Source organism: Gopherus evgoodei, chromosome 4 (assembly GCF_007399415.2).
Source record: "Gopherus evgoodei ecotype Sinaloan lineage chromosome 4, rGopEvg1_v1.p, whole genome shotgun sequence".
NCBI lineage: Eukaryota > Metazoa > Chordata > Testudines > Testudinidae > Gopherus > Gopherus evgoodei.
In genome coordinates this window covers 29,652,107-29,724,195 of record NC_044325.1, presented here as the reverse complement: position 1 = coordinate 29,724,195, position 72,089 = coordinate 29,652,107, and positions in this window count along the sequence as shown.

Here is a 72,089-nt window from a genome sequence, read left to right as displayed (position 1 = left end):
TTGCACTTCTTGTGGCCCAATGGTGGTATTATCTCATGCAATCTTTCTGTGCTTTACTGCTTCATTAGTGAACTGACTCTCCTGATTTACTGATTTTACAGTATAGTAAGGTACTGTAAATAGCTTGCTGTTCTCATTTGGGATGTCTGTAAGACATAAGGCCATCTAATCATTTGCAAATGTGAGTTTAATTTCTTTGTTGGAAAAACAACCTGTAGGACATGTACGTTTTCTATTGCTGAAGCCCTATTTTTGTCATCGTAAGCTCCCTCTTCAACGCATATTTTCTCCATACCAATGACTGAGCGAGTTAATCATTTTAAGATGGGAGGGGGGGAAGAAGAGGAGGTTTCCAGTCAATTTCATTCCTGATGTAAGTCTATGGGCTTCAGTAGAGTTATGCTAGGTAAGAATTTGGTCCATTTAGCTGCTCTTGTGCACACCTATCTCTGAACCTTCTTTCCTTGGAAACTGCAGAGCTGCAGATATCGGGTGACCATATTTCCCAAAGGGAAAATGGGACACTGCATAGGGCTGGCCCAAGCTGCTCACCCAAGCCCTGCCCCCCATTCTCCCTCTTGCCCATGGGGCTGGTCCTGCTCTGCCCCCCTCTCCCTCCCCATGCACAGGGCTGACCTGAGTCGCTGGCCTGAGCCCTAACTCCCCCAAGCGCAGGGCTTGTGTCTGAGCCCAGCCTGCTCCCTGCGTGGGGCTGACATTGCTCTTTGCCCTAGCCCTGCTGCCCCACCCCACCTGGTGCAGGGCTGGCATCACCACTCACCTGAACTCTGCCTGCCTCCTGCCTGCCCCACAAACAGCTGGCTTGCCAGAGCCCTGCCCCTTACCCCATTCAGCTGGGGTTGTTTGCCTGAATCCTGCCTCCTTGCTCTGTGGTTGGCGTCACTGCTCACTGGACCCCTGTTTTCCCCCCTTCCTGCAGGGCTGCATCACCGCTCCTCCCCATATGTTCCTCTGCACTCTGCTAGGGGTGCACACCCCACTTTTTTGGCAATGGTCAGGACAGCCAGGACAGGGCTTAAAAAAGGAACTGTCCTGGCCAAAACAGGATGTACAGTCACCCTATGCAGATGCCACTCAGCATCCTAAACTAGTCTGCACAAATCCTTACCTACACAAGTAAGTCCATTACATATTTGATACAAGCCATTTTGTTAAACAAATCACTCATTCAAGAGGGACCTCTTTCTCTCAACACATTGACCAAAGTTCTCTTTCTGCATATGCTCTGAATAGTGAGTGACAAGAGGACCATCTCCACCCTGTTCTCACTGGATGAAAGTCAGGAAAGTATGGGCAGACTGACATCAGCAACAGGAGATGATTAGTTTGGAAGTCTTTCATCTCTGTCAAGAAGCTTCCTTCTTTGCTTCCTGTCTTCCTATTGTTCTTTGATGCTGCCACTCAAATCTTCCATGACAGTGTTGTCTCTTCCAATAAGAGTCTTTTGGAAAAGCCTGCGTTTCTAAACAAAACAAGATGAAATCTAGACTGCGGAACTGATACTTTTTACTGACAGTTCTATCATATTGTAACCACTCATATTTTGCAATGTTTTACACTAGATCTCTGGGTGACCTAGTAGTATAGTTAAGCCAAGATGTTCCTATGGCTTGGATTTGTGAATTTTTAGTACAGGCATACATAGAAATTCTCTCTCTCTCTACTACTTTCTCTAGTGGCAGGTGGAGGAGTCTTTTTCTTATTTTTAAATATTGTCAGGAAGTCTGTGCCATTTTTGGTTAATACGAACATGATTCCAAAAATTGAGTGAGTTACAAATGTGTAAAAGTTAGAATTGGGCAAATATTTTATAATAAAATGTTCCCTTCCAGGTTGGAAGATTTGTTACAAACCAAAAACTGAGTCCAGCTGGACAAGTTTTCACCAGCATCCTAGAAACAGGGACGTATTTCCTAGCAAATCCCTTTGAGTCCCTACTGATTGCCAGAATTCTCAATTCATGGTGGTTTGATGGCTTTTATGCTAAACCAGACAAAACTTGGTGGTTGCAGCCAAGTTTCACTCCTAAGTTTCAGGTTTATTTGAAGTTTGACTTGAAGAAAAGGCAGGTAGTGCTAAAGAGAAAGGATTGTCCAGGGGTTAATCCACTAGTCTGGGGGTGGGGGTTCCCTACCTCAGACTTCCTATATATCCTTAGGACAGTTGCTTAGGGCTAGATTCGCAGGGTGGACTTAAGTGCCCTGCCACCTTGTGAAGTCCAACCCCAAGTTAGATGCCCAGTCTACCTATAGAATGCAGGGAGAGGTTAGGTTCCTTGGAATGGGATTCACAGAAATGAGCAGGCTGAGTGGGGAGCTGCCTAAACCAGCCTATAGGAATGCTAAGGAAAGAGGTAGGGAGGAGAGAGGTGGGGCCTAAGCCTCATCCCTCACAGGGAATTATGCACCTCCCTCCACTGGGGATTCACAGCTATGAACCCTTTCCTGGAACTATGAGCTTAAGCCAAATTAGTCAGTTTTTGTGAACAGCAAGCAGGAGGGAAGTGCCACCTCTGTCTCTCCCCAACAACCCCGTGGTTAGAGCACACGCCCAAAATATGGAAGACCCAGGTTCAAATCCCTACTCTGAATGATGCAGATCAGGGACTTGAACCCAGTTATCATACCTGAGTGACCTACCCACAAGGCTATAGGATATTTCAGGGCCAAGGTCATTCACTTTCTCCTGTTGCAGCTGTTCCAGTGTGGCTAAGTAATCAAATATTCCATGTGTGAGATTGCCTTAACTATCACTGAGTTATAGAGTCACATACCTGGGAGGTGAAAGACCCAGGTTCAAATCTCTATGTCTCCCTTTTCCATGGGGCCTGAGCCAGATGATGTGCTCTAAAGCAATCTCTCAGCATCCCTACTAAATTGGCTCCCAAAACAAGATAAACAGAGCAATGTGAATCTTGCTGGGGTTTAGACTTGAGTTAGGTGCTGAGCTGTGTGAGGACTTCGGCAGCTGTGAGCATGCCCAGATGCTGAAATGTTGGATTTTGGTGCCTAACTGCCACTTTATGCACCTAAATTCCCATTGTGAATGTAGCCCCATGTCTTTCTGTCCCTCACTTTGCCATCTGTGGAATAGGGATTATAGCAATTTCCTACCTTGCAGGGGCATTGTGAAGATAATACATTAAAGGGGTGCGCAGGCCTGGATCTACAAAAGGTGGATTGTGAGGGAGTTCAGAGCACTCCTACCAGATTGGGCCCTGCAGGCAAGATAGGAGTGCCTCCACCTATCTTCACCTGGCTTGAGGATCAATTTGGGCTTAGGTGTGAGGTAGGCATCCAGATACCTAGAATGAGAAGTTGTGTGCATGCCCTGAGGCAGGCACCTGGGGAACTTTTACAGGGAAAATTTAGGCACCTACTGGGTTAGGTGGCAACTGAGCAGCAGTTTTGTGGCTTACAGTGGCACCTAAACTGGGGGTTTAGGTATTTTAAGTCCTTTGTGGATCCGGGCTCAGATACTGTGGTAATGGTGACCATATAAGTACCTAGGATGGATAGATAGGAGGGTTGTGAACTGACATGAGATGGAACAAAAGTGTTAGAAGGCCAATTTATATACCACTGTAGCCATATTTCATATAGGCAGCAGCAAAATAAAAACTGGCATTTTCTGTGGCAGCCTTTCTCTACTTGCCTCTCAAAGGCATGCACTGCCCCCATTCCCAGGTGTATGTACTCTAAATTCCTGATCCACTTAATAAATACCAATTCTTCAGTTACTCCATTTAACTTCCTATGCACCTTAATAAGCTCCATAATGAAGAAGAATTAAAGTAATAATACATCAATTATACTGCTTATTCCAATCACCTTAACTATTAAAGTGACAGTACATCAATTATGCTGACATGTAGCCAGTCACAACCATTCAAGTAACAATGTTAAATGGACGACCCTTTTAAAACGATTATCTCATCATGGCATTCCAGAGCTGATGATCACTAATTGCCTTGTAAGTGTAATTTAAGACTTCGTGACAGAGAAGTACAGGATTTTTGAATGTCTGAAAGGATCTGCTAAATTCTTCTGATTATATGAGGCAGAATAAAAGCCATCTTGATGGCCAGATCATTTGAGACTATTTAATCTCAGTCAGTGGCACTGAGCAGAACCCACCTTTGCTCCTTTGGTCAATTACACATTGTCCTTTAGCACCAGTTCACTTCTCTTTCCATGAAAGCACAAGTGGATAACACTGACCAAATGTTTTGTTGAATTTTCTATAAAATACATTTATGATCCTTTAACCTGCAGCCAGTGTTCTTGAAGTTTTTTAATTCTTAAACTGTATGTGTGAGAATTTCCTGAGTATAAATAGAACTGGATTGAAAACCCTGGAGACTGAGGGCTAGACAGGAAGCAGGTTCAAAACAAACAAAAGGAAGTGTTTCTTCACACATCACATGAACTGTGGAGCTCTTTGCCAGAGGATGTTGTGAAGGCCAAGGCTATAACAGGGTTAGAAAAGAACTAGATAAATTCATGGAGGATAGGTCCATCAATGGCTAATAGCCAGGATGGACAGGAATGCAAAACCATGCTCTGAAGTGTCCCTAACCTCCATTTGCCAGAAGCTGGGAATGGGAGACAAGAGATGGGTCACTTGATGATCACCTGTTCTGTTCATTGCCTCTGAAGCACCTGGCACTGGCCACTGTAAGAAGACAAGACACTGGGTTGGATGGACCATTGGTCTGACCCAGTATGGCTGCTCTTATGTAGATCCACAAAGTGATGTGGGTGTCTAAATCTAGGAGAAGGTTCCCAGCTCTGAATCTCAAGGGGAGTGAAGTGCCTCTCTCTGGCCCAGAATTAGGCACCTAAATCTCTGCAGGGGCAGGGTTTAGGCCCTAACCCTCTTCTTGGCACTTCCTATTGGCTAGTTTAGGTGGCTCCCTGCTCAGTTGTTGGCTTCTGTGAATCCCATTCTTAGGTGCCTAACTCTCCCCACGCATTGTATGGGGAGCCTGGGTGCCTAACTTGAGGCAGTGGATTCCACTACGTGGCAGGGTGCCTAAAAGTCCCTTTGTTGATCTAACCCTGAAACTCTTTCTTTATTCACAGAGGAGGCACATCCCCAAACTGACACACCAATCTGCCACAATGCTGACCTGAAGGGAACACTTCTATGGAGAGTGGTCCTGGGTCTCCTTGCTAATGCTGCCAAATATTGTGGTGATTTTTTTGAATTGAATTTAGACTAAGACCAACAAACTCAATTCATGTAGGTCACAAAACACTTATTAGATTGCTTAAACTTCCAGCCACTGCTGCCAGTGGCTGGATTTGAACTGCACACTCATAGGTGCTGATGTTCTAATTTCTGTAGGGGGTGCTCAACCCCTGCTCAGCCCCAGGCCTGCTCTCACCCCCTCCCCCCAGTCCCACCCCCACTCCACCTCTTTCTTCCCCCATTCCACCCCTTCCCCGCTTCTTCCCACGCAGGAGCGATGCCAGGGCTTTTGGCGCCCTAGACAGGGGTCCTTCCGTGTCCCCGGTCGTTGGTGGCAATTCAGTGGCAGGGGGTCCTTCCACGCTCCTGGTCTTCGGGGCACTTCAGCGGCAGGTCCTGGAGCGAGTGAAGGACCCGCTGCAGTATTGCCGCCGAAGACCTGGAGTGCGGAAGGACCCCCCGCCGCCGAATTGCCGCTGAGGATGGCAAAATGCCGCCCCCCCAAATCCTGGTACCCTAGGCAACTGCCTAGGTCACCTAAATGGAAGTGCCAGCCCTGTTCTCGCCCCATTTCACCCTCTCCCCTGAGTGCACCCCACCCTCGCTCTGCTTCTTCCTGCTCCTGCTCCTCCTACTTCCCAGAGCTTCCTGCACACAGCTGAACACCGGTAGGCAGGAAGTGCTGGGGTGGGGGGAGAGGGAGGAGCTGATTGGCAGGGCTGCCGGTGGGTGCTGAGCACTCACAGTTTTTTCCCCTTGATTTTTTTCTCATAAGTCTGCGCCTATGTGCCTACCTAGATGTGAAAGCCCATCTCATTCTTAATCCTCTGACTCACCCAATCTTGTCTCATTTCTTAGGTTATTTCTTTGCTTCTAAAAAAAAAAGTATTTTTACAGTGAAATAATGAAGGTGTGGTAGTTATCTTGCTGTAAAACCCTATTGGAGACAAGGCACCTGTAGATTTCATTCTGAGGTAGCTGGGCGATGTCAGCACTAAGCTGCCTGCCTGGGATTGACCTTGTCTTGTTGACCTTGTGGTAAAACTGTGGTGCTTTGCCTCCATTAGAATTTTACAGCAGGATGGCTAATATGTGAGAGTTAACCCATAGTTAATTAACAATAACAACTCACCATGTTTTAGCAGGGAAAGCAAAGCCCGAGCTCCCTGAGCATAGCCAAATCCAAGACAGGTGCTGCCTATGCAGCTGTTTCTCACTTTCTAGCACTGCCCTTCCATTAGGATGTCCCAGTGGTCTGGCATTCTAGGAGAACACCAACACTTCCTGCCACAATATAGAAGCCGCTGGAGACTACAACACATCAGGCAGAGTGACTGTTGGTGGGTGAATGTTATGTGCCCGGAGTGATGGACAGCTAGAGTATGAAAAAAGGTATAGAGAGGAAAATGGGAGAAGGGATTGTTAGGTAATAAAGCAAGTCCTTACTCACCTCTCCAGCACCCGAGTTCGTGCGGAGTGGGTATGGGCACACAATTCTGTCAGAGACCAGACACCAATGCGTTGATCAACGGGCTCACACTAACCCAAAAGCTTTAGAATAAGTGTGGCCCCTTTATTAGGGGTGAGCATCAATATTTATACACAGAAGTAAACAAAGTGATTAATAAAAGATAATGGTTATGCATAATCAATTAAGATTTTACAGGAAAAGCAAGTTTAACAAGTAAATGCATAGAGATAAAGGCTAATGGCTACTTGATAAAGGGGGTGTCATGAGTAGTTTGCAGGTCAGTGCTTTGTTCGATAAAGGGTTCAGAAAGGATTATGCAGAGACGGCCAGTCTGGGTGTGTTTTGGCTCCAAAGTTCACCAAAAGTTTAGACCCAACATTCCTCCATTTGTAGCTTTGAGATAACTATTAATCAAAAAGCTACACCCTATTTCAAGATCTCAAGGGCCGCTTGGCAATTTCAGCCTGGGCCAATTCGAAGAGAGTAAGGCTTTTAGCTGAAGTGGGAAAAGAATAAACTGACTTACATGAGTTTATGAGGGAGGGGACACACTGAATACAGCAACACAGTATTATAAGGACTACTATGGCCCCAACAACACCCACCACGAGGTTTTTAACCCACCCAAGTCCGGGCAGCCAATTCCATAAGGCTCCCCACCAATCATAAGGTGGCTGGCCAGAGGAGTAGTTTTTAGCCATTTCCCTTAGGTGTTTGGTACGTTGAAAAGTGTCAGAGTAGGTGTCATTTACAAAAACACAGCATTCTTCATTTATGAGGGCGCAAGTTCCTCCCTGGGCTGCTAACATCATATCTAAAGCCATTCTGTTTTGCAAAGCTAACTGGCGCAGCTGGAACATTTCCCCGGCCTGATTTTCAAATAGGGTTGCAGTTTCATTGGTCAAAGATTCTAATAGTCCCTGTAGACGGATGATAGCACCCTTCAAGCTAGTGTGACCAGCCCACCGCTGCCAGGACAAACCATCACGGAGATTAATATCTCTGTCAGTTTCACGGATGTTACGAACGTGGGGAAAATGAGGGGGAGTGAGGGAGATGCGAGAAGGCGGTGCTAGCCATGCCAAATAACATGACCCTGCCCAATCAGGGGAGAGAAAATAATAAGCCTTGGGCCCGCATACCCAGTATGTTCCATATAATGCGTTTTGGGTATTCCATTTCTCAAAGTAGGAGGTAACCCACCACCCGTTGTACCACTGTTCCCCTGGTAACGCAGAGGGGTCGTTGTGTGAACTGCAGAGGCACAATTTGGTAGTGTTGTCCTCAAAGGGCAGTGTAGTACTGCTTGAGCAGTTGTAGAAGGCAATTGTGTATCCTTTAACAATTAGTTGGACACCCTCGAGATCTGAGCAGGGCTTTTTAAAAACTGACTCTGAAAACCTGCCCCTCCATGAAAAAGTTGAAAAGGTTGGATCGGGGTGAGGGATCCACATATGGGATAAGTGGGATGCGCAAGGCTTGAAGCCAAGATTTTTACTAAAGGCGGTGCCATTAAAATATATGTTGCATTTACTTGTTCCCACAAAAGTTGACCCTTTTTCTTTAACAAAACACAGTGATCCTGTTTGATTGGTTACCCTGAGATATTTGTTAATTGGCACTTCTGTTTTGTCCCATGTAAGATTGGGTTGGACTGGATCTTTTATTCTAGTCGGTGGCATCCAAGTCATATTAGCAGTGGTTAGGGGAATGGGTGTGAAGGGGAGTCCCTGTGCTGCATTTACTGGAAATTGAGTACATACCCAGCAATCACTTCTATTTCCTAAAATACGAGTTTTAACCTCGTGGGAATATCTAATAAAAGCATTATCTTCATAAACAGAAAATAAACTAAAAAAGCATAAAAAACATACAGTTGTCAGAATAAAGGGTCCTCTCATTTTTTTCGAGTAAATTTAAGTCTAATGTCTGAGAGAGGTAAGCTGGTCCACTGGTCGAAGGCAGTGTCCTCAGTGGTGACAAGAGCTGCTGGTCCGTCACTGTGGTCCACTACGGCTGGCTTGACGTGGGAGTGGTGGATCCAAGATTTGCGTCCTTCCAGGAACACTGCAGTCTGGGTTGTCAAAAGAACCTGGTGGGGTCCAGTAAACCTTGGCTGGAGGGTGTCATCACGAACGAACTTTTTGGCCCAGACGAAGTCCCCTGGTTGGAACGGGTGGATTTGTTCCTCCAGCGGCACGGTCTGGGAAAACTGCGAGGCTTTCCAAAGGGTACGGAGGCGAGCCTGTAGGGAGAGAAACTGACACGCGGTCATATGATCCCCTCCCAATAGTGAAACATCAGCACATGGTAGCGCCCCGCCTTTGAAAGGGGGGTGTCCATAGAGCAGTTCAAAGGGGGATAATCCCAATGCGCGGGTTGGGCGAGTACGAAGGTGAAACAGGACCAAGGGAAGTACCTGCGGCCACTTTAATCCTGTTTCCTGACAGTATTTAGCCAATGTAAACTTAAGTTCCCTATTCATATGCTCAACTTTCCCGCTAGACTGGGGGTGGTAGGGTGTATGGAAGGAGTGTGAAATGCCCAGTCCTTGTTCTAAACGGCCAAGGACATGACCAGTAAAGTGAGGTCCGCGATCTGAGTCGAGCACAAGAGGGATGCCAAAACGGGGTACAATATCTCTAAGGAGAATCTTCGCCACTGTGGCAGCAGTACAATTAGCAGTAGGAAAAGCTTCGACCCAGGAAGTCAGAGGGCAAACCAAAACAAGGAGGTGCTTTTTCCCAAAAGCCTTTGGCATATCTGCAAAGTCAATTTGAAGATGTTGAAATGGAGCAGCAGGCGGAGGTCTTCCACCCTTAATTTTGTTAAGAGGCAGAGCAGGTCCATTACGCTGACATGTGCTGCATGCTTTCACTATTGATAGGCAATAGGGTTGAATGCCTGGAGCATACCAAAAGCGAGCGATAGTGTCCACGAGGGCGTGCGTGCCGTAGTGACCCCCTTTATCATGGTGCCAGCGAACTGCCACGGGGTATGTGGAGCGAGGGAGGCAGGCTCGGCCATCTGGCATAAGCCAGGTCCCTTTGACCAGAGTGGCCCCGAGGCTCTCCCACGATTGTAGTTCAGCAGCGGGTACTGGTACGGGGTGCGGTGGAGTAAATGAGGAGGTTGCAATAGCCAATGTGGGCATGGCTAAAGGTAAGGTGGCAGCCTTCTTGGCGGAGGCGTCAGCCAGGGCATTCCCACGGGTAATGGGGCTACTATCTTTAGTATGGGCCCAGCAGTGAACTACAGCCAGGACAGAGGGTTTTTGGAGGGCGTCCAAAAGCTTGTGGATGAGGGGGAGGTGCTGAATGGGTTTACCGGCAGCTGTCTGGAAACCTCGAAACTTCCAGAGGTGGATATGACAATGCACAACTCCAAAAGCATATTTGCTATCAGTAAAAATGGTAACGGTCTTACCAGCGGCCAACTGGCAAGCTCGGGCCAGGGCATAGAGTTCAGCGGCTTAGGCTCCCCAGTTGCCTGGCAGTGAGGCGGCCTCTTGAATGTCCCATTCAGAGGTGACAGCATAACCAGTGAAACGCTTGCCATCAACATAGAAGGAGCTTCCGTCCGAGAAGAGGATGCAATCGGGATTGTCCAGTGGCACGTCAAACAGGTTGTCCCTTATCTGTAAGATGCTGGAAACTACTTCCACACAGTCGTGCTGATCCTGGAGGACTGGCAGGTCAGGAAGCAAGGTAGCTGGATTAAGGGGTCCACACCTTTCAAAAATTAGGTTAGTGTCTTCTAAGAGTTCGGCCTCTAGCTGTTGCTGACGATGGGCCGAAAAGACTTGGGTTGTGCCCCTACGCAGAAGGGCTGACAAGGCATGAGAGGTCCAAACCATGGTAAAATGACCCAGGGTTAGGCTCTTTGCCTTTGTGATCAGCAGGGCAGCTGCTGCCAGAGTCCGGGTGCAGGATGGGGTTCCCTGAGCGACAGGGTCGATTTGCTGAGAGTAAAAAGCAAGCGGGAAATGGTGGGGCCCGCTCAGCTGGGTAAGGACACCACTAGCAATTCCGCCCCTCTCGTGGACAAAAAGGTGAAAGGGTTTGCTGTAATTGGGGGGGCGGAGAGACATGGAGGAGGCCACACTGTCCTTGAGTAACTGAAAGGCTTTAATAGTGTCCGGGGACCACTGCAAAGGGTCAGGAGCAAGGTTAGCAGTGAGTTGGTGGAGCGGTTTGCTTAACTCCCCGCAGGATGGCAACCAGGGGCGACAGAAGCCAATTAATCCTAAGAAACCTCGAAGTTGTTTCTTGGTGTTCGCTAGAGGGCAGTTTTGAATAGTCTTTATGCGGGCTGGGTCCATCTGTCTTCCCTCTGGGGTTAACAGGAAGCCCAGATATCGGACCTTCTGTGAGACCCACTGAATCTTTTTAGGGTCTACCTTGTGGCCTCTGGTGTGTAGGTATAATAAAAGTGCCTTACCATCGATGCGGAGGGCAGCTTCTTCGCGATTACCTAATAGGATGTCATCTACGTATAGGACCAATGTGGATCCCTGCGGACTGGTGAAACCTTCCAAGTCGTGGCGGAGGCACTGGCTGAAAATCGTGGGGCTGTCTCTGTAGCCTTGAGGAAGTCGTTGCCAGACATAACTTTGTCCCTCCCAGGTGAAACCAAAGAGATACTGAGAGTCTGGGTGCACAGGAATGCTGAAAAAAGCTGATTTTAAGTCAATAACAGTGAACCACTCAGCATCCCAGGGGATTTGGCTGATGATAGTAGCTGGGTCAGGAACTACTGCATGAAGAGGGACCACATACTGATTAACAACTCGTAGATCCTGTACAAAGCGCCAACGAACAGGGTCTCTGTTCTGTTTAGGAGGCTTTTTGACAGGCAGTATAGGGGTGTTACAGGGAGTGCGCTGAGGGCGGACTAGCTTTTGTGCAATGAATCCCTCGATAATGGGGCGGATGCCCTCCCGGGCTTCCAGCGACAGGGGGTATTGAGGGACTGACGGGGGGGTTAAGGAAGGCTTCACCTGAATCCTTACTGGTTCTGCCGAAAGGAGCAGGCCAACATCAGTGTCAGAAATTCCCCAGAGGGTTGAAGGCAAGTCAGTGAGGTCAGGGGAGAGAGAGGGGGGTGTTTCCCAATTACCCTGAGTAGGGGCCGAATCTCCTAACACTGTCATCAATAATCCTACCCCTTCAGGAGTGCAGGTTAAAGTAGCCTCAAGCTTACAGAGTAAATCCCGGCCCATCAAAGGATCGGACAAGCTGGGGAAAAAAGAAAACGGTGAGGAAAACATTTATCAGCATAAACAACATTCAAAGGCAAAGTGAGTTCCAGAGACTGTGGGTTGCCCTCCATCCCAGTCGCAGTTTTAACCTCAGAGGATAGCCAGGGAGAGGGGGCATGATTTAAAAGAGAGAAAGTAGCCCCAGTATCAATGAGGAAAGAGACAGGCAGTCCCTGGACTGAAAGGGTTAAACGAGGCTCTTTGCTGGGAGGGGAGAAAGTGAGAAAGGAGCCGGCTAAAGACATTAAGGAAATAAGACCATCACATTGTTTGCCTTCGTCCCCGGGTACCGTCATTGAGGAGGCTGAGTTTGCTGCGGCTGCTGCTGTTTCCCGTAGTTGATCCAGGCCTGGGGAATGGGCTGAGCTGGTGGTGCAGGGGTGTATTCCTCACTTGTGTAAGCATCTGCGGATGCAACCAGACCCTCTGGGCGTCCCCAGGGGCATTCACGTTTAAAGTGACCAGGCTGTCCGCACTGAAAACAATTTCCTGATGGCTGGGGTCGCCAGGGCCCCTTTCCCCGAGCACCCTGGAATCCCCTGCCACGGCCACGGCCTTTGCCTCGAACACCGCCGTGAAAAGCTAAAGCCATCAGCTTATATTCTTCCTTTTTCTCTTTCTTTTTACTACTTTCCCTTTCTTTCTCCCAGGCAAAATCAGCTATGTCCAACACTGAAGTGACTGACTCACCTCCCCAACCAGGGCGAAACTTTAAGAAGTAATCCCTTACAGGGGGCACCGACTGATTCACAAAAAATGAAATAAGAGTAGGGTGGTCTGCTTCTCTCTCAGGATCCATCTGAGTGAACATTCGGGCCCCCTCCAATAGCCTCGACCAGAACTTTCTGGGCGGCTCATCAGGTTCCTGCCGAATCTGCATGAACTTAGCCTGATTAGGCGAGCGGCGAGCCATTTCCTTGAGTCTCTCTAACAATCGCTCTCTATCTGCTCGCAGCTGAGTCAGCCTTGGCTGAGTCCAGTCTAGGGGATTCCAGCCAGTGGCCAGATCCCGCCTATCCATCCAAGTAAGATTAACTGCATTGCTATCTCCCCATGTCCTTTCTGCCATCCACAATCTACTACGTTCCTCTCCGGTCAAAACTCTACTTAACAACTGATCCACATCCGTATAAGTAGGATTATAACTTAAAAACAATCTTTCTAGAAGTTCTATGATCTTTCGGGGATTTTCCCCAAAAGACCCTGACAACTGTCCCCACTCTTTCAAGTCCCATTCTAGCCATCCTTTATATTCCACAATACTAGCATGTTGCAACTGTCCATCATTGCCCATATAAGGTTGATCGTGCACCTGTAAAGGCATCTCTCTAACTATACTTTCCTCAGGGGGGGGGCATGCACCCTGCCGTACCTGCTTGGACATAAGCCTAGTAACTACTCCTCCCGAGGTTTGCCCCTCCATTTCCTCCTCATCCTTCTGCAGAAATTCCAATCTGGTATCCTGCAGATTCCCCTCTGCTACAAGGAGAGAGTCCCCCTGCGGAGGAATAGGGGCAGGTGCAGAGGGGACCAGCTGACGAGTCAAAACACGCCGTGGTCTATACCCTTCATCGAAATAACCTGGAGGGGGTTCACTCTCGGGAGAGTATCTGACTGCCATAATTTTTAAAGATTTCCACAGCTCTGCTGCTGTGTCCCAACAAAACCAGTAACATAACTGTCCCGGATGGTCTTTTTCGATCTGGCTCTTTACTCCTCTTAAGGCAGCCTGTTCGAAAGAGCCATACGAAGGCCACCTCATCTCCGGGTCGGCCAATACCGCGGTATACCCAGTCCAATTCCTTACACATAGTGTGTACAATTTCTTCCTAGACATTCCTGTCTGTACTGGGAGTTTCCCTTCGTTCCATAACTTATTTACAATCCCCAGCGGACTCTCAAGAGGCACGCTAGTCCCTTGACCCATGGTGTCTGACAGGAGCCCTCCAACTGGCGTTTACCCTGCTGTCCAATACACGACCCCTCAATATTGAATTGGCTGGGAGAAATCTCCTGTGGCGCCTTGCCAATTCATATATGAGTGGTCTGACCACTGGACAGAGGTACCGCACCAGAAGGTATCCCGGACGAGCCCCCAAATTGTTAGGTAATAAAGCAAGTCCTTACTCACCTCTCCAGCACCCGAGTTCGTGCGGAGTGGGTATGGGCACACAATTCTGTCAGAGACCAGACACCAATGCGTTGATCAACGGGCTCACACCAACCCAAAAGCTTTAGAATAAGTGTGGCCCCTTTATTAGGGGTGAGCATCAATATTTATACACAGAAGTAAACAAAGTGATTAATAAAAGATAATGGTCATGCATAATCAATTAAGATTTTACAGGAAAAGCAAGTTTAACAAGTAAATGCATAGAGATAAAGGCTAATGGCTACTTGATAAAGGGGGTGTCATGAGTAGTTTGCAGGTCAGTGCTTTGTTCGATAAAGGGTTCAGAAAGGATTATGCAGAGACGGCCAGTCTGGGTGTGTTTTGGCTCCAAAGTTCACCAAAAGTTTAGACCCAACAGGATCACACCAAGTGCTAAAGAGAGGCATCTCAGCATAGGGCCCACGAGGGTTTATACAAGGGCTGAGAATGATTCATAACACACAAAGCTGAAAGAACTATTATATCTGGTAAACATCGGTAAAGAAATATCATTAACCAAAACCTAAGACTGCATGACTTACCAACCTGAGGAATATAACAATTTCCAGGGTTCACTGAAAGGAATATTTGATTTGTATTGGTGTTATGAAAATGAAGTTACAAAGAATAGGGGAGAGAACACCCTATGGCCAGATCAGGAAAATTGAGATTCCCCACTCTGATGCCAACTTTCTCTATGGCCTTGTATGAGTTACTTTTATCTCAGTGCCTTCATTTCTCCATCTGTAAAATAGTTATATTGATACTTACCTATTTCACAGAGCATTTGTGAGACTTAATTAATATTTGTAATTGCTTTCCACTTCTAGAGCCCCTTTTCATCAAAGGACTTCAAAGTATATTATTATAAAAGTTCAAAAGTTAATGCATAGTATGAACATAAATATGATTGACAGTCACAAAGCTTTGTTTGTATTCAAGTTGTGGTGGCTCTGCTTTGCGTTTATGTGTCAGAGTTCTTTTAAGAGATGGCTTTATACCTAAAAATATTGCTATGTATGGAATTAATTGAGTTTATCTACTGTAACTGTGGAACACAAATCTGTAAACATGTCATTGGTCACATAGATTTCTGCTGTCTCGTTAAAAGTCTCCAAGATTTTTGGAGGAATTGGTGATTTATGAACATGTTGGATTGGCAATGCTGCTTAATGCTATTATTTTCATCAATGAATCTGAATGTAAGATTGAGCTAAGTCACAGAATCAATACTACATACGATATCACATGTTAAATTGGTCTCAGACCACACACAATGCCCTGGATATAACTAATTGGATTGAAACAGACTCAGTTTATAACTGCTCATTTTAAGCCCCAATCCTGTAACCTGTTCCATAAGGACACAGCTTTATGGCTAAGCAGAGCCCACGGGTGCAAGGATCCAATCACATTGATCTGCTTTCAGGATCAGGGCATTTGACTTTGCACCATAAAAATGCCCCTTTTTGTGGTAAAGGACACAGAGATTGTTCAAGTCAGAAAAATAAACCATGCTCAGTCAAGTCGTGTTTCTTTTGTTGTTGTTATGAATTCTTATTGAGGACCTTTAGGAAAACATAATGTATTTCTTTCAAGCATAGTCTTTTAAACCTACTTCAAAAGTATGAAAAAATTGGCAGCAGCCTCTGGAAATGTGCAGTAGGAGCACAATAGTCAGTTCTTCTATGTAAAAGCCTGAAGTGAAGCTTGGTGTTTCCTGAAAAAATAAATATCCTTCGATTCTCAGCTTCTTGCACTCACCAGCGCCGCATGTGATAAATGCCTGACAGTCTACGTTCATGGTTCAGGAGACAGGACTGAAACACAAGGCATACTCTGAAATGCAGTAGTAAGCACAAAGCCTCAGCAAAGCAAAGCAGTAAACATGATGACTCCGGCTTTATTGTGCGGAATCTTCAAAACTTAATTTGAAAGCGTGCACTCCCAGTGCAACACAGGAGCTGCAAGACCTTAACCAGCATATTTTAAATGAGGCTTTTCCATTTGTGATTTGTCCCTTTTCCATTTGTGATTTGTCCCTGTGTTGTACTGAGCTGCAGGATGATTGACTGCATTTCATCATTAACTCGTGGAGAGTTCAGATAGGAAAAAATCACCAAAACAAAACTCAACAACAAAACAAACCTAACATAATAAATATGATAAAAAAAAGCCCTACTACTGCTGTGGGTCGGATGCTGGTACCACACAGGATAACTTTCTGGACTTCAGCAGAGTTAATCCCAATTTACCCTAGTGTGAGTCAGATCAGAGTCAAGGCAACATTGTTAGGTTTGGGTAGGCTCCAAGGACCTTTCTGATTGGTTCCCATAATTTTGCTTAAAGTTTTGGAGCAAAGTCAGCATAGTTTTGTTAACCTGTACACATTGCCTGTGCATGTGTGTTTAAACTTTGATTGGGTTCTTGTGGGAAGAGAGATTTTGGAAGCTACTCATAACCACTGGAATGATGCACTGGAACTTCTGCTTCCTGTTTTGTTTAAAGTTTTCAGTATCTATAATATTCTGCACTAATCTCTTTCTTTCCATGTATGAACCTGAAGCAAACAGTGTTGCTAATGCTTACGATATATGGTCTTTTTTTAAAGCCCCAGTTCCTGGAGTCATGATGTTTTATGTGAGCATCTCAGCTTTCGATTCTTTTATGCATGTTTCTAGCCCTCCTACTTGTGGAGAAAAATATGTTAACATGAGCCTTAAATGCTCAAAAGACCAGAAGGCAAATAAAAATAACATCAACATTTTATTATGTTAAATCTCATTATTTTTAAACCACTCTAATTTTTTTCTGGAGACTAGCTCATGATTTTTAACACTTGAGATTCGTAATATTGAACTAGCCAAGTTTTTGTGTGATTTCAGAGTTCACACTGATAGGTTTGCAAATCCTGGTGGGTTGAGTGGTTTAAAAAAAATCATCACCAGTGGTTAGAGCATGCATCCAGGATGTGGGAGAGCCAGGTTCAATTTCCCCCTCTGCCGCAGGGGGAGAAAGGATTTGAACAGGAGGCTCTCCCACTGCTCAGGAGAAGGCTCTAATCAGTAAGCTATGGGAAATTCTGATGTGCAGCTTCCTCAGTTTCTCCTGTTGATGCTGTTCCATGTTGGACAAGTAATTAAAGAGTCATTGGAGCAGGGGGACTGGACCCTGGATCTCCTACATCCCAGGTGAATGCTCACCCTAACCATAAGGCTATAGAGCAGGGATGGGCAAACTTTTTGGCCTGAGGGCCGCATCGGGTTTTGTAAATTGTATGGAGAGCCGGTTAGGAGAGGGGGTTGTGGCCCAGCCCCCACCTCCTATCTGCCCTCCTCAACTCCTGCCCCATCCAACCCCCCTTGTTCCCTGACAGCCCTCCCGGGAACCCTGCCCCATCCACACACCCCTGACCCCAGACCACCCCAGACCCTTCCCACTCCATCCAACCCCTCCTCTCATTTTTGACACCCCCCCGGGACCCCTGCTCCATCCAACCACCCCTTCTCCCTATCCCCTGACTGCCACTTGCCCCATCCAACCCCCATTCCTTCCTGACTGCCCCCCGGGACCTCTGCCCCTATTCAACCTCCTGTTTCCTCCCCGACCACCATCCACACACCTGTCCCCTGACCACCACCCCAAACTCCCCTGCCCTTTATCCAACCCTCCCTGCCCCCTTATCACACTGACTGGAGCACCAATGGCTGGCAGTGCTACAGCCATGCCGCCACCACCACTGCCACGCAGCACAGAGACTGGGTCAGGCTGGGCTCTGCAGCTGCGCTGCCCCAGGAGCTCACAACCCTGCCACCCAGAGCATTGCACCATCAGCTGGGCAAGCTGAGGCTGCAGCGGAGGGAGGACGTCAGGGGAGGGGCCAGGAGCTTGGCGGCCAGGCAGGACAGTCCCACTGGCTGGATATGGCCCACGGGCCATAGTTTGCCCACCTCTGCTATAGAGTCATTCTCGTGCACTCTCTCTCTCTCGCCCAATAATGAGTGAGTGCTCTAACTAGGCTAAAAGTTAAAAGAGATGTGGTGCCACCTCCTCCTCTTGGGCTTGCCTACCAGATTGGTTCCTTCCAGCAAGATCGGTAGGGGAACACCTGTCTTCCCCTGCTTTGAGGATCCTACTGGAGTTTAGGCAGGCAGACACCTAGAGCGAGGCAGCAGCGCACATGCTCAGAGGCAGAAACGTAGGCAACTCTTACAGCAAAAATGTAGGTGTGGCATCAGCTTAGGTGCTTGCAGGGCAGCAGCTGAGGAAGAGTTTGTGGATCGCAGTGGTGCCTAAGTCCCTTTGTGGATCTGAACCTAGGAGCCTAAGTCCCTATTCCAAAAGAGACTTTTGGAGTCTTATTGAACATTAATGGGACTTAGGGACTATGAAAATGTTGCCCTTTACCATTTGCTTTTCAGAAATGAAGCACTGTAAATAGAGATAAAAACAGTCATTGAGGAACAGTGTGTTGGACTTAAATGTATTTCCCATCAAACCGTATTTTGCAGCAGTGCTTCAAATCGATATGGGAAAATCATGACTCTGAAGGTCAGTGAATTACTACTTTAAAAATACTTAGAATGTCTTAGGGAAGATTTATTTTTGTTAATAATAGTCATATTTATTGTGGCAGTGCCTGGGGGCCAACTAGTCCCACTGTGTGAGAGGCTGTACAAACACCATGGTAAATGGCCCCTGCCCAAAGAGCTTATCATCTAAATAGCTTAGACTAGCACAGGGGGAAGCAGAGTGAACAATGGGAGGTGGCAAACAGCATGTTAGTGCCACGATTTTTCTTTTGATTTTTTTCCCTGTTGGTTTGTTTTTTGGGTGGGTTGACTTAGGTGGGAAAAGGTTAAATGGAAAGATGGAGAAGAGTGCAGGGAACGGAGCAGTTGAGAAGCGGAACAGGAAGAGGGGGAGTGGGGGACCCTGTGAGGGAGGGGAAAGGAGTGGAGTTGGACCAAGCAGCCAACAAGCACAAGAGAGAGAATATCTATTCAAATCTTTAGAAAATACTCAGATTGCATCACCAGCATCCCATGTCCATGCTTGAGCTATTTCTGAAACTGCTCCTACCACCTTGAGTCTGTGGCTGGCATAGTAAAGGGATACTGAGCCCTTTGCCACTAGGTCACCTGTTTAGTGACCAAAACTAGTTCACATCCAGTTACATTTCCATGCACAAAGAAGAAAAACATGATATCAGTTGAAAATTACTTTTAGATTAAAGAACACAATGCAAAAAAGGTATAAAGGCAATGTCTCTGTGAGAACACTGTATGTATATCTTTTTTTCCCAGGCTGCAGCAACTGTGAAAGCAAAATGGCAGGTGGCTGCACATGAAAAGTACCAGACACATCTAATGTCACAGGCATCACAATTTCCTAACTGCTAACACCATCCACCTGACCTGTGTGAAATGAGTTGGTTATTATTTGTCTTCAGTCGCTTTCAGAGGCTACAATTGGGATCAGACACCCATTGTACTTGGCATTATACAAACATATTATCAAAGAGCTTAGTCTAGATCCAAGTAGACAAGTGGCTACATCAAAAACCCTCCACTACATAGACTATATAGCACTGTTGGCAAGACTAGAGGTGAAATCAGGCTGAATGGTGAGAGACTGAACTGTTGGATGAAGGAGCTGCTGTAGCAGGATTGAAGCAGGCTGGTGGGTAAGTGTGAGGTTAGCTTGCACTACAGCCTTTCCAAGCTGCCCTGTGGATAAAATGAGAACGTTTCCCCCTAGTACTGTCACCCCCCTCATTTCTAAAATAGGATCAATAACAACACAGTGCTACCTTTTGAAGGATCATCTTTTCATTGAGTTACTGGGAGGCAGATTACGGGGCAGGATGTGAGCATGTGCACTGGCAGTGTTCATTTAGAGCCCATTTTTAAATTCAGAAACAGATGCGTGTTATTGGGCTATCTAAAAATAAATCTCTCTCAGAATGTGATTACAGAGTCTGGATTGACACCTTGTCATTACATACTCTGTCTCTTATTTGCCTTTCCTATTGCCCGATGAAAAGATGATGATTCTTGAAAACGTCCGGTTTCACTGCTTCGTTTTGCCTGATAAAAGATATGGCCTACACCTTTATGTTGCTGACAGTTGTTTTTATTTGACTCTGCTTAGCAGTCACAGAGCACTTGAATTAATTTGAAGCAACCAGGGATTACACAGACTGCTTATTGAACTCAGAAGGAGAGAACTGCTTTCCCTAATGTAGTCTATGGAGGCGGATCTCCTCTTGACCCAACAACAGGATTTAGGCTAGTAATTCTTGTTAATGCTGATGACGGTAATGAAAATACATCCCCTTGCAATTTTCAGATGGGGTTTTGAGTGAGTAGTAACTATGCTTGATTTGTCCCTCCTCACCCCCCCCCAAAGTGGGGCTAACATACTTAGAGTCTATACTGAGAAAGTATGAGCTGATAGTTGCCACCCTCTATTTCTCTTGAAGAACTCTGCCACTCTGTCTGGTGGTAGTTTCCTATTGTGGTTAAGCACCAGAAGATGGTACCTGAGAGGAATCAGTCCTTTGACCCCTTTCACACTGTTTTCATGTGGGCTGTTATCTTAACTGGACCTACAGGAACTGTCCTGAGAAGAAACTTTCCAGTGGCCTGAGAGCTACTATGCATGCTCCAAAGTATGAGATCTCAGTAACTCCCAGGAGTTATGTTAGTGTTCCTCTTGTGTGAGTCAGGCAGCTTTCTGCAGCACCAGTCAGATTAGAAACTTGCTCTATAGCTTTAACGTGTTTTTAAAACTTTGGGGAGGTCTGTCTGCCTGCCAAAGGCTGCCGCTATCAGTCTGCATGGATGATGCATCTGATGAACAAATTAATAAATACTTATAAATGTGTTTATCTCCAGGAGGGAGATGTTCATTGGTTGAGCTGATCCTACTTCTGTGTCTGATGTGTCATTTCTCCAGCTATCTCTCGGTGCAGTGCATGACAAGTATTGCAACACAGCTGTGATTGCCCAGTGATGTCTGCATCCTGTGAGAAAGAGTCGTTTCATTTCATACATCAAACTCAAGGCATAGTGATTCATCAGAACCAGAGTATTATCCCATATCTTTGGCACAAAGCAGAGATTAAAGTGAAATATAGCTATTGGTTCCCCTAGCAGTTTGTGCTTTCTTTGTTTTTTGGATGATCTGACAAGGTGCACAGATACCACTGTGATGGACATGATAAAAGTATATAGACCAGTAGAAGGAGTCAGGCCACTTAGAAATACCCAAGTTTGATAAATATATATTCTATATTTAAATAATAGCTTACATGTGGATTCACCATTTAGGATTAATGTGGCACCATACCTCATGCTAAGACTATTTCACACTGCATCTTCATGTATTCTCAATCTCTATGCTAAATTTCATGATATATCACAGACAAAAAGGAAAAGGAAGGAGAAGGTTGGTACTTGCACGTTGAGGCATCCTATATAAACCAGGCAAGTTAAATTTTCTGCTATGGATTTTCTGAGGCCTCCATTAGGGTGCCTGCTTAGTCCAGTATAGGACCTGGGTGATTGTTCTCTTTTGGTAGACCGGGTGTGGATTCGATTTCTCTTTACATCAATTTATCTAGACTGCAGCACAATGAACAAAAAAGCTGAATGGGATGAATGCAAAGCCAAAGAACCATGAATGTAATGAAATCAACTAGATGAGTCACTCTGTATATTCAGTTTCCAATATGAAATTTAAAACCTGATGAAACTTCATTCTCCCTAATCATCCTGGGTACATTTGCAAAACAGATAAGGCTAATTTTGAACCCAAAAACTTCAGCAGGTAGGATCATCTGCATAAGCTGCCAAAGCAGAGGTCTTTGAACTTTCGGAGGACTTTCTACAGTTTTCACTGGTCTTTCTCTGCCCCGTACTGATTGGTTATTAGCTTCAACCCTCCCCTCAGTCTTTTCACCTCTGCTTCACTCCACATCTGCTCCTTTTACCCTCTTCATCCTGCCCAATCTCCCTCATCACTTTCCCCTCAATATCCCCCCTCCCTTCACTTTCCTTTCCATTTAGCTTTTCCCCTCCTGTCTTACTCCCCCCAACCCCACAATGGTGGAACTAAGATGATGTTTGCTGCCATCGCATTGTTCTCTCTGCTTGTGTGTTCTACTACTGCCCACCCTGTCTTGTCCTGTCTCTTTAGATTGTAAACTCTTTGGGGACAGGGACTGTCTACTACTCTGTTTGTTCAACATCTTTCACAGTGGGGCTCTATTCTTGGTTGGTCCTTAGGCACTACTGTAATAAATACAATTAATAATAACACCCAAACCAAGTCCTTTGTCATCACATTGCTTACAAAAAGTGTACACCACAGAGCAAGGTTATTATGAGCTTCAGCTGTGCTGGCTTCATCCTGAGAAGTTCTGATCACCTGCGACTCTCATTGACTTCACTGACTTCATTGCAAGTTGCACTGATGCATTTCTTTCATAGTTAATGACTGGAGTTATTTTGGATTGGTCAGTATACTTTCTCCATAAAGACTGTAAATGGGGGAAAAGATTAACAAGGGGCCTTTAAGGAGTTGGGTAGGTTTGCTTTTCATTGGCCTAATAGTGCAAGATAACTTGCCTAGCTGATTTCATTTACTGTACACTTATGTCTTTGGCCTTCTAGTTTAATAGAGACAGAAGAGTAACCGTGGACTGTCTCTTCACTTTAATCCTCACAGATCTCAAAAGAGACTTTATGAATGATTGGTTCCAGCACCCTGATGAATTAGGGAAAGTAAAATGTCAAATTTAGGATATCACTATTATGTCAACATGCCAGTTTTTTGACTACCATGCTAGCCAGTTGCATTCAAAAGTGCACTTACCTTTTTATTACTGTGAAGTATAACAAGATTTATTTTTTTCTGAAAGGAATTGGTAAAGGTTATTTATGTTCACAATGATATCCTATTAAAAAGAAAAGAACAGTCTGAAGTATTTCTTAATTTTCCAATCCAAGGAAATAAAATCCTACATGCAGCTGGTATAACAACAGTATGTAGTAGTGCTCCTCACCTGTGGCTCATGATGGGGGTAAGGCATTGACACACTACATGATCATTGGCTGTCTGACTGGGAGGGAAGCATGGAGGGAATGGCTGATAAGCTGTGGTCTCCTGATCAGGGTAATGGGTGCAGTGGCTGATGTGGTCAAGAACCTCACTTGGCATCCCCTCACCACAATTCACAGTTCTCAAGTCAAGGGGTGGGGCTAGCTTGGGAAAATTGGGAACAAGCCTACAGGGAAGGAAGAGGCTGAACTTAGGGAATGTTAATGAAATGGGCAGAATGGAGGAGCAGTGGGTTGGAGAAGGCTGGGAAAGAGAGGCAAAAATAGGGAAGAGAAGTAAAGAAACAGATTCAGGGAAGGAGGAATGGAGAGTAGGTTTAACGGATATTGACCTCAGACAAAAACCACCCAACTTTGCTATTGGCTCTCATGCTGGATGACTTCACCATCCACAGTATACTCTGTTTTGCATAAATATGAACATATACTCCCTGTAATCACTGTGTCCTATTGTTCAGAGAGGGGTGTGGACTGAGGTTCTGGAAGCCAGAAGCCTATGAGTTCTAATCCTGTCTCAGATACTGATTGCCTGCACCCCAAAGCAAGCAACTGATGCTCATCATTAATGCATGGGGTATTGGGATAATGTGCCTTTAATTACATGATCTCAGCAGGTAAACATTCTTAGATGAGGTGATTTATGCAGGGTAGAATCCCAGAGAGATATTATGGCAAGTGCCTGATATCTGTTTCTATGGTTACAATTACAAAACATAACCCCACTGCTTTTAAGTTGTTCATAACTATGTGAAACTATCACTTTTGGAGATGAAATTTTCTGTTTGGTGTCTTCCTTGAGGTAATTATTGTCTTTTTAAAATTATTCTTAAAGAAAGCTGGAATAAGTACTGTTTTGCCACTTTTGAGAGAGCTGAGTGGAAAAATACTTTTCTCACATGCTGAGAAATAGTATGAGCTCAAAACTAAAGACTGTATTATAATGCAGCTGCACAAGAGTGGTGGGAGAGGGGGTCATCAGGTGGTTAATTCTGTCTTGACTTTGACCTTTTCTGACTATTGAATTCATCTCCTGTCCCCGAAAGTCCTTCCAAGCCAAAGCATTTCTTCCACCACTGTTGTACAATGTCATTTCTGTTCACCACAGAGGTGGGGTGTCCTACACCAGAGCTGTAGTTGCCCTCCCCACTTATAACCATTGCATTTCAGCGATGCTATGTGTACTGTGTGCACACAGTCTTTGAATCATTTTGTGTTCTTTTGAGATGAAAGGCACTGTCCAGAGGTAAGTAGTATTAGAACTGGTGACCTAAAGATGAAAAGCTCAATACCCACTTAGCTATATCTGCGGAGCTAGCCATTCCTTTTGAAAGCATGGTTTGCCCTCCCCAGTAACTAGTCTCTATGTATTACATTAGCAGCTCTCTTTCTCTTCCCTTTATGTCTTTTCCAAACCAACTTGTGTTCTGAGAGCACCTGTTACCCCCTTTTCAATGCACTTACAAAAGGATCAGTCAGTGCACTTATAGTTTGTGCTTAGGCCAACCAGCACACAGGCTAAAACAACATTTTATTTTTAAATTGAATTTGCACGGAATGCCTTGGTGTAGTAATGCACCTAAGCAATGATTGTTTGAGGGGATATTGTTGGGGACAAGTGCCCCCAGACCTAGCTTTTCTAGTTACAGAGGGTACTCATCATCACCACCTAACTGATTTAGGAGCCTAAATCTCACTTTCAAAAGGGATGTAGGCATTTAGGAGTCTAAATTCCATCAACTTAGATGCCTAAGTGCCTAAATATATTTTGGAAATGAGATTTAGGTTTCTAAATCAGTTAGGCAGTGCCACAGTGATCCTTCCAGTCACAGCAATGCTTAAATGCCCTTCAAAATCTGGGGCCAGAGACTCTAGCCTTCCATTATTAAACTTGATTTCCCTCTCTCTCTGTCTGACTTCACTAAAATCAGATCAATTCACCTGAAATTTCAGAGGCGTAATCTTATGCAAGGATGGAACTTTTCTGGTAAGTATGAGGCAAATCGGGACAAGGTTTTTTGAAAGACATCAGAGATCATAAAATGAAGTGATTTTACTTTCTTTCTAACTGAAAAAATGGCCTGGCTGGTAGAGCGGGGAGAGAGGCCCACAAAGGAAGATATATTCTAGGGGAGCAGGATCTGGGATATTTAGTCTAAATGCTCCCCCTCTAGTAGCTGAAATTGTGTAAGGTGGTTTCTATACTTTGAGAACTTTGTATACATTTGATTTAAGTACACAGACAAATAGTACGTGTTCTTATGCTGGAGGCTTGGGGTCTTTGATGTATGGGCATTGCAGATCTTATTGAAATTGCCACCTTCCAACCAGACTTCATGAGAGAACAGTTAAATGCCCTTTTGTTTAGTGATAACTCAGGCAATAGGAGCTTTCGCCCAGAACACAGGCCACCTACAAAGTCAGAGTAGGAGTTGAGCCATGTTGCCAAATGCCAAATTATCATTTGATCTGATGATCCCCCAACGCTATGTTTGTTGATTGGGTTGCAGCTGTGGGTCTGAGGCAGAAACACACAGAGAAGTCACCAGAAGACCATGGTCAGTCAAAGATGGACTTGTAGCATGACCCTGGGATAAAGCTGAGAGAGAGCTTTTGGGTAGAGTGCTGGCTGGAAAGGGGTTTGAAACTGTGAGCAGTCTTCTGCTGTTTAATTCCTTCTGTGTTCAGGGAAACAAGACTTTGTAAATAGACAGGCTTGCATCAAAGAAATGTCTGATTCCATCATCAATTTTTCCTCCTAATGGAAACAACCAGCATTATCCTGAATTTTGGCTAACTGCTTAGATCAGAAGGGGTAACAGTATATGTTCTGTTGGGTGGATGTGGCACATTGTAGTCTCTGTATGGTAGTAACAGACTTTCTTTTATTATGTGATTAATCATGTATCCAGGAGAGACACTTCATGAGTGTTAATTGTTGAATACAAAAAATATACAATAAGAATGGGAAAAACTGCAAACAATGAAAAGAGAACTCAGAAAGAAGAAAAAGGATAAAGATTCAGAGGGAGGAATTATATCAGAGAAGGAAATTGCCAGAAAACCATGGTCAAAGACACTAACCCATATTTAAACTAGCTTAACTTTGGAACTTTCAGTCAAACCGGACGTACCCGCTGCTATTTTTAGTAGTGCTGGATGTACCCGCTGCTATTTTTAGTAGTGCTGGATGAACTTCCAAAGGATTAGAGGTTTGTTTGGAGGACCACCTAAAATTTTAGATGCCTATTTAGATTCTTGGTTCTGATACTGCAACCTGTATTCACATGAAGACGGTGGAAGTTGAGACCGTTCAGCACATTGTGCTGACCAGACCTTCTAGGATCAGGTCCCTAAGTATTCAGTAAATACAAGTACAATAGTTTATATACTAATTAGTAGCTAGTAGAGCTTGTGGGCCACTGATTCAGCAGAGATAACACCAGGAATAAATTTTAAAAAGTGGCTCTGTTTCTTTGTTTAAATGTATCAGTTAATAATGGAGTTAACACAGCATATATGTTTTTGGCATTTGGCCTCTCTGGTAAGGCCAAAGTCTGCCTTCATATCAGTTAAATGAAGTCAACAGTGGAAGAGAAGGAATGCTCCTGTGATGAAAACATTTGCATGAGTCTTGAGAGATCTAGGTTCATTCCAAGTCCTACCACAGAGTCTCTTTATGCCCTTGGGAAAATTCCCTTAATATCTCTGAGCCTCTATTCCTCATTGTAAAATGGGAATGACAATACTACTTTTGCTCATCCTTTGTCTGTCTTGATTGTTTATATTGTAAGCTCTTTGGAGAATGGCCTCTCTTTCATTATTTGTAAATACAGTACCTGGCATAATGGATCCCTGATCTCAGACTTGGCCTCTAGCTGTACAATAATATTAACGGTTTCCAAGCTACATGGCAAACATTTGTTCTTCCAGTTGGCAATTCTCACTTTTGTTTGATGGCTGTCTGGTGGAAAAACTTTCTAAGTTTATGAACTCCAGTTAAATGAACTGATTCTAGTTTGGATTGCCCTCAGAGTGATTTTTGGTATGCAGGAAATAAATTACAATATACTAAAAAAACAAAACAGTTGCTTCCATTTTGATGGAATATATCATGATTTAATAAAAACAGTCACCTGCTGCTGTGTAAAATCCTAATTAAGCAATATATGAATCAGAACAAAATTAGCTATAAAACAATCAATATTTTAGAACTGCTGCAAGGAATGTATAACAATTACTATGTGAAAGGCTTCTTTAAGCATGTTGTGGCTATCATTACCTCTTTAATATGCTGAGAGGGATGTAAAGTTTCTATTTCCATAGCAAGATATTGTACAAAGTCTCCATCATGGAAATTTAGATTTCAAAACATTAGATAAAATTACCAGTTTAAGATTGGCACATCCATCATGTTTAAACACCACTTGTTTGTTTTGTTCATTCCTAAACATAAAATGTAATTGATTTAACTATAATTCAAGCTGTTAAGAACGTCATCAGAAAATGTGTCCTAAAATATTTTACAATTAAGTTTTCATAATTTGAATAGGCTGCATCTGTGTTGGACAAGGTTGTTTAAACCTGGCAATGTTTGTATGGTCAAAGCAGGTCTTGAACTTCATATGTCATCAAAGGGAAACTCCATTGATTAGTTATAATGTCTTAGGCCTGCCTGATTCTGCAGCTGCATCTGTGTGAATGGACTTCTGTAACCATGGAGAGCCCTGTTGACTTGAGTTGGGTTCTGTGCAGGTGTAGAGAGAGATTTGTACTCATGACTGCAGTTGCAGAGTTAGAGGTATCGCTCAGTCAATAATCAGTCAAAACAATCTTGAGGCCTAACTGTCACTGTCTTGCTATTTCCATCCAGTAACTGTAAGCTGTTTCTAGCATACTGGAAGCTACCATTTTACTTCCCTGCAGCAGGCCCACTCTGATGATGGCTTAGACTGAAGGTTAGAGAGGGCCAAAAGCTGCCCTCATCTACACCACAACCACGCTAATGAGAATGGGGTTGCATAGAGGTAGTGGAGGGCTGAATTTAGCCCATGTAGAGCTGGACAAAAAAGCTCAATTTTTGTGAAAATTTCACCTTTTTTGGGCGGTGTGTGTGTGGTAAATCACTATTTAGAACTTTGAAATTGTCCGCTCAGGTCTATAACGGGTTGTAAAATGGGATTAATTTTTCATGGAAATTCATCTTGTTTTTTTAATTAAAAAAAAATCCAAATTCAGACAATCCTCCCAGCAGTATGTGCAAAGAATGCAAAGATGACATTTACAAAAGGAAGGTGAATTCTAAACTTTGTTGGATACAACACAATCTGTGTAATCACGAGTTCTGTGCCCTGTGTGCATACACTTTTATTGTTCCCGATCAAAGTTTAAAGCCATTTGGGGCAGAGACTGTCATTACTATATGTACAGTGCCCTAGCACAATGGTACCCAATTTGATTGACCTCTAGGCTCTGCTACAGTATAAAATGTTAATAAACCAGTGTCATTGGCAAGTAAATTCTGATTATCCTAAACAATTATATAGATGATCTCACAATGGGCACAAAACATGAAATATTAGATAAAGGTGGTACTGCTAAAGCTAATGTCTTTTTCAAAATATCTTAGTTCATTTAACAATTATAATTTGTTTATCCAAAGGTCAGCCTATAAATACTGTCTTGTTGAAAATTATTAGAAGTATTACACAAACAAAAGTGCTTGACTGAGTAGCTAAACATAGATTATATAGTTTCTTAAGGCTGTTTGGAGCCCATTTAATTTAACTGGTAGAAGTTTGTTCAATGGAAAATTCGCTGTTTTGCTGTGAGAATAACATTAGCTTGAATGTGACCTTCTGATCACATTGTAGCATAGCACCAGTTAAAATGTTACTTACCATTAGCAACAACAACAGAAGTTGCTTTGGAGGCTAAATGTCATTAGGATCATGGTGCACATATTAGCCAGCAGGCTTTATGGTTAGGAGGATGAAGTTTAAACCAGGAAAGGAAAGAAACCTCCTGGATTGGATAGCAAAACTCAAGTGCTCTGATTCACTGAGCTAAAGTAGATCTCTCCAGAGTTAAGCATGGTTGCAAAAGATAAATATTATATCTTGAAAAGCATGATCTGTTTTCAAGCACCAATCTACCTTGCTTGAGCCAAACTCTTCTCTTCCACAGCAAGACTTGCAATAATCCTTCTTAAGGATGATGAGACTATAAAATATGCTAAATAGAGAGAAAATAAAGATCCCAGTTTGCTTGATCTTGGATATTGTCGGAGAAAACTCAGTTCTCGCTTTTAGTTTGGGTGCAGCAAAATCAAATACTTTATTATTTCTCAAGCAATATTAATTGAGGGAGGGAGTGCCCTAGGACACTGGGTTGCCCCAGTCCCGGACAGGTTTCTCCACAGGTAAACAATTACAGTAAGCATTTATACCTTTGTTACAGACAATAGCAAGGAATATTACAGACAATGATGAGCAACAGATGTGTTTTGTTTATGCATAGGCCATCCTACTGTCTTATTTTTCTCAGCTTCTGGGCGCCAGCCTACGTATTTAATTATCAGTGCAAGGTCGTAATAACTTCTCACACAGTTCTTTTCTGCTCGCCTCATACAATCCTCGCTTCTACAAGTCTCACGTCATTAGGGTTACAGCTGGCCTAACTCTTGTTAACAAACTGACATGCATTAAGATCCCCTACAAATCCTTGTCAATTCTTTCCCTTCTTCCACAATATAAAATGTAACTTTCTCTTAGAGTTCTCATTTATTTTTAAGAGTTCCTTTAAAAAAATTGAAATAGTTTGAATGAAACAAAAATTAGGGGAGTTAGTTGTGTGCCCTGCCTCAGTTTTCCCCTTCAGAATCTGTGACAGAATGTACCCCATGTATTCACACCCTCTATACTGTTATAATAATCTTTGTACAAAGTATGTCCTGTGAGGTATCATATGAAAACTCATAAGTTGCTGATCATTGCTGTCCTTGTAAAATATGCACGACAACACTGCATGTGAAGTTATAAGATTCCACTACATGGTGTTATTAAGGCATGTTCCAAACTGAGCATGGCAAACAGGTCTGTCTTAAATAAAGGAATGTGTGCTCTGCTTAATTTGCATTTAAGCAGTGAATAGACTCCTCAAACAGGAAGGGAAACAAACAAAGGAAGTTCAAACAGGTGAGAGAAAAAAGCAGGGAACATCATTCCCCATAGATTTTTTGTTTCCTGGTAGGGGACTGAAACTATAAGGAGGGACAAACACCCTAAGGCACCCCTCTCTGTCTCTCTTTCCCTGCCCATTGCTCGGTAAGTGACCAAGGAAGCATTCATCAGATTCTGGGAGAAGGGGGTCCTGACCTAAGAAGTTTGGTAAGTAAGACTGCTGAAAGCATGTAGTGAGAACTTTGCTTTGAATTTAACATAGTTTAAGTTAGGTGCCAGCTGTGTTTTATCGTTATTTTTCTTGTAACCATTTCTGACCTTTATGTCTCATTACTTTTACTCATTTAAAATCAATCTCTTTGTACTTAATAAACTTTTTATTGTTTTATCTAATCCAGTGTGTGAAGTGTCTGGGAAACTCCATGTGGACTGGCAAGCTGTGCGTATATTATTTCTGTTAAAGAAATACTGGGCTTTATATAAACTTGTATTGTCCAGTAACTTTAGTTACTGGGGCCAAGCAGCCAAAGACAGAGCCATTACCAGCTGGCAGAGTTTAGAACAGTCCTCAGGATCAGAGAGTTGTAACCAGCTACCAGTACGGACTGGGCCCAGTAGAGTATCTGGACATTATACATGCCAACACTGACTTACCCACCCACCACAGTTTCCCTTGTCTATGTTCCCAATATTACCTAAGAGTGTTCAAACGGAAAGAATGTTAACAATGCATTTTCACCCTTTATGTTGTTTATCTATAGTAGCTCCTGCATTTCATTCTCCCTGAACAGCCAAAATAGCTACTTGTGTTCACTCCCTGTTTCAAATGTGCCAGCACTGTGCTGAACTCTTTCGGTTGCAAACACTGCAGGGCGACGTTTTAAAATCCAAACACAGAGCTGTTCTCATTTTAACTTAAAATAATTTCCTTTCAAATTAAACTTGGTAAAACATTGCCATGGTGGAGTACAGGAGTTGACGGCAAAGCGATCGGGGATCGATTTATCGCATCTACACTAGACGTGATAAATTGATCCCTGATAGATCAATCACTACCCGCTGATCTGGTGGGTAGTGTAGACGTACTCTTAGATGCTAGTTAGGCCTGGCCTCCAGTGTTTAAGGACAGAGCTCATTAGATTCAGTTGAGAATCATTTTTTTTCTGAGCTGAAATCACTGATAACCAGGTGCTGCACTTTAGACCTGCTGTGGGACTGTGTTGCAGTGAAAGGGACTGCACAGCCTGCACTAGCAGTGAGGTTCCCCACTACCTGCTGAAATCCCTGAGAGCTGTGTCAAGCGATGGAACCTCAGAATGTGTTGTTGTAGCAGAGAGACAGCCGTAGTAGACGCAGCAGCGGCCGATAGTGGCAGAGTGAACGATGGCAAATATGAGCCAGGTGCAGTGGTGGTGCAGCAGCTGAGATGTTACTCAATGCTTCCCTCTCCCCATGGTGGGAGGGGAACTCATGTGAATGCACCTCTGAACTCTGGATCTTTGCTGACCAAGGATAGGAGCTGTGAGTGATTCTCAACTGAATCTAATTAGCTCTGTCTTTAAACACTGGAGGCCAGGCCTAACTAGCATCTAAGAGTACGTCTACACTACCCACCAGTGGAGGGAGAGGGAAGTGGCATATTAAAAGAATATTTGTTTGTTGGACTTTCTCACTGCAAGGCGAGAAACTGAGACAAAGACCACTGGGGTATGTGTGTTTGCTCATTGTCATATGCCTTTGAATCTTGGTTGTCTCCCCAAATTAATGTTGGGTTCTTTCTGCCTTTTTATTAAAGGTTTTCTTTGCTATACACAGTGCTTGAGAGCAGGGAAGTATTGCCTCTGAGAGGTGCCCAGGGATGGTGTTTAATTTTTCCACATTACTGGGTGGGGGCTTGTGCTGGTTTTATTTTGCATTGTTAAGAGGAATGCCTAGATATTGAACCCAGCCCTTGTTACTGCCAACTTCACCTGGCAGCACGGTTACAGGAGTACAATCACACCACCTCCAGCTAGTTCCTAAGAGACACAGGGGAGCTCACCCCCTCCCTCCATATTGAACATTCATCATAGGCTCTAGATAATACAGCCTTTGGCTACTCCAACCTCATCACAACCCTTCATTACTTTCCCCCTCAATTTTGGCCCTTTTCAGACTATTCCAGGAAATCCTCCTGTTGTCAGACTCCGAAGTCCCTTTTACCCCTCACAGGCCTCCTCTCCACCTCTTTTTTTCAGATTTCCACTTAAACTATTATTCTACACCTCTGATGCTCCTTTTATACACTTCCTCCTGGAGCCTTTTTGTCTTGAAGAGATTTAACATTCCTTCTCTTTCCCCATCTTCCTTCTCAGTACAGAGATCCACAGGCTATTCCTTCCCAGGAGCTCTCCCTTAGCATAGCCCTTTCCAGGTTCTGCAGGCAGGGAGAACCACCTCAGATCTTACTGCCTTCCAAGTCTATCTCACACTGAACAACAGGACCAGCTTTAGATGGTTCCAATATATGCTGGGAACTATCCCCGGAATTCCTTTGGTCATAGCGGTCCTACGCTGTTGCTATACAGAACACTGCTAGGAGGCCAGGGAGATGACTCAAAAAGAAAGCTGGGAGACAAGCCCCATCTCAGCAGCCAGAGACTGGGAAAGGGTACAGGAGACCCTAATCATTCTTCCAGCGAAGATGTTATGGACTGGGGAGGGGAAGAGAACTGGAAATACTCCAGTAGCCTGAGAGGGATGGAAGAGGTATCTTCAAGTTTATCAGACACCTGCAAGTCAGTGATATAGAAGATGGAGCCTTTGAGCAAGGGTTCGAGGACAAAGGCTGTGATTTTTGTATTTATTTATATTTAAAAGTAAAGCCAGACTGCAGGGAAGAAGCAAGTGTTTGCATTCTGGGTTATGAACAGGGTGAGTTTTCCACCTGCTTACAGAGAGAAATCCCTGTGCACAAATATATATGCATAGATAAGCAAAATATCTTAACCTTGTTTCAATTCTGTCCTTCAAGAAAGCTGTGCTATTCTAATGTATTTCAGTGGAGTTCTGTTTTCTCCTGTCAGGCATTTATAACTTACTCACCTCTGAGGTGCCTCCCTATTTTTCTTCTTGAATGCCCTTGTTTATGGCTTATAAATACTGTACTGGCAGGTCTGAAGAAACAATTTTAGTGATAATTACCGTTTTGATAGTTATAGAGACTGGTGCGTCATGAATGTTGGATGTGTTTCAGACAGGATTGTCTCTGTGCAGAAATTCATTACAGGGCTGCTTTTCTATAAATATTTTAAAATTTGGTATCTAGTAGTAGATTTTTTTCTTGTTTTTTTTTTAATCAAAGTTGGAAAAAATAACTGATATGAATGTCAGTGTCCGGCCAGTTTGGTCAAACATACAGTGTCACATAACAAGTGTTAGGTTTAGAAAGGTTTCTTAGATCACTCAGATTAGGGCATCGGCCTAGAGCTTGGGAGACCCAGGTTCCAGTCCCTGCTCTGCTGCAGATTTTCTGTATGACTCTGGGGCAAGTCATTTAGTCTTTGTGTGCCTTAGACCCAACCACTGTAAAATGGGGATAACGGTACTTCTGGGGGAAGCACCTCATCGGGTTTAGTGAGGATAAATACATTAATTATTATGATGCATTCAGATGCTTACAATAATGGAGGCCATGTAAGTACCTACCGATGCAGAACTGCCTGTCTTTACTTGAACATGTATCAACAACTTGCTCTGTCTCTCTCAAGCCACTCTGCATGAGCCAGATTTTGGTGAGGATTAATATAAATACTGAAGAACCTTAAACTAAATTTTTGCCTGGCCTCTCAGATGGTGAAGGGCAGCCAAGAGCACTCCCCAGCTCTCATCTGTGAACTCTGGGCCTAAATTTTGCTCCCTTTTTCTTGCAAGAGTGGCGCTTTTAGCACAACCAGACCAAAGTCATTGAGCAGCATGAACTAGAAAATGGAAATCTTATTGTGACATTCTGTACTTTGGGGTTGTGTCCTGTAACTCCCATATGCCTCATTTTTCTCTAATCGTGATCTTGCATATAAAGCATGCCTTGTAAGGTATCCAAGGAAAGGTTATGATTTGCTGAAAGACACTGTTCTATCTAAAGATGCATCACCAATATATGTATCACCAATGCATATGAAATTATAAGAATTGTGTTAAATGGTTTTCACTAAAATATGCTGTGGGCTTGGGAGGCGCCCAGATACTAGCTACACAGAGACAATGACAAGGAAGGTAACCAACACAGCATCTGGATAGGTTTGCTGCTGGTCACTAGCCAGGCATTGTGAGAGACAGCCCAGGCTGGAGAGAGTTCAGGGGGCACAGCAGTCCCACAATCCCAGGCTGCGCCCTGGGGATCCCATCACAGTGGTGCAGTGTGCAGGGTGAAATATACAGCTTGTTGTACTGAGCAAGATTTGCACTTCATACACTGGTGTAAAGATTTTAAGTGTGGTGGCTAAGGACAGTCAGGAGAAGGCTACCAATTTGTTATTTTCTGTTTACTTATTTTGGGAAAGGGAAATAGGGACAGAAAAGCAGGAAAATGAGTGAAAGCAGTGAAGCTATTGTGAAGTTGGAGCTTTTGAGGCTGCAGGTTGCAGAAAAGGAGAGAGAGCATCAGGGAATATTGGTACTGAAAGAACTGGAGCTAAAGGAGAAGCAGGAGGAAAGAGAAAGAGAGTGAAAACACCAGCTGGAACTGCTAGAGAAGCAGAACTAGAACCCACTGATTCCAGCAATTCCCATCACTCCAAAAATCCACAATTGGGACCATTTATATCCTGCCTACAATGAGGCAGATGATATTGCTGAATATCTGACCACTTTGGAAAGGCTATGTGCAATGCATGAAATCCCTGATGCCAAGAGAGTTCCTACCCTGACTGCAAAATTAATTGGTAAAGCTCTAAGTGTATTCAATTGCCCATTGAGGATGCTTTAGACTATTGTAAATTCAAAACTACTCTTTTGCAAAGGTTTCAGATTACCCCTGAAACATACAGAGTTAAATTTAGGAATCTTAACAGGGATATTGGTATGGATAATGGGGACTATGTGAACAGAATGAAAGATTTGAGGGGGAAATGGGTGAAGGGCAAAGGTGTTACAAGCTTTGAGGGAATGTTTGATCTTGTTGCTCAAGAGCATTTCCTGGGCATATGTAAGGCAGAGCTGAAGCAGTGTTTATGGGACAAAAATGTAAAGTCTGTGGCTGAGATGGCGTCTCTAGCTGATGCCTTTGAACACAGTCCCAGGCTGTGCCCCGGGGATCCTGTCACATCTTTTCGCATGGATTGCCTTACTCTGTTAAAGGCTGAACCACCAGAAATGTCTGTACTCTCCACAGATCCAAGCTTAAACAGGAACATTACATATATTGTCAACATTCTTTACCCCTCAATTGGGAGGGATCCCGCAAGGGGAGGAGAGCAACATATTCCTCTTTAATATCCATACCACTCTCGGGCTGAGCCTTCAAGCACTTCAGTCACAGAAATCCTATTGACATTACACAATCAGCCCTATAATCTATTATTTTTTGGTAAATTAGTGATTCCCTCCCCATTCTGATATCTGAAATTAGCAGCTACATTTCTGAGTTGTTTTTCTTTCCTTGCTTATTTATTTAATTTATGTCTATATTTAAAAGGCCATCATTACATTCAACATGTTGGAGCTAGAAGCCTTCAAAGATTTTGTGGGGAGGTAGAGCTTTTTTTACAAATGAACATCCACTGATCAGGTCTTGCCTAAATATATCTATGGTCCAGAGCTTCAAGAATGGGATAATAAAATTGAGCCATGAATGGATATATAGATTTGTGTGCTGTTGTTTATTATTATCTTAGCTACAGCAGCTGCTGGCTCAGTGCGGTATGCACACAAAGCAAGACACACTCTCTGCCTTGAAGTGCTTTCACTCTATGGCCACAATCTTGCAAACACTTAAGTCTATGCATATTTTATTCCCATGAGTCTATTTACATGAATCAAGTTACACTGGTGCTTAGATGTAAGTATGTATGATCAGGTCCTAGTAGTATAATGCTTTCCAAACAGCTAGTTCCTGTTCGGACTCAGTCCTGCTGTCAAAATATCCATGACCTCAGGTGGAGTACCATAACAAGGAACCTTTGTCTACCTGATGCCATTTGCTGTTCCCAATGCAAGAGGAAGCCTTTTTTTTTTTTTTTTTTTTAAGATTTGTCTCCTTTGTTTTAAGAGGTTTTATTGTTTCTTGTGTGGTAAAGCTATATGGAAAATGTTAGTCTGTAAATTATCATGATAAAGAGCTAGATTGTGACTGACTTAGACTACATGCCTATGTAAAGGAGCAGGAAACCTCTGTACACCCTATCTGTGCAAGTTGCTCAGACATTGAGCCCAGGAATGTGGGCTTACTACCCCTATCTTGGAGCAAGAGGTTAGAGAGGGGAAAGAAATGGGTTGAGCCTTGACTGTCTTCCCACCCTCCACTCCCTCCAGCACCAGACAATATAGGTGAGACAGCAGGGGGAGTGTTATAATATGCTGCTGGCATAGGAGAGCAACAACTTACTATTTCTGCTCCTCAGCTTGGGGCAAGGGAAATAAGGCAGGTAATTGTGCCTGAGGGGCATGTGTTTACGGCACAATGTGCCTGGGGGTGCTGCAGTGTAAGCTCTACCCACTGCTCTAAGCTCTGCCTAAAGCAGAACGTAGTCCTTAAAAATGAAACTGGTCTATGACAATATCTTAAATACACTTGAATTCCTTTAAATTGCCCTTCCAGTTATTTGTTTAGTGCTAAGAATGCTCTCAACAAAATCACTCTTTGTGGGCATTGCAGAAGTGGGGTTTTATGTGAGATTTGAATAAACAGATTTTGGTAGCTTGGCAAGTAAGAGATGGTGGATAATTCCACCCCCGTGGTAGCATGAACAGGTCATGGAGATGGGAAAGGAAACCAATGGTGCATCAAGACTGGCATTGCAGGCAGTAGAAGGAGGTTGGGGAGAATGTGATGAAAGACAAGGGTTTAAGCAAAGTTGTTAGAGCTTTAAAGGCCAAGATGGGCATTTTAAACATGATGCTTTGAAGTTTAAACTTTTTAAGACTCCATCACTACACAGGGTTCGATTCTGCTACCCTTCCTCACACAGAATAACACATCACTCTGCAAGTAGGCACTGCTCATTTCAGTGGGACTGTTTGTGGAGTAAAGTACTAGTCAGTGTGAGTAAGGGGACAGAATCTGGCCCTTGCAATGTAGGCTTTTCATTAATGATTTCTTCATTTGATCTTTTATATTATAGTCCTTGTTCCATTTCTTACATAAATATGTTCTTGTGGTATCATTTCTGCTTTTGAATATTGGAAACATTAATTTTGTAAAAAGAGTAACATGATCTATCCAGTGCCTAGTCTCAGCTCTGACACCGATTCCTTGTGTGCGTCTTTCAGAGCTTGTTTGAAGTGGTGGTGTAGCCATGTTGGTCCCAGGATACTACACAGAGCAGTGTAGCTTGAAAGCTTGTCTCTTTCACCAGCAGAAATTGGTCTAATAAAAGCTGTTACCTCATATACTTTGTCTCTTTCACAGAGAGACATTTTCATATCTGAGCATCTTTCTTCTTTGCAAAGCACAAAAATGTCTTGGCAGTGTGAAAACTAATCTTAAACTTAATCTCACTGTTTAAGCTCAAATAGTGGAGAAATGCATTTCTTAAAGGTGACCCTACTTGGCATTTTCCAGAGTGTGATTGATAATAGTAAAGTAATTTCTGTGTAATGTCAGTAGAATTGCCCTGTAAGTATAGTACCACTAGCCTGCCAATGAAATCAGCCCTGACTTTAGCATTTAAGACACAGAAAGGTATACACACAAGTCACTCTTGACACTTATTCAAAAGTACAGCTGCTCCACTAGCTTGCCCATCAAGCATGGTGAATTGCATTTCTCCTCATTGATTACTCAATCTAGCTTTCCTGTACAGCTGAAGGCACTGCCAACTATTTTCTGACATGATGTCAAATCTACTTAACATTTTTGTCAGATAGATTGTGTTAAATAATTGTATTTTTAGGCAGCCAGTCAGTGGAGATAATTTATGAATGAGGTTATTTCCAGATATATTCCACCACAATAAACGTTTTCTCCCACTAGAATGGTTTGCAGTTTAAGAACATAAGAATGGCCATATTGGGTCAGACCAAAGGGTCATCCAGCCCAGTATCCTGTTTTCTGACAGTTGCCAATGCCAGTGCTTCAGAGGGAATGAACAGAACAACGTAATGTATCCCATGTCACCCATTCCCAACTTCTGGCAAACAGTCTAGGGACACCATCCCCACCCATCCTGGTTAATAGCCATTGATGGACCTATCCTCCATAAATTTATCTAGTTCTTTTCTGATTCAACATTCAGAAATAAGTAACTTAAAGCAGGAATGATGAGGAGGGATTTACTTAGCAGATCATCCTTTAAAGTCCACAAACGGAGCTGTTTTATAAATGCCATTATAACTGTAAACAACTTTATTGATATTACAGTAGAACATTGCCAATAGCTATTTTGGTCATCTGCAGACACAAAGCAGTGGTGCCTCTTTATTTCTCAGCATTATTTATTTAGACAATGTCATTATTTATTTATATAATGCCAGTAGCATATTAGTGATGACCACAAACGAGTACAGCACTATAATGATGCTCCATGTTATTAGTACTTTGTTACTCTGACAAAATTTACTACAGGACAATTAATATAGCAAGGAAATATAATTAAACAAAATGAACTACCAGACCTGAATGCCAAAGATCTGGGCTGTATCCCAGCTTCTTCAAAGCTTGGAGTATACAAATCAGGGGATTGTTTCTGATCCATCTTCTCTTTTATTTCAAATGTAAGTAATTATAGATAAAAATAAAATAATTGGCATAAATAATAATGCACATACATTTCTGCTTTACATCTAGAGTATAGGTTTGGACCCAGGACTGGGAACTATAGCTGTGAAATGAATAAACAAATTCTCTGGTGAATTTATCCTGGCCTCCTATTATGAATTAGTCATTAAATAGATAAATTTTAGTGGATCTATAGTCATTAGTACAAATTTGTGAGATCCTACTGTAAAACAAAGCTGATCAATTGCAAGTTTAATAGAGTTGGTTAGAATTGGTAATGTGGGTCTATGTACAAAAGGGTAGAGTGCTCTCTGTTGGCCATCTCTGGAATTGCATATGATAAGCAGGACTTTAAAATATCAGCATTTGCAAATGAAATATAGTGGTCATTCAAATAGTAAAGAAAGGCTTTAATTAATGTTTGGGACTAAATAGGGAGAAATGTCTGAATGCAGGATCAGGAGCTAGGGACTCCTGAGTTAAAATCCCAGTTCCTCCTCTTCCTTCTTCCATATTCTTGGGCAAGATGCTTCTTCTTCTTCTGTGCCTCAATATTCCATCTATAAAGTAGGACTAATTATACCAATTATACCTCCCAGGGATGTTGTGTAATTAATTAGAGAATAGGGTGTATATAAATTTCTTTTCAGATTCAAAGTGCTTTAGCTCAGTATTATTCTGAGCTGTCTTGTGTCCTGCATTACAGTTGTGTTTTGCCGTGTAATTGACGTGTTGGTGAAATACTGCTGCTCCAGTAAGATATTTATCATTATTTCAATGATTGGAATTGGCTGGAAGCTGCAGGGCAAAGGTATTCTGCCTGCACATCTATCTGCTTGCTTTATTAACACTCACAAGAGACATTTATGTTCATAATTGACCTGAAGGTTATCCAACTTATCAGTTCAGACACTACATTATGGTAATCTACTAATGGAAGGGTATATTCTGATAATATAACTAATGGTTTCACTGTATGCTTGATAAAGGATCCCTGGGAGAGTATTTAACATATGAATAAAAATGGGTTAGTTAAGCAAAAGGAGCAATCTCTCAGCCTTCTATCAGTCAGACAAGGGCTGCCTGTGATACTGTGGAGCCCAAGATGCATCCCAGGAGACATGATGAACAGAAAGTTCTTATTAGACCAATAAATGGAGGGATGCTACAGAGGAACTTAATGCTATTATAAACCTGATATTTTAAAATAAATAAATAAAACCACACACCTTTCTCTGAAGAATATGAGCCAGCTCCTCAGCTGATGAAAATCAGTGTTAGTGCTATTGACTTTAATGGAGCTATGCTGATTTACACCAGCTGAGTAGCTGTCCTATATTTTTCTGATTTGATTCAGCTGCAAATTTCCAAGGGGGTAAATAGACAATGAAGGGCTTCTGAGCAGGAAAATAGAGCTGTGAATTGCATTCGGCTTCTATTCAGTTACCCGTTATGGGAGAGAGGACGAGCCTATAGTTGAGTGGCTACTGGTTGGAACTGGGCATCTGAATGTGGGTTCTGTTCCCAGCTCTAACATTGACTTGCTCTGTGACTTTAAAGAAGTCATTTAACCTCTGTTTTAGTTAATCTGTCTATCATGTAGGATTAATAATAACTCTTTGGTGTGTTTTGTATCTCAGGCCTGGTCTACACTGGATTGGCGGGTGGGGGCAGATCGATCTAAGATATGCAACTTCAGCTATGAGAATAGCATAGCTGAAGTTGACATATCTTAGATCAACTTAGAATCACGTACTTTGCGTCCTTGCAGTGTGGGATCAATGGCTGCCGCTCCCCCATCGACTTTGTTTCTGCCTCTCGTCGAGCTGGAGTTCAGCTGTCAATGGGAGAGCTATCGGGGATGGATTTATCGTGTCTACACTACACGTGATAAATCGATCCCTGATAGATCAATTGCTACCCACCGATCTGGCGGGTAGCGTAGATGTACCCTAGGTGTACAATTAACATTTTGTAAAGCACTGAGAAATGCTCAGAGGAAAGACACTATTTAAATGCCTGTTCATATTATCATTTATTGTTACTGAGAAGATGTATCCCTTGTTCTAGCTCAGGTGGTAGCTAGGGGATTTCTCATGATGGCTCCGTCTTTTGTTCTGTTCCACCCACTTATATATTTTTTGCATAAGGCAGGAATCCTTTGTCCCTCTCTTGGTTCCCACTTCTCCTTCTCAATGGAAAAGCACCAGGTTAAAGATGGATTCCAGTTCAGGTGACATGATCACATGTCACTATAAGACTTCATTACCCACTTGCCAGGACACACATATACAGGGAGACTTACAAGTAACACAGAGCCATCTACAGTCAATTGTCCTGGTTAAGGGGAGCCATCAAGATTCCAAACCACCATTAGTGGCCCACAGTTTGTATAATTACAATAGGCCCTCAGTTATATTTTATATTTATAGTTTCAGATACAAGAGTGATACATTTATACAAATAGGATGACCACATTCAGTAGATTATAAGCTTTGTAATGATACCTTACAAGAGATCTTTTGCACGAAGCATATTTTAGTTACATTATGTTCACACTCATCATCATGTAGAGTGCAAAGTCACAGTATCCAGTTATTACTGGGTAACCTAGTCTCATCATAGAGGTGATGTTTGAATTTTAGTGGGAATGTCCCACATCAGATCAGACAGAATGGGCGAAATTCATCGCAGTGCTCAGAATCAGCATTAGGCCTCGGTACCATTTGAGTCCCATTTGAACCCTACTTAAGTTTGTACATGGGCCTTGTGATGAATTTTCAAATTTCACCCAGTTGGAGTAATAGGACAGGCTCTGAAGAAGTTGCAAATCTCACAATTGCTATTGTATGGATTGCTGAAACGTATGTGTGGTGGGAGAGGTTGGGAAAAAGAGGTCCAGCAAGCTATATGAGTAAGGGAGAATGGTAAAAGGCCACAGTGGTGAAAGGAGAACCCATTCCTGAGATATCTGGAAAGACAGAGGGGGTGTGATCAACAGCACATCAAAATCAATTTTAATGTTTAACTTTTAAAGTAAGCTTGACTCTGAAGCCCTTGACATCCTTTATGGATTATGCCACAAGAGGCTTATCAGATCTTTTTAAAACTCAGTTCACATTCCCACTAATTAAAATCAGAGCATATTTAAAATACTCATATTGGTTACTTTTAATTCTTCTACTTGAGTTGTCAAGTCAAAACAGCTGTACGTGAAACGGGGCTGAAATGTGTTCTGGCAGTATATTTACTACAGCTGTTGATCGGATGAAGGTTTCCTGAGATGCAGGAAAAGAAGCTATTCATAAAAGCCTTAGTGCCCATGACAGATTGTGCCATCTACCCAGCCAGCTCTCCTAGGTGTCATTTAGTACATAGTTGTTTTCTCTTATTAACAAAGGGAAACAGCATTAAGTTTTTTTATTAACAAAAACCAGTGCTTTATTACAGTGACAACATGTGTGCTTTATGCTTAAGATTTGCCTAACATTACCACTTTTCTAAGGATACATGCTTTCAAGCTATGTTGGATTCACACAACTCGAGTTATGTATTATTAGTATGATTCTATACTTTATTTATACAGCATCCAAAGTATGCCAGGCATTTTTACATACAAATAAAAGACATGGGGGGGGGCTGATTCTCCATTGCCATGCACCTTGGCTAGTCATTTATGCCAGTGCAAAGCAAAGTGTAAACCTATGCCAGCCAGATCTCAGCTGGTGTAAATTAGTGTAGCTTCATTAAAGTCAGAAAATCTGGTCTATGCAGATTTAGTAGCGTTCTACATCCACTTTGCACTCATTGCTGTCAATGATCCCAGTAGGTCAGGCACTGAGGAATCAGGCACAAGGTCTCTGTCCCAAAGGGTTGACTTTCTAAATCGATATAATATGATAAATGTAGGCAAAAAGAAAGGGGGTTAGTAGAGGGGAAATTGAAAGGCATTAAGATACTAAGCTGATGATGACCATAAAGTGCCTAGATAGATACACAGATAAAAATACAGCTGGAAGCAGACAATTTCATCTGGTTTTGCTTGAACATCATGGAAAATCATGCATGTGGTAGGATTTCAAACCACGCCATAGAGTGGCCCAGGTTTGCACAGAAGATTTCTAATCCTTTCCAGAAAACCTGAATTTGGCATGAAACTACCAATTTAGGTGAATATTAGAGGGCTATGGGATGCATTGCAAATACTAGTAAAAATATCAGGATTGAACACCAAGCTAGGTATCTGGATATTTTATCACTCAGTCAGCATCTGTGGAATAGTGTGCAAATGTATTTAAATGGAATAGATTTTGTGTGTGATTTACAGTTGAATTACTTGCTAATTAAGAGAGAGCTAATATTCATGTTGATAATTTGCTATTCTAGAAGTAAAATTTTATTAACTGAAGGAAAATGTAACCAATTATTTTTAACATTGGAGTCCAAAAAATACCAACGTTGAGTTACACTGTTACTAAATGATCAAGGATGTTTCCTGTTGAGTAATTATGTTCAGTGAGACATCTGTCAGTGTGGTTTGCTCTCATCATTGATCATTATCATCAGCCATTGCTTTACTGTGTATTTAAAATAGGTTCCAGTGAACATTTCAAGATTCTAAAGCTAACTTTTGGGGGGAGTGGAGAGAGTGGGAATAAAAATATGAATGGCATCTGTTGCTTATTTACTTATTGCCATAAATTATTTAATTTCAGGCTGTAATGTCTGATGTAGTTCAACAGTGCTGAGTTAAGAATGAATTTTAAATGGATCAAACTCCTAGAATGATGATCATGTAATAGACTGTGTGTGTATATCTGAACCACTGCTCTCTACTGGCTAGGATCAGAACTGCTCATCCATTTCTAATATGTTTCATACCACAAATAGAGATTCTGACTTTGCATAAATGGCAGGAGTGTGGGATCTATTGTTGCTGCCACTGTGAAGTTCAAAGAGGTTGTAGATGCAGGAAACTGGGAACAAGGAAGTCCTGGGTAGTTGTTGGAATAGGAGCTACTGGCAAAAGACAGTGATGATAACATCATGTTCGGAAGAGCCTTGTCACATTGGTGCAGTGTTGATAATAAATATAAATAATACCTATATTTTGCCGTGTATTCATTACATGAATAACAAATATGTTCATTTTTTATCTTCATACTTGACCTGTTTCTTCCAATATCCTTTTATATTTTTATTTATTTACTTGTAATTAACAACTTTAGTCCTCACTTGTATCAGCAGAGATAGGAACAAAAGCATCACGTGTCCATACATTTAATAATAATGCTTTCCACTTTTCTAACAGCTTCCATCTGAGGCTTTCAGTGCATTATAAACATTGATGAATTCTAGGCTTTCAGCATCCCTATGACTCAGAGCAGATGATATTAGAGCCCTGCAGCGGGAGTGGGGTCCCACAGCACTCTCTGCCATAATAGCAGGAGAGGGTAAAATGTACTTTGTTATGTGCAGGATTAAGTGGGCAATATAACCAGACTGAGGTAATTTGGGTGAAAACACTAACTCTCTTGCCAGTTTGTCATAAATAGAATTTCGGCAATGTAAAGCAAGATTTCCTTTTTTAAAAATTAAGATTTTAATATTTAAATTTAAGTGAGGGATAGAAATAGATTTGATGTCTATTGTAACAGAAGTTAAACTATGTTTAAGTGGTTTTACATAGTTTAAGCAAGATTAGTTTTATTCTTTTAGTGGTAAAAATTGTCTGAATTTTGTTTATATGTATTAACCAATTTTTTTTTTTAGTTGCACTGAGGAATCTGTCTCTCTTGCTGGATTTACGGAATCTAAGGTTTTTGCAGGTGGGAGGAAGATAAAAGTGCAAGAAACAATGCGGGAGCAGGTGGGAGTGGATTGCAGGGCGGGACGAGAGTGAGATTAAAAAAATAGTCCCATGCAGGGCTCTAGATGATACTATTATCCCATTTTATAGATGAGCAAACTGAGGGATCACGATTGTGACTTTCATGACCATTCTTTGGGCTGAAGCAGGGTCACTGGAACCTTTGTAGAAGTGAACCAGGGGGACCAGGGGGCCATGCACCTCACTTTTTAATATGAGTGTAGTTTGGTGGGTTGGGGGGCAGTGTTGCCCCTCAAACTTCAAGCTTGGGCAGGTGTGGAGGATCGCCAGCAGGGGCTGCGCTTGATGGCTGATAACAATGCAAAGCGCAGCCCCTGCCCGTGCTAGTGCACCCCTCTTCGAGGCTTGCAGTTTGGAAGGATAACACTGCCTCCTGCCCTCCAATCTATGCCCATGTTAAAAAGTAGAGGGCATGGCCCCCTTCCTCCCCACCCTTGGTTCTGGCGCCGTTGGGATCAAGTACATTGCAGATGGAAATTCTTTTGTGTATTGTACTATATGTTTGGTCAAAGATTAGATTGGCAGTTATGGTATCAATGTCTCCTTTATTAGTGTCTTTCTTTTGCATTACAGTACAGGTAGAATCTTAAACAATGGTGACATTTCAGTGCCATTGTCTTGCAGTGTAAAGTGAACCAGTTATTAGTGTGAGCTTTCCCTTATGAACACATGCTATTTATTCAGCTGTTAGAACTATTCTCCGTAGGCTGTATATCACTCTCTGAAGTAGTGTGTTGTGTTAAAAAATATCAGGCAGGTTGTTACTTTATGGGGTTTATTCCACCTTTCTCTGAAAAATACGGCACTAGGTTCTGGTGGAGATAGGATACCAAATTAGACAGTCCAGTGGTCTATCCAGCGTGGCAGATCCTATGTTTGCATGGAGGTGTCTACACTGGAGCTGGAAGGTATAATTTACAACCTGCCAAATCTATGGATTTTCCCTGTAGACTATGGATTTCCAACTCTCTTGCAGGTCTGAAGAGAGAACCTCCAGTCTACAGAGAAACTCCCACTGACTGGCTGCCCTTCCCTCATCTTCCAGCCTCTGGGGAGCAAGGAACCAATCAGAGCTCTTGAATGTGCTGAGTGACAGCCAATTCCTTAGCACTGGAGCAGCTTGTGCTCTCTCACCAACTTGGTGCTGCAGGGTTGGTTGCCTGCGGTGATTTCCTTCATCCCGCAACACACACAGAAACAGGTCTGGGAGTGGGATGAGGAGTGAGGATCCCAGGGGGGAAAGATGCCAGGAATCCCAACCGTGCAGGCTGGCGTGAGAGAAGAAGACATCTACAGGTGTAGGACTAAGAGAATAAAATGGTGGGTTGGCGGTGGATTTAAAGAGGATAAAATGCTAGAGGCAGGGTGGTGATGGTGGCAGTAATGAAAGACTGGGTGTGTGGCTGGTAGATAATTACATGCTGGAGGTGGGAAGAGAATTAAATCACGGGGAGCTGGGAATTAAACTTTGGGGATTGTTGGAGAGGTAGCAAATGAAAAGCTCAGGCTGACTGGGAGGTAGGGAATGAAATGCTGGGCTGGGGAGGCATTGGGTAGTCTCATTAATTATGTATTTGTATTATACTAGCACCTAGGAGCCCCAGGCTTGCCATAAATTTCTATGCTAGGCTCAGATAGTGAAAAGGTGGCGGTGGGTTGAGTGTATGAAGTTCTTTGGGGGAGGAGCAGCCAAATACTGATAAAATTGAGTGGGAGTGAGCTAAGGAGTGAGCATTTGATTTTTTTGAGTGGAGGCCAGAACTGAACGGAATGGACTATAGAAAGTGAATAGATTAACTGGAGAGAACTCATTTCCCCTTCTCTCCGGGGTGGAAAAGGTAACTTCTCCAGCTCCTCTCCCTTTTTCTCCAGCCCTCTCCCCGGTTCTGAATCCTTCCGTCTCTTGCCTGCTTCATGGAAATGTATGTACAATTTATGGAATTTATGTACATGTATTGAAAATTGGCTGCTTTCTGCTCAGAGAATGTTGGCAGGTATTGATTTGGGAGTTTGCATGCTTTCTGCCACTCTGTGACTCTTTCTTAATAGCCTCCACGCTCAGTCCTAGGATTCAAATTGCCTCATTTTTAACTGCAGGGTCTTTTTGATGAGCATCTTCACTTTTCAAAAAAATCCCCTCTCAATTGTTCAGTGTCACAGTGCTAGAGCTTGGTACATTTCCTCTCCTGAGGATGTTGAATTTAATTATATTATCTTGGGGAGGAATTGGCATTAATGAAGTGCAGTTTTTCTCTGTATCTATTTTGATCTGCATGCAGACTGTTCGTTTTGTGGATTTAAGAACTTGCTTCATGTGAACCTTGTGAAGTCACAGTTCATTAACTAAGACATTGATCAATAAGATGTGACCTGTTCAAAATGTAATGTTGCCCATTAAACCAGCTCTAAAACATATTTCAGCTGACAGCTAAGAGCTTTAGGTTCCAGCATTCATAATGGAGAACTATAATGATATATTGCAAGATGCTAGACTTCTAGGAAGTCAATAGCATTATCAGACTAAATAGCAGGTGGAATGAAAGAAACAAGTTACTGGAAAATTGCAGGAAAGAAGTGCCTTGGTCAAGCTTCCTCTCAAATACCAGCACACACAGTGTTATACAATCAAGTATTTTGAATATACATACTATTAGAGATAATTACAATCTTAATGTCTATAATCACATGACCTTAGGCTGTGTTCTCATCAGCTGTGCACGGCTCAGGCTGGGTCTACACCAAAAACTTTAGGATGATCTAGCTATGACACTCAGATGTAGTTAAGTAGACCTAAAGTCTAATTTAGACACTACTAGGCTGACAGAAGAATTCTTTCATTGACATAACTACCACCTCTTGAAGGGGTGGCTTTACAACAGTGATGGAAAACCCTCTTCTGTTCCTGTAGCAAGTGTCTGTCTGCATTACAGCAGTGGCACAGTAATGTTTGTAATGTAGACGTAACCTCAGACTTCTCAATATTTAAATGGGAGATTTGCAAAGAAAACCAGTATGCTGTGGAAAGTGTTGCTGGTGATTTTACAACCAGAATCAAAATCCCAGTACATGAGATACTGGGCCATTGTGGGTTCTACCTTTCAGGTAGGATGTTTCATATCTTTCAAACTTAGGACATTTCAACTTCAAGTGCTTTACAATAAACACAAGTCCTAACACCAGTGGTTGCAATTAAAAAGTCAGTATTTATCATCAGTTACCATATTACACCATCTGATCTGGAAGAAAAGGTAAAACCATCACTGATAAAGTTTGCAGGTGACGCAAAAAATGGGGGAGTGATATATAATGAAGTGGACAGATCACTAATACAGAGTTATCTAGATCGCTTGGTAAACTGAGCACAAGCAAACAATGTGTTTTAATACATCTAAATGTAAATGTATACATCTGGGAACAAAGAATGTAGGCCATGCTTATGGCATGGGGGACTGTATCCTGGAAAGCAGTGACTCTGGAAAAGATTTGAGGGTTATGGTGGCTAATCAGCTGAACATGTGCCCCCAGGGTGATGCTGTGGCCAAAAGAGTTAATGTCGCCCTGGAATTCATAAAGAGGGGAATCTCGAGCAGGAGTAGAGAGGTTATTTTACCTCTGTATTTGGCACTGGTGCGACTGCTGCTGGAATATGGTGTCCAGTCCTGGGTGCTCACAATACAAAAAGGTTGTTGATAAATTGGCGAGGGTTCAGAGAAGAGCCATGAGAATGATTCAAGGATTAAAGAACCTGCGCTCCTTGAGTCTGGCACTACTAGGCAAACTATTTAGCTTAATAAAGAGAAAGTTTAGGGGTGACTTGATTATACTCTGTAAGTATCTACATGGGAAACAAATATTTAATAATAGTCTTTTCAATCTAGCAATTATAAGGTATAACTTGTCCCAATGGAACAATTTACCAAGGGTCATGGTGAATTCTCTATCACTAATAATTTTTACATCAAGATTCCATGTTTTTCTGAAAGATCTACTCAAGAATTATTTTGGAGAAGTTCTATGGTCTGTGTTATACATGAGGTCAGCCTAGATCAGTGGATCTCAACCTTTCCAGATTATTGTACACCTTTCAGGAGTCTGATTTGTCTTATGTACTCCTAAATTACACCTCACTTAAAAACTATTTGTTTACAAAATCAGACATAAAAATATGAAAGTATCACAGCACACTATTACTGGAAATTGCTTACCATCTCATTTTTGGAATATAAATATTGTTCTTATATTTCAGTGTATAGTATACAGAGCAGTATAAACTAGTCATTGTTTCTCTATGAAATGTTAGTTTGTAGTGACTGCATTAGTGCTTTTTATGTAGCCTGTTGTAAAACTAGGCATATATCTAGATGAGTTGATGTACCCCTGGAAGATTCTGCATACCCCCAGGGGTATGGGTACCCCTGACTGAGAATCACTGGCCTAGATGATCACAACGGTCCTTTCTGGCCTTAGAATCTATGAATCTGCTAAATCTCAGAGTATAAACTGCAGATGATGTCTTGATAGCTCTAGGTGAAAAGTCTCCTCTGTGTCATCCTCATTCCCTTTGGCCATTTAGTCACTCAGGTTTAGAGTGTGGGTTTTTATTTTCAATCCTGAAACTGAAGAGTGCTTGATGGAAAAACACAGATTTCCTTCTGTTTATCTGCCTTGCAGATTTACATTGTGTCAGGAGAGAGAAGCTGTTCTGAGTGAGAACTACAAGGACTTTTGACTACTGAGATGGTGTCTATTTGTCTGTTGCCACACTGGATGATTTTAGATTATTGATGTTGGTGGATATTGCAGCCTTGTGAATTATACATAGAATAACTGATGACCTCGGAGTGAACACAAAGGATGTAATTTACTCAAGGGGCTCTTGGTTGATATGCTAAAGAGAGAGCCCTGAGAGTGAATTCAGCCATGCGTTCATGACAGGGCCATCAATTGTTATTTATTATACATAGTCTCACCAAAAAAAAACCTTTTAATGTTTTAAAGGCCTTGTCTCACACATTACTGAGGTCCCAGCTAAACACTGTCATGACATCCGGGATCTTGCCAAGATCTTGAACACACAGTTCAAAGACAGATTTGAGATCCCAAGAAGGGGAGATGGATTGACTAGAGTGGTAGTTTATGATGCTGACTATCAGAATCAGCTTTATTGAAAATTTTAGGGAGGAAGGATGGTCTTGTGGTTCAGGCACTGGGCTGACATTAATGCTAGCATTAACAGGCTAACATTCAGTTCCTGACTGTGCCACAAATTGCGTGTGTAACCTTGGTCAAGTCACTTAATCTCTCTGTTCCAGCTGTGAAATAAGAATAATAATTCCTTTTTTCTACCTGTTGGTGGAAAACAGGGGCTGACAGTTGGGCTCTGATATCAAGTAGGTCCTCTACCTGCTACTGGAATACAAATTAATAGAAAGGAGGAAGAGGAAATATGACTCAAAGGTGTGCAAACTGTTCCTGTAGGCCTCATGTGTCTTGAAATTCATTTTTGAGTTTGAATTAACATTAAATTAGAAGCAAATCTCCATCAACTTCCACCATGGTCCAGCCTGTTTGAGGACAGAAATTGACCAAGTTTCACATTGTCTCCATGTCAAACTACGAACCTGCCAAGGTTCTCTGAAAGGTTTAAGAACCATAGCAGCAGTTTGCACAAACCAGGCCAGAGCTTTAGGGCTTGTGTACATGGGGAGTTCTGGAATAGCTATTTCTTACTGACTCCCTTTGGGGATGCTCTTATTTCAGAACAAGAGTACCCCTTATTCCAAATTAGTTTAATTCGCTTCCAGAGTGGATTAAGGAATAAGGTTCTCACATTCCAGAATAAGAGCATCTACACAGGGACTTAATTGGGCATTGCTATTCTACGTTAAATTCACACTCAAGCCTACCTTAATCTGAATGAACTTTTGTGTGTGGACAAACCCTTAGGTTTGCAGCAAGTTTTACCTGGTTTTGTTTTTAAATAAGTGTTCCAGGTCTCTAGCAAAGGGATACATTGTGTATTTGCATATGGCATGAAGGGAAGGAGGTTGTGTGCAGGGAAACAAATGTGGCTTTATTTCTTTTCCCCTGCTTCTGAAACCCACAGAAGCTGGTGAAGGTTTTGACAGCTGGGAAATAAATAGATGCCTGTTTAAGTGTAAATGTCTCTGTGTGTAATATTTTCTTTTATAAGACTCCTGCTCTGCTGAGAGATCTTACAGTGACACAGAACAGAAAAACAGTGGAAGAGAAGGCTTTTTCTTTCAGAATCTGACAGGGGCTGGTGCTTAAGCCTCTCAGCCATGATGGTTTTGAGCACAGTATACAAAAGTTAGTTCAATAGATCTTGCAATGAAACCTGTGATATGGGGCATGCATTGTCCTCCTGATGTACATAGCCAGTACTGATCCACATTCTGCAAGAGGGGAAAGAGATTGTGGGAGACTCACATCTTCACTTGCAGAGTTTGTGATTAAGACCAGCCTTAGCTTGGATTGTTTAGTTCCATGGGCTATATTTCCATTTAAACTCAGCCCAGTGTTTGGTTTTGCACATACATGTTTGCATGAATGATGCCTGCAGTGGTGGTGGTGCACACAAAATGAGGAGGGAATTGGAATTCCTGGGTGAAAATGTAGTACTTTGGGCATAATTTAAGTGGATGAATGATGGGGGCTAATTTAGCTACAACGAGTCAGGAAAAAGATCTTGGAGTCATCGTGGATAGTTCTCTGAAGATGTCCACGCAGTGTGCAGAAGCAGTCAAAAAAGGAAATGGGATGTTAGGAATCATTAAAAAGGGGGTAGAGAATAAGACTGAGAATATATTAGTGCCCTTATATAAATCCATGGTATGCCCACATCTCAAATACCGCTTACAGATGTGGTCTCCTCACCTCAAAAAAGATATACTGGTACTAGAAAAGGTTCAGAAAATGATTAGGGGTTTGGAGATGGTCCCATATGAGGAAAGATTAAAGAGGCTAGGACTCTTCAGCTTGGAAAAGAGGAGACTAAGGGGGGATATGATAGAGGTATATAAAATCATGAGAAAGTGGAGAAAGTGGATAAGAAAAAGTTATTTACTTATTCCCATAATACAAGAACTAAAGGTCACCAAATGAAATTAATAGGCAACAGGTTTAAAACAAATAAAAGGAAGGTCTTCTTCATGCAGCACACAGTCAACTTGTGGAACTCCTTACCTGAAGAGGTTGTGAAGGCTAGGACTATAACAGCATTTAAAAGAGAACTGGATAAATTCATGATGGTTAAGTCCATAAATGGCTATTAGCCAGGATGGCTAAGGAATAGTGTCCCTAGCCTCTGTTTGTCAGAGGATGGAGAAGGATGGCAGAAGAGAGATCACTTGATCATTGCCTGTTAGGTTCACTCCCTCTGGGGCACCTGGCATTGGCCACTGTCAGTAGACAGATACTGGGCTAGATAGAGCTTTGGTCTGACCCGGTACAGCCATTCTTATGTTCTTATGAATTTGGCACTATTATTATTATTATTATTTTAAATCAGATCCATCATCATTCCTCCCTCATTCCCATCCTTGCTTTTTGTTATCTACCTACATTGGATCATGTCTAAAATATAGGCCCTTCCTTGGCTCTGTTTGACATGTTGTGACATTTATGAGAAAGTGCTTAGTGGTAAAATATATAAGTACTGACATTTAAATGGTTGATGTTACATTCCGGAGCTAACCTGGTGTTGAGGTGAATGGAGACAGCTCACATGTTTCTCAGGGGCATTGCTTGCACCTGTCTGCAGACTTGGGGAGGACACTGTTGTATCAGCGTATGCTTAATTCATCTTCATGACCATAAGGGCTAGAAACTCTTCCTTGCTCCCCAAATGGAAGTTTAGGTTTTCAAGCCAAATTCTGTGGCAAAGGGCAAATCCTATCACTGCAAAATCAGAGGAAACATTGGGCCCTGCTAGTTATTCACAGTTTAATTAAAGATAGTTTCACATGTCCCAAACCATACTTAAGCTTGTGAGCAGGAGCAGGAGCTGAAGGCAATCCTCAAGCATGATCTATTTATGTATCTGTTTGTTCAGTATTTACACCACAAGTATTTATCAAGACTCTAGCCTTAGAATGCTAGAATCCTAATAACATTTATGGCATGGAAACTAGACAACAGTCACACGGATTATTTGGGAGGCATCAGAGGTTTCAGCCTAGATGGCCTTTGCTTGCTCCCAGTTGAGAACAACAGAGGTGGATACCATGGCATTTAATAACACAGCAGAAATACCACAACACCAAACACGGATTAAAAAAAATCTACAAAGGAAGGAAGAGAGCCTGTTATTGGTGGAGCTGTGTGAAACGTCGCATAAAAGAAGATAAGAGTCTATAATGGCCCCCACAATTAATGGGGGAGAATATTAAAATGTATCTGCATTTTTATTATATGCTGAGTTTAAGAGGATGTTACAGCGTGTAAGATGTAAGCAGCCAAGCATTGTGTCAGCATGGCCACCAAAGGGCAGGGAGGGATATTAGTGACAGAGGAGATTCATGTTGCCAGGAGCCATTGTGTCACTAATTGTAATGAAAGCTGAATTTTATTTCTTGGTCAAGACTGTGGGATACAGTTTCCTGGAGGGAAAGTGAAATGCTCAAAGTTTGTGCCTGGGTAGCCTCTGCTTCTGGGAGCTAGCTGTGTCCTGGGAGATCCTATTTTTCCTCCCCCTAGCCAACACAACCATAGTATGGAGGGGTGCTTAGGGGCTTGGTTAAATCCCCACCATATTCAGGTCCAGGTGTGAGACAGAGTGGAGTCTGGCTGGCACTCAGTCTCGTTCTGCTTCTCTTCTGCTGCCAGCATTGCTGTTGGATGAAGTCTCTTCCTGCTCCTAGCCCAGAAGCTCTTAATCTTCCTTCCTTGAGGGGGGAAGTGGATTTCATGCCTGGTGTCCTAAAGACCTCTGACTGTCCCCCCTCATCATACTCTGGTCTGGATCCCAGGGGACAGTGAGGTTATGGCTGGGCCTCACCTCCTGCCCTGCTGCTGCCCTTGCTCCAAGAGAGGTGGGTGGGAATAGTGGGTGAGGGCTTAAAAATATGCCTTTGTCAACTATTAAGAGAGAGATGCCCGAAGTACAATACACACAGAAGTAATAACATCAGTGTTGTCACACAGGTTTAAGGGATGTTAGTCCCTTTGCATTGTGGCTTGTTTTCATTCCTTGATAGCAGTGCTCCACTAAAATATTCATATTTCCTCACATTTAGGGCTTGGTCCTGCAAGTGCTGAGTGACCTCAGCTTCCTTGGAAGTCAGTGGGGACTGAGAGCACTTAGCAGCTCCATGAAGTACTCAGCACCAGGCAGGACTGGGCCCGCAGAGTACTTTACCACTGTTTTGTTCTTATGTTAGGATAAAACAGACAATGAAGAGGGAGACAGGTTAGGACTTGATTAACAAACAGGCTTTAAAAAAAATCTCATTTTATGCCTTAGACTTTGCTGTAGCGCTAGGCCCTATTCTCAGAGCTAGAGAAACTGCGCATTTACAAAAAGAACAGGAATACTTGTAGCTACAGCCCACGAAAGCTTATGCTGAAATAAATTTGTTAGTCTCTAAGGTGCCACAAGTACTCCTGTTCTTTTTGAGGATACAGACTAACACGGCTGCTACTCTGAAACCTGCCCATTTACAGTATCTTTATTATTTGTAGCACTCAGGAGCCCCAGCCATAGACCAGAATCCTGTTGTACTAGATATTGTACAAACACAGAATAAAAAGATGGTCCCTGCCCCAAGCACTTACAATCGAAGTATTAAGGCAAGAGACAACAGCTGGATACAGACAGATGTAGAAAGAAACAACAGTAGTCAGGATATATCGTCATCCCCTTTAAAATGTTTTGGGAGTTTCAGAGCATCTCAATAAATGCTGCAACTAATTATACAAACCTTCCTAAAAAAGGGAGCTCATTACTAGGTTGATACGTGGTTAAATAGAATACCACCTCCCCATCCCCATCCTTTCCCTGGCATTTGCAGTGTTTCTTCCAGAAGGCCTGGATACAGAAGTTCAAGTTGATTGGGACAGGGTGGGGGCGCTCTTAACATACTAGCAAAGAAAGAGGGGGAGCTGTGGGAAGAGCTGCTCTCCTGAGCCATGTGAGAAGAGGGAACTCTGCTCTGTGTTTAGTAGAAATATGGGGCAGGCAGCACTTGCTCCTGTTCTCCCGACTTTAAAGTGTTGATTGGATATATTCAGTAATGATACATGTGGGCTGATTTCTGCCTCTTGCACACTGAAGGGGCTGGGCGGCAATCAGATTGCCCCAGGAGAAATTTTCTTTCACATAGCCAGATATTCTTACGGGACAGCACATTCCGGGACACTAGGCATCATTTCTGGAGTGGGAGTGGCATTCAACTAGAAGGGATTGGGGGTGTGGCCCAGCTTTCACCCTACCCTTTATGGGTACCATCTACACAAAGAGCAGGGCCTGCGCAGCCCTTACATGAAGCGGTTGGCATGTGAGCTGAGGTGCAGGGAAAGGAGAGTCTTTACACAGCATCGCCTTCCCTATACTCTCATATAGGGATTAATTACAATCTGGCCCTTTGTTTGTAACTCTCTCCAGCTGGTGCTGAGGCTTTGCACAAGCAGATTGTAATGAATCAAATACAATGCTGTAGCGGGGGGATGACTCACTGGCACAGTGCCTCCTGCTAGTCACCTTGAGAATTAGCTCTTCCAGCCCAGAGTGCCCTCTGCAGGCCTGTAGCTTGCCCGCCGCTGGCTCTTGTGTCCCTCCCAGACCCCAGTGCCCCTCTACTTCAGGGTTCTGCCCACAGCAGGAACCCACTATTTGGGTCTCCCCTCCCAGGGAAAGCCCCAACCCCTATCTCCACCTTGCCTCAGTGGCTACTGCCAGTCTCCATTTAGCCCCCACTCACTGGAGCAGACAGCAGTTTGTAAACCGCTTATCAGCAAGAGGGATTGGACCAGCAGCCTCTGCCTATATCTGGGCTGCCTCTCTGAAGCCCTAGTACTCTTTTGTGGCCCTTAGCGTGGCCTGCAGCCTGGGGCTTTGCTAGGCTGGAGCTCCCCAGCTCCCTCTGCCCTTCCTCAGCATTGTTCCACCCTAGATACCCTTCTCAGGCAGCTCTGTAGCTAGAGAAGGTGCCTCCTTCTGGCCCACCACTCTCTTATAAGGGCCAGCTGGGCCCTGATTGCACTGGCTATAGCTGTGGCTGCTTTCCCAATCAGGCCAGCTTTTCCTCTGCCATTGCCTTCTCCCAGGGCTTTTTTAAGCCCTCCAGGGCAGGAGCGGGGTAACCACCCCACTACAAATGCAAAATATCCATCCCTCAGCTTTATCTGTCTTTATCTTGCTATCGTCATCTTTAGTTTGCCCATCACTGTAGTAGAGGGGTGAAAACATTAGCTAAAGTTGTCTCTGGCTGTTACAGGTTGAAGATGGGCAGCATCTTGTTGCCATCCACAGCAAAAATGCAAATGATAATAAGAAAGTGTAAAACTTCTCAGTGCAGAGTGATTCATTGTGACTCTGGCCTCAGTTTGTGTGCAGAGTTTTTCTGTTTTATTACGACTTAGACAAAATCCTCCCCGGCACATCATTGGCCCTGAGTTTTGCTTGGAGATCTTAGATTCATTTAAACTCAACATTAACAGGAAAACTTGTAAAGTTTTGATTTTGACAAATCAGCATTTTCCAATGAAAAAACTTTTTCTCAAAAAATTCCTGACCAGTTCTAGTCCTAGGTTGTGGCTTCTGTCCTGTTCTTCCCTGAAAGTTGCAGCACAGAATCTAGACCAGTGAATTTAGCACTTGTATGAGCTACGTTACTCTTCTCTCCCCTCAGTTGTTTCAATGAATTGTTTACAGGCTGATACTAAGTCAGTGTAAAAGACAAAATGGTGCCCCAGGCTCTTAAAATATTAGACAAAAATGTCAAAACTGATTTGGTTACTGTTCAGCAACTGCACAGCTTGTGGGGTATTTCTGGTAAAATATCTGATAAGTAAAATTTTCAAAAGCCCCTATGTAATTTAGAAGAATGCATCTGTCGACCTAGCTACTGCTTCTCAGGGTGGTGGAGTTCCTACAGTGACAGAAAAAAACCCTTTTCTCTCTGTAGTCTGCATCTACACTACGTGATTACAGAAGCACAGCCCTGGTACCATAGCTATGTCGCTGTAGCACCTGTAGTATAGACATGACCTTAGATGCTTTTGAATAGGTAACTAATGGCTATAAGCAAAGGCAACTCCATTTAAACAAACCCAACCTTTCGGTAACTTGTTATTACCAGTATTTTCAGTAATTAGATAGATTTAGCGCTAATTGACAAGCACTTAGAAGAAACGGCTTTTGAGATCATGGTGTCTTTCTTGGCAGCTCTTTCCGGCTGGGGACGCAGAACTGCAGTCCTTGTACAGGTTATGTAAATTAAATTTGATACTGGATAAGTTCACTTTATTATTCTTATGTTTTAGAGAAGCGTATGCTTTGAAAGGTGCCATGAGATCTCCAACTTGCATCTGGAAGTCTACTAGAGATGCTCAGAAGGGGGATACGGTTTAATATCTCTTCCAAAGAATGGCATCTCTAGCAATGTAGCACAGCCTTCCCTGCAGGAAACATTGCACTTAAGATGGGACCTCAATTCACAGCAATTAAAGATGGGTGGACGAAGGTCATTTTGTTCATCCTTTGCCAACACATAATTGTTCCCTACTGTACAGTATATACTTGAGTGCTTTGCTAGCATAGGGGTGAAATTCTGGCCCCCTAGAAGATGATGGGTTTTGATGGGGCTTCTGCCACTGTTCCTGAGAGATTATTCCACAGTCTAATAGCCTTATTATTAGACTTAATATCAGGAACTTCTATAATTTTTCCTGTGTTCAGTTTCATCTCATGATTCTTATCCATGCCAGTTAAGTAATACTATGAGCTTCTGTGGCAAAGACTTCGTCTTCCAATTTGCTTGTGCAGTGCCTACTGCATTGTAACCCTGATCCTGAATTGGGCCTTTGGGTGCCACCACAATACAAATAAGTAACAATTTTCATACCCTGAACACTTCTTAATTGTGTATGACCTTCAAATACTCCTATGAGATCCCTCTTAGTAAAATAGAATTTGGCCAAACGGCAATTAAGGGTACAGAGAGATTTTATATTTCCTCATCTCTGAGGCCCTTTACAATGCCTGTGTGCTTATTTGGTCCTTTCACTTACCATATCATCCCTTTGCCCCTTCTACTCTGCCACTCTTTAGTCTGCTTCTCCTACAAACGATTCCGCATCTGCATTGGGGTATACCATATGCCCCAAGCACTACATCAGGGCCTTCATTTAGCTGTTTTCAATAATAAACTAGGCTTTATGTAACCAGGCAAATTTCTGACTAGCCTTAATGGGTTATAGATTAGAGCACTGGGTTTGCTGAGTGCGTAATAGTCTGAAGAAATAATTTGTGAAATGAAAAACAGCTATTTAATATATTTTCAGAGGAAATCTCATGGGGCTTTCTCACAATTTCCAGCAGTTTTTTCTGGTCCAGGTCAGAAATATTTCAATAATAGCCTCTTGCGGCATTTCCACTGCTGTCTCCATTGAGAAACCAGAGGTGCAAAGGCTCTTGCAATGTCTGGGGCTGGTGGTAGAAAATTATCAGCCTGACATTTCAGAATCTTAGAAAAATTCAGACTGAGTGCACACGTGTGGTTGGCTAGGAAAGAAGGCTGATGCTGTGGCTAAAGCATAAGGCTTGTAATCAGGGTCTGGGGTCCTTTCCCACACAGATGTCTTGCGAGTCACTTCATCAATTTGCTCATCACTTTGCCCATATGTAAAATGAGGCATAACACTTCTTTGTTTCACACAGGGCATTGGGAAGCGTAATTCGGTAATATCTGTAAAGTGGCATCCCTAGATGGAAGGTATTTTTTTCCATGCAAAATATTTGCTACCCCCCAAACCAGTATACCTGTTCCCAACAGAAATGTTCTTCGAGTCAGCTACATTTCATATACTGTTTGAAGTTTCTTAGCAATTAATATTCTATTCTGCCATTTAAGCTCAGCATTGTGTTCCCAATGTCAGGCAGGCTTTGTTTTCTGTGACCAGCAAGGTATCATGTTTCTACATTGAGTTCCGCTGTCATTTCTGGAGGTATCTCACATTAATCAGGGAGGCTACTTTGTCAATTACTGGAGCTAATGTTATCACCAAACTTTAAGTGTGAAGGTGGAATAATAATGACTCTCACCTCACTAAATGGTGTTAAGACAGCTGTGTGGCTTTCCTGATGGTTTATTATATTAATCTTTATGAACACTGACTGATTTGTTTTTAACACCAAGAAAGACTTTGTCTTATGAATATGACTCAGGCACACAGGTCAATCTTTTTCAAGTCACGTCTTTGTAAGAAACACATTGTTTCATTGTATTTTTCTACTGCAATCTGTATGTCACTTAAATTTATTTGCCCTGATGCCACTGCCAGGCTACCATTAAATTGTTAAAGGGTATTCAGGAAACGTTACTGCAGTAACCTTTAGAGACAGACATATCGAAATGTTCATTAACTTTTGGAAAGTGTAACCTTTTCTGCGTTTTAAGACTTGCCAATGACCACTATGTGGGAATGGAATATTTAGATTGATGAGAGGTATGTTTTTTCTTTAGGCAAAAGCTTTAGTGTATGTATATATATATATGCATGCATGTAGATGCTTCTCTTCTGATAGTCTGGATGGAACTTTAGGAACAAAATGACTCAATCTGTGTTTGCCTGCAGTGTTTAGAAATTTAAAGTTGCAGTACACAGAATAAAAAAACAAGACGCACCTAGTTAAATACTGCACAATGATGGACTGATTATACATTTTAGGTATTTTTTTAGTGGTTAGGAGGGACTTATAATGTTTGTATGTATTTTTCACTGTAGAACTAAATTATTAAGGAGTACAATCACCTCTAATGGGGTAACCTTTAAAAGATCCATTCAGACATTTAGATGCTATTCAAGGTTTCCTCTATATAGTCAGATCTCTGCAGTCTGCATATTGAGTAGGAAATCTCAAGACAACAGGTTGTAAGATTTCCATATTCTGACCAGGCTGGTCATACTGTAAGAACACACATGATATTAAACTGTTGACCCTAGTGACAGGGAGTATTTTTTAAGACTGAAATGGAAGGAAGGATCTCTGCATAGTTTCTATAGTCTTATTATTTTATTGAGAGAAAATTGAGGCACAGAAATTTGAAACAGCCACAATATACCTACCATACAGGTTTGCAGCTCACAACAATGGATGGTAATATTCAAAAATACATGAAGGGGATATCAACCTTGCAAAGAAAAATCTGCTGTATCAACGGACTCAGTCTCTCAGGGCTTGGGCTGCAAGCCTAAAAATAGCAGTGTACACTTTTGGGCTTGGGCTGGAGCCTGGGCTCTGAAACCCTCCCTCAATCCCGCTAGTGGGCCTCCAAGCCCAGACTCCAGTGTGAGCGGGAATGTCTACACAACTATTTATAGCCCCACAACCTGAGCCCCATTAACCCCAGTCAGTTGACCCAGGCTCTGAGTTTCAGAACTATGGGTTTTTCTTTGTAGTGTAGAAACACCCTAAATATAAATAGCAAAAATTTTCTGGAAGTGAAAATAGCAAATGAATTACTCATTACACTCTTGCACGGTTGCTGAGAACTTTAGTGCTAGCTAATAACTTCTAGCAGAGCTTATTTCCATTTTCATGAAACAAATACTGCTGTATGAAGCAGAGCATAGTCATTCACACCCAGGAGTTGTACTTGGATTAGAGGGGTAATAGTAGCAAACCCATATTATGTTTTGGTGCATGGGATTTTCACAAGAGTTGGGTCAAATCAAGTGCATCATCATACACACACAGAACAAGAGAAATCGCTTAAAGAAAGATTCAGTACAGTTCACTAACCATTAAGTAACGTTCTACTCTTGTGCATTTAAATCTCTACTGACATGAATCTTTTATGTCCTGCAGTGTGAGTTGTAATAGTTGGATAGCTAATACAGTTAAACCAGGTTTTAATTAGGTCTGTGGAAGCTTAGAATGGTGCTTGCTCTCACAGCATTTTCATTCTCATTTGGTGGATAAGAAAAAAATTCATGTTAAATAAATAAGTAACTTTACTTGAATGTATTCCTGTACTCAGATATAGAAGAAAAAATGGGATTCCCTAGCTGAATTTTTTTTCCAGTCAAGTACTGAAATGTAAAAGGGTATTTTCCTCTTTCTAATAATACTTTTTATTTCTGTAGCTCTTTCACCTGAAGTTCTCTGTACCCAAGATGAATTTAGTCTCATTATTCCTTTCTTAGGCTGGGAAGGAGCAGGGATAGTGTGTGCTCGTGGGAAGGGGGCATGAAGAAGTCAGGCAGGGCAGGGGTGGGGGCTTGTGGGAAGAGGTGGAGTAGGGGCAGGGCGGGGACAAAGCAGGGGTGGGAAGAGGCGGGGAAGAGGTGGAGTAGGGGCAGAGTGGTGGCAGGAAGAGGCATGTTGGGGGTGGGAAGTTCGGAGGAAGGAGTGGAGGGGGGGCTAATGTGGGGGGAAGGAGTGGAGTTGAGCACCCCCCTGCAGATTACAAAGTCAGTGCAGCTGGTTCAAAGCATAGGTCTCATTGACCATAGCTGCAACTGTCAGTGCTCAGCACTTCTGCAAATCAGACCACAGGTCTCTCAAACAGGGAACACAGAAAATAAAGAGCACATGGTAGCCACCTGGCAAATTTGGCTTACATAACTTGACCAGCATGCCTTGGGAACTCTGTGGCAGAGGCAGTGATAGATTCCTATTCACCAGTGTGGCATTCAGTCACATTAACCACAATACCACCCTTTCTTTTTCTGCAATCCTTGCCCCTGTTGTTGCCCAGGCAACCTGGAGGAGAACAGCCTGATTGGAACTCAGAGAGTTGAGCTTCTCAATGAAATGTTTGTAAGAATTTTTTGACATGGGGAAAACAATGTATTTTCCCTCCCAATCTCATTCTCAGAAACAACTGAACCATTTTAGCTGGAACTTCCTAAACGAATTCAGCCTGAGGCAGACACTGATTTGGAAAATTTTACCCTACTGGTTTCAGTGTGGCAAAGTTATAAACAGCTGAAAACAGGATCTTGTAATGGAAAGTGTTGGGCAAATTTAACTAAAGGTGTTGCTACCTGCAGAGAGAGAGAGAGAAAGAGAGAGAGAGAGTGTGTGTGTTTATATATATATTGCACATAGGACATTACATTACATGAACATTATTAAGATGTTAAAGTCAAGCACTCAAAAGTTAGGAAATGCTTAGAATGAAGGTTGTCTGTTTAATCTTAATTTGCCCCCTCTCATGCATATGTATTGTGATAGCTTTAATTTAATGATCATGTACTATATTTTCCATAGGACCCCTGCCTCATTTAGTGTACAGAATGGATGGTGCACACTTAATGAGCAGTTATTCAATATTATGTTTTCTCCTCATTGCTCACTGTGGGACCCCATGCTTTACTGACTGCACGCTATTCAAATCCTGGTTTGAAGATAGAATTATTAATTTTCTCATGGGCTTTTCTATGGTGCTGTCACAAGGTGGCACTTCATTTAAGAAGGAAGAGGCTAGTTAGGGTGGCCACTGACACATTCACAGACTGCTGGATAGTCTGGTACTTCCAGGAATGGCATGTGCCCACCCATCCCCGGTGTGACCCCACCCCTTCAAGCATGACTCTGCATGCACAGTGAGTGCAAGGTGACACTGGTGGGGGAACTGCAGTGCGCTCATCCAAATAATGTCCTCTGTCACACATCTACATCTGACATCTAGTTTTGTCTCAGTACCAGACAGGGGACAAACCACCCAAAAGAAGGCTGTGTCTCATTTAAAATCAAATGAATGCTCCGCCTAAGAATAGAGCAGCTGTAACTCATCAGCTGCTTCCCAGTTAGGGTTCTAAGAAAGTGCCCAAGCCATATAAACGTGAAGAGACTGAGACGGTAGAGGCTCTGTCAGGAAAAGAGGCAGGTGAGAGCTGCCTGCATCAGGAAAGAGGCAGCTGCTTGGCAACAACCTGAAAGAGTCAGGAGATTGGCAGGTGAAAGTTGCCAGAGACTAGGAGGTCCCTGTAGAAAGTTGCATATTTTCCTGGGGGAAGGCTGAAGACAGGAGAGCGATTTGCCAGCTAACATGCCCAGGCCAGAAGGCTGGAGAAGGCTGAAGACCAGAGAGCAGCAGAGGATGTTGCCTGCTGGCTTCTAAGCCGGAGAACTGCTGGAGAGGGTTGGAAGGCACAGGAGTAATAGAGGGACTTACCCGCTTACCTCTCCATGCAGGAGAGCTGGAGCCAGGTAATCAGTGGAAGGGCCTACTTGTTGGCCTGTCTCTGAGATGAGATTGTAATGGAACAGGTGAAGTGAGGCATGATTCTCTGGTGAGGATGAACTCCCAACACAGAGGCTTGCAGAGGAGCAGTGTTCCTGCTGGGAAGAGCTGAAAGGGCTGGGGTGACTGCCCTGGTAAAAGGACAGAAGAGGACTGAAGAGCCCAAGTATGGCGGAAGATGTGGTATTTGCTATGTCAATGGTCAGGAGGATGTGGGATTATAAGGACTATATACGCTGGATGTGAGAAATGGACTATGTTTGGGGCTTTTGTTATCCATTATTTGAACTATATTTTAGTAACAAACTGGCCCCAAAGGAGGGCATTAGGGAATCAAGAAAGCATGCATGGAGTTACTGGTTACTCTAAAGGAGGGAAACTGAGGCAGACCGCTTGCTGGATGGCGTTCCAGGTGGGGCTGCCCTCTGACAGGTGCTCATCATTAATTAGTTAATCTTCACAACAGTCCTGTGAAATGAGGGTGTATTATTAGTCCCCAATCTGTAAAATGGGGATGAGGCACAGAATAGTTAAGGACAAAAGTTTCCACTAGTTTTGAGTGCCCAATTTAAGACATATAGGACCTGATTTTTTTAGAGTACATAGCACTTTCTGTGTTCAAAGCACAGCTCCCATTGACTTCAGTTGCAGATGTTAGTGCTCAGCAGTTCTTCAAATCAGACCCCAGGGTCTTAAGTCAGGCACCCAGAGAATGAGGAACACATAATTAGTGACCACTTGTGAAAGATTTGGTTTAAGTGACTAGCCCAGGATCACATAGGAACTCTGTGATAGAGGCAAGGAAAGAATTCAGTTAACCAAGGTAGCATTCAACTACCTTAGCCATGAGACTATCCTTTCTCTTCCTGTCATCCCCTGCCTCATTCACTACACACCTTCCAGCTTCTGCACAGATGAAGCAGGAGTCTTACTACAACAGCCTCCTTCACTATACAAGAGAGATTAATTCACAGAGCATGCCCAGCCAGTGCACTGAAGGAGCCCTATGAGTGGATGGAGAATGCTCAGTTGCTCTGTGGGGATGACACACAGGGCCGGCTCCAGGCACCAGCTTAGCAAGCAGGTGCTTGGGGTGGCCACTCTGGAGAGGGGCGTCAGGTCCAGCTATTTGGCGGCAATTCGAAGGAGGATCCCTCACTCCTGCTCAGAGCGAAGGACCTCCCGCTGAATTGCTGCAGATCATGATTGCAATCGTGGCTTTTTTTTGGCTGCTTGGGGCGGCAAAACCGCTGGAGCCAGCCCTGATGACACACGAGCAGTCTGACAGCAGGTGGGACCTGTGATGGGTTGGTGCATACTCAGCTGCTCTGTGAGCATGGTGCATGCACAATCTGGTCAGCACAGAGAGCTGTGAAAGGCTCAAGCATGCTCAGTGGGGACAGACTCTTCAGAGATTTTAGCTGCTAAAATCAAAGAAGTTTCTATGAGCATGTGTGAACTATGTTTTTTCCCCAAAGGCTTATGAATCGGCCAAATGTGAGCAGATTTTCCTGGGGAAGAAAAAAGGCACATCCCTGACAGAAAGGTCACCTTTCGCCAAATGTCAGATCCCTGTTCCAGAGCATGAAGGTGCTAAATCTTTTAGAGGAAAAGGTCAAAAGGAATTTTTTTTAACATGGGAGAAACAATGTATTTTTTCCCCTAATCTTGTTCTCAGAAAAACAACAGTTTTGGCTGAAATTTTCCAAAAACAAATAATAATAATAATAATAATAATAATAAGCCTGAAGAAGAAGCAAGCATATAAAATTACAACATGAGTGGTAAGAGTCTGGCAAAGTTATAAGCAACTGGAAACAGGCAACCTTGATAATAGGCTTCCTTCCCCATGTATAATATTTCACTTTTGTTAGCATGATAAGAAAAGATGTTAATCACACTGCCTACTTTTGCTCTTCTTTTAATCTCCTCTACCCATCTGTTCTGTTTCCGTTTGTAGGAAACAAGGCATGGAAATCAGTACCATTTAACCAAGTGATCACCAGACCACCGCAGTTTGGAAAAACTTTGCTTTAGAGCTTAAATGAGTCAATATTTGTTTGTCAGTGGAATTTTTCAGAGTTATGAATATCATGCTAGATATGATGTAATCTTAAAGATAAGGTATCCCCCTTCCATGTCCAGCTAGCTTAAAAGAAGGCACCTGGGGTTGAGAAGAAACAGAGACCTAGTGAATCAGGCTTGCCTGAGAGCATAGACTGGAAGAGCAAAGGAACGGGCATATGAGAGCTGCCTGAGAGAGACAGAGTTTGCAGAGAGCAGCAAGCTCTGCAGGCGCTCCGTGGGAAAAGAGGAATTGGCTGGCAGACCAGCAGAGGGCTTAGTCCGCTGACCTTCCTGAGCTAGAGAGCTCCAGTGCTTGGAGGCTGAACAGGGCTGAAAGATAGTGGTGGGATGCACAAAGGGACTTAGATGTTGCAGTGCTGAGCATCACAGTGCCTAACCTTTAGGAGCCTAAACAAAAATCATAGGACCAATGCTGAGACCCACAAAGCCTGAGTTCGGTGTCTAGGCTCCCAGTACATTGAATGGGGAGAGACAGACACTTTAGAATGTGATCCACAAAGCCACAAAGCTAGACAGAATGCTGCCTAAACCAGCCCATGGGAGATGCTGACAAGAAGGTTGTCAGCCCACCCCTCTCTCAGAGGGACTAAGCCAGGGAGGCATCTATTTCTGTTTATCGATTCACAAATGGGAACCCACCACCTGGAGTCAGGCAGCTTAGGTGGCTAAGCCTTTTCTCAAAGAAATGAATTAGGTGTCTGCTTTGCTCCACACCAAATGATTGGGGGAGGGAGTGGTGGTGGTCACCATATAACTTTCAGCTCAGTAGTTATAGCACTCTCCTGGAATGGAGCGGGCCAGGTTCAATTCCCTCCTCTCTTCCAGAGGAGGGAAGATTTGAATGTTCTCTGTTTCAAGCATTTCCTCCATAAGTGTCTACCTGTTTCCTCAGCATGCACTATTACTTCACAAACCATGCTCCAAATCCTTTGTTCTGGCTACATCAGTTCTTTAAAGAAGAGGCAGTGACACATCTGGGATACTGTGCACCCCTAAAGTTTCCTGCCACACCTGACTGAGAAGTGTGGATACTCTTTTTGGAGGAAGGGACCAGATCAGAAGAATCTCTGAAGCCTCATAAAAGCAATTTGGGGCTAACCTACAGAAAAATGACTGAAGTGGTTCCCTTTCAGTTCGGTTGATGACCACTTCAGTGTGACACTGGCAATACAGGCAGTTGCCTGCTGCCCTCGATGTGTATTGTGGCAGACGAATGAGACAAGAAAGACAGAATAAATTACAGAAACAGAAAATCAGGTTAGCAAGTGATGCAAGCCTATAAGATGGAGGAGAAGACCTGAGTCAGAAACACAAGTTGAGGTAGGAAATTGTAGCTAAAATACATGTGTTTTCCTCCCCCTTCCTTTCTCCCCTTTGACTGGAAGGATCTTAACACGCCACTTCACCTTGAATGGTCCCTTGAAATATGTTAACTACTTATGCTAAACTATCTTTTCCTCCGTGTACTTAGCTGTGACACTCAGAGTGTGTTTCCCAGACCCGAAGAAGAGAAATCTGTATAATTGTATACTTGGGTAATTAATGTGGGGTATTAGATTAGATTTGAATTGTAGGTTTAAGTGGTAAAATATAAATAGGCTGACACCCAGGGGTAGGTGACTAATAAGTATGTATCGCCTGAAATATTTCAGCCCAAAGGGGTATTCCGCCCACCCCCAATAATTATCAATAAAAATTGATTTGCAAACTTAATTGCAGTATTCCCAGCCACAAATGCTATAATGTGCTCTCAGTAAATATATTAAGCATAGTAGTAATCTGTATCTTTAGGTTAACTTTGTAGGCATTAAATCATTCTGATTTGATAAAAGTGTGTATCGCTGATGAGTGTGTATTAGGTTTATAGGAAAGATAAGGCTGTAATGCAAGGCCTATAGGCTCTAGATCTGTAAGATATAGCTCTAGATCTGTAAGATATAGCTAGTCATGCCGATCTGTTCACGTCAGAAACAGATCGGCATGACTAGTATTGGTAAAGTGTAAGGCCTTGTCTACACTACAGAGTTGCAGCGCTGGTGAGGGGGTTACAGCGCTGCAACTTAGGATGTGTACACACTTGCACAGCACGGCCAGCGCTGCAACTCCCTGTTTGCAGCGCTGGCCGTACACCCGGTCAAGCCTCGGGTGTAGAGGATCCAGCGCTGGATCACCAGCGCTGGTCAGCAAGTGTAGACACTCACCAGCGTTTTTATTGACCTCCGTGGCATAAGCAGGTATCCCAGCATACCTTAGAAGCCTCTCTGGTAATCATGCAAACTCCACTGCCCTGGGCTCACCTGACCCCTCCTTTAAATGCCCCGGGAATTTAAAAAATCCCCTTCCTGTTTGCTCAGCCAGGTGTGGAGTGCAATTAATCAATCAATCAATCACTCAGCGACCATGCCTCCATGCACCAAACGAGCCCCAGCATGGACCAATGCAGAGCTGCAGGACCTCATTAGTGTTTGGGGAGAGGAGGCTGTGCAAGCACAGCTGCGCTCCAGAGGGAGAAATTATGATACCTATGGTCAGATATCGCAGTCCTTGATGAGAAGGGGTCATGAACGGGATGCGTTGCAGTGCAGGGTCAAAATTAAAGAGCTGAGGAGTGCTTACTGCAAAGCTCGTGAGGAAAATCGCCGCTCAGGAGCTGCCCCCACGACCTGCCGTTTTTACCAGGAGCTGGATGCCATACTTGGGTGTGACCCCACTGCCAATCCTAGGAGCACGATGGAGAGTTCAGAGCAGGGAGAAGTGGGGGAGGTTGTAGAGGACTGCGACAGTGAGGCTACTGGCGTGGAGGGAGACACCCCGAAGTCCCAGTACACATGCAGCCAGGAGCCAGGAGGAGGCTAGCCAGTCACAGCAGCTGGAAGTTGATGGTGAGGAAGAAGCTGAGGATCGTGCTCGGGGTAAGTAGATTTTTATGTTTTGGGAGAGGAGGGTTTTGGTTATGGCTGCCTGCATGCATGCCTAAACGTGGAATAGCCCATTGATTTGCTCTATCACGTCTCTGTAATCTGCCTCGGTAATCTCTTGAAATGTTGCTGCAAGAGCGTTTGCAATTTGCTTTCTCAAGTTGATCGGGAGAGCCACTGTGGTCCCTGTCCCGGTCAGGCTAACTCGTCTGATCCACTGTGCAGCGAGGGGTGCGGGGACCATGGCTGCACACAGGCAAGCTGCATAGGGGCCAGGGCGGTATCCACATTCCTGTAGAAGACCCTCCCTCTCTTCCCAGGAAACACACAGCAGTGATATGTCTGGCAGTAGGAAACCCTGTTGAGAGTTTAGGGATAATTGAGTGCAGGGCGCCAGGTTCGCGTTTCCCCAGCCCATGGTGCTCTGTTTTTAACTCCCCCCTCCCAGCACGTAGGCAGCCACGCGGTGCGCTCCGGTGTAAGGCACCCCGACTCCAAGCAGGCATCCAGCACCGCGGTGTGCTCCGGGGTAAGGCACCCCCCCTCCAAGCAGGCATCCAGCACCGCGGTGTGCTCTAGTGTAAGGCACCCCCCTCCAAGCAGGCATCCAGCACCGCGGTGTGCTCCTGTGTTCCCCACCCCCCCTCCAAGCAGGCATCCAGCACCGTTGTGTGCTCCTGTGTTCCCCACCCCCCCTCCAAGCAGGCATCCAGCACCGCGGTGTGCTTCTGTGTTCCCCCCCCTCCAAGCAGGTATCCAGCACCGCAGTGTGCTCCTGTGTTCCCCACCCCCCCTCCAAGCAGGCATCCAGCACTGCGGTGTGCTCCTGTGTTCCCCACCCCCCCTCTAAGCAGGCATCCAGCACCGTTGTGTGCTCCTGTGTTCCCCAACCACCCTCCAAGCAGGCATCCAGCACCACGGTGTGCTCCTGTGTTCCCCACCCCCCCTCCAAGGAGGCATCCAGCACCGTTGTGTGCTCCTGTGTTCCCCACCCTCCCTCCAAGCAGGCATCCAGCACCGCGGTGTGCTCCGGTGTAAGGCACCCCCCCTCCAAGCAGGCATCCAGCACCATTGTGTGCTCCTGTGTTCCCAACCCCCCCTCTAAGCAGGCATCCAGCACCGCGGTGTGCTCCGGTGTAGGGAACCCCCCCTCCAAGCAGGCATCCAGCACTGCGGTGTGCTCCGGTGTAGGGAACCCCCCCTCCAAGCAGGCATCCAGCACCGCGGTGTGCTCCGGTGTAAGGAACCCCCACTCCAAGCAGGCATCCAGCACCGCGGTGTGCTCCTGTGTTCCCTGCCCCCCCTCCAAGCAGGCATCCAGCACCGCGGTGTGCTCCTGTGTTCCCCACGCCCCCTCTAAGCAGGCATCCAGCATTGCGGTGTGCTCCTGTGTTCCCCAACCACCCTCCAAGCAGGCATCCAGCACCGCGGTGTGCTCCTGTGTTCCCCACCCCCCCTCCAAGGAGGCATCCAGCACCGTTGTGTGCTCCTGTGTTCCCCACCCTCCCTCCAAGCAGGCATCCAGCACCACGGTGCGCTCCGGTGTAAGGCACCCCCCCTCCAAGCAGGCATCCAGCACCGCGGTGTGCTCCTGTGTTCCCTACCCCCCCTCCAAGGAGGCATCCAGCACCGCGGTGTGCTCCTGTGTTCCCCACCCCCCCTCCAAGCAGGAATCCAGCACCGTTGTGTGCTCCTGTGTTCCCCACCCCCCCTCCAAGCAGGCATCCAGCACCGTTGTGTGCTCCTGTGTTCCCCACCCTCCCTCCAAGCAGGCATCCAGCACCGCGGTGTGCTCTGGTGTAAGGCACCCCCCCTCCAAGCAGGCATCCAGCACCGCGGTGTGCTCCTGTGTTCCCCACCCCCCCTCCAAGGAGGCATCCAGCACCGCGGTGTGCTCCTGTGTTCCCCACCCCCACTCCAAGGAGGCATCCAGCACCGTTGTGTGCTCCTGTGTTCCCCACCCTCCCTCCAAGCAGGCATCCAGCACCGCGGTGTGCTCCGGTGTAAGGCACCCCCCCTCCAAGCAGGCATCCAGCACCGTTGTGTGCTCCTGTGTTCCCCACCCTCTTTCCAAGCAGGCATCCAGCACCGCAGTGTGCTCCGGTGTAAGGCACCCCCCCCTCCAAGCAGGCATCCAGCACTGCGGTGTGCTCCTGTGTTCCCCAACCACCCTGCAAGCAGGCATCCAGCACCGCGGTGCCCCCCCCCCACCAGCAGGACGGCGTGAACGCGGACCAAAGAACACCCCCCCACAAGCAGCTAGCTCACCACCTTCCTGTTCACTACTGTCCCCTCTTCAGGACACCAGCTACCTCCTGTACCCATTGCTGATAAACCCCAGTGACCCATTGGTCAATTCCCACTCCCAAGGGGAAATCGGGGCAAAACCACTCACCCCATTGCTCGCCATGACTTAGCTTGCCAGCCCTCTCTGTGTTATGTGAGGTATGTGAGAAGGATGCTACCAAAAGTCTAACAAGTCCTTCAACGTGTGATAATAAACAATGTAGCCTCTGTGTATTACATGGTTCTATCTCTATTTTTTCTAGTGACCTTGACTACTGCAGCTGGATCACCGGCCTCACGTAGGTTGCAGAACTTGAGACGGAATCCTAGAAAATCAAAAGAGGAATTGATCAAATCTGTTATGAGCCACTACAACAGAGAAAGTAGGAAGACACAGGAATGGAGAGAGAAGACCTATGAATGGAGAAACAGTGTACATGAATGGAGAAAGAGTGTACATGAATGGAGGCAAACAGAAAGCAGGAGAAAGGAATTGTCTGCAAAGAAAACCACAAAGCAGATTATAAGCCTCCTGGCTCGCCAAACTGAGTATTTCGAGTCTATTGCAGCCATGCAGACAAATATGTACCGTGGTAACCCACAGCCCTCCCAAAGCCCTCTTCCTTGTTCCCCAGTACTTCCACAAAACACCTTTCTCTAGCAGCCAGTTCCTTATTATCCCCAGCTGCCCCTAACACCTGTACGATCACCTACCAGCCCTGATAACTATAATTCTTACCCTGTTCACTCCACCTCCATTATTCTGCAGCATAGTAATCCTGAAGTGCAGCAGACATTGAATAGTGATCAAAATAGGACATATTCAAACCTGTGAATGTACAGTCCACCACCCCAACCCCCTTGCCTGTTATGTACTGCATGTTGAATAAAGTTTTTTTTTCTTTTTCACTACGTTATATTGTTGCTGGAAGTGGTAAATATTATACACCAAGGTAAAGCAAAGCACATCAAATGCATCAAACATTACTGTTGGCTCTCAGCATCAAATTGCTCCCTTAAAGCATCCCTAATCCTTGAAGCCCTTTCCTGGGCCTCCCTATTAGCCCTGCTCTCTGGCTGAGCAAACTCATCCTCTAGGCGTCGAACCTCGGAGGTCCATTCCTCACTGAATCTTCACCCTTCCCTTCACAAATATTAT